Below are 70,020 nucleotides of genomic sequence, written 5' to 3' on the forward strand. Positions count from 1 at the left end.
CGCTCTGGGGTTCGTACATATTCACATTAGAACCAAAATAAATTCTCGGGCATAACACGTCCTTTATTTAAGCTTTGCTGACTTCTAGTAAAAGTTAATTCTGCCTGTAACTTATAGACAACGTCATCAAGTCCAAAATGCCTTTGATTTAAGGCATTAAGCTCGCATTACGCCATCACGGCGCAGGGGAAGCTGGGATCTATGGTTCTTTTTTGGGTTTACTGTAATCATTGATTTTTATTAAAGTTTTCCCCCCAAAAGGACAAATGAAGTCACACTATGAAGTAAAAACATAGTATTCACAGTATTTTATAACATTTTTCTTTAGATTGATGACAATTTTAGGCTAAAATGCAGAAGCGCTCCATGGCAGCAGGTAAGGCAGGCATATGCTTAGAGCCCAGGTCAGTAGGGCCCCCCGAGGGCTGACAAAATTTATACTATGTACAGCACTGACACTACCAGTTGCAGACCTCCTTAAGAGGACCTCGACTCTCGCTCTGCATGATTCAGTGTAAACAAGCAGATCTAATGAAACAAGGAAAACCAGCCGACGCAAATGAAGAGGGGTTTTCATTCTGGGAGCGAAAGAAAGAGTATTAGTAGTAATAAACTAAATAATGATAACTAAATGCTGCTAGTGTAGCTAGTTCAGTCACTTTTTAATGAGAAGAAAAAAAAAAGGGGGGGGGGGGGCATATTAAAAGTGCCACAGAGTCATTCCTCCTGTTTATGTACAACAGCAGAAAGAGCAGAGATTTATAATTCAGAGTTAGAAGAGGAAAAGCAAAAAAACGACTTTCTGCACATAAATCTGAACTGTCTGCACACTGGACGATGGAGAAACGTCACAACACATCAGTCTGTGACAGAGAAGGATTATTGAATTTATATATGATTAAAAGAATGTGTTGATTCTTTTAAGCTGTGTTGAGCTGTTGCTGTTTAGCTGTAGAGAGAGTGACATGTCTGATGTTTAATGTGCAAAATCAGTTTGTCTCAGTAACTTCATGTAAATATTTTACTTTGAAGTTCACTCAGCTTTGGGTTTTATAATCAGATCATTTCCAACCTGGTTAAAATGAGCTGTTCTGATTTTAGGTCTTTTAACCTGAAATAATGAGGTAAATTAACAAACTATTTTTGATAGTTCACTCAACTCACTCAATGATTTATTTGTAAAAAATAAACTTGCCACCGTGCTTTTTTTGTTACTCAAAAGTCTTCAAAGAGTTTTTGTGGTTGGAATATGCATGAAGACATGAAGCATGTGACATTTTACACATCATCAATGGCTGAAAAACAAAGTCCAGGACAAGAAATCTGAGAGCAGTGGAGAAACTCTACTATTCACCCGAGTGTCTTTCTACTGACGGCCACTTGGTGATGACAAAGATCGTGGATTCGTGAGAGCACATCAGGAGTCATGTCTCACAGGGAATCATCTTGGTTAAAATTTATGTAAAAGATCCTTATTTCATATTTGTATCGAGCCAGGTCAAGTCAGTCACTGTATGGAGACAACTATAATGGTATCAAGGGGTTCGGCCTGTTAGGTAATAAATACAATTTCATATTTCATTCCGAATTGTGTCGCTAATCCTCAACATGATATTTTAAGGTGCTCGTCATTTAGCTTCATTAGCTCCTTTGGTGAAGAAAGATGCTTTTCTTTTTTTTTTTTTTCAATGCTAGTTTGATTGCAGAGGAAAGAAAAATTCACACAACACATTCATGGATCATATCAAAAATCGATTCCATCGGACTGTGGTCCTGCTTTCTATTATTTCTCTTTGGGGCTTCATCACCCGAGTTTACAGGCCACTATGAAACATCAGAGGATCATGTTACAACATCGATAAAGACCAAAGTATCTGATTTAGTTTAATGCAGCACAGTCTGGTGGGCTTTGAATGCTGACAGTCTAGGACCTGAACATTCTTAGTGAAGTTACTATACTGTACTTAACAGCATTAGACGATTCTTACGTCTTTAAAATAACAGCAAACATGCATAGTACCATTCAAAAAAACCTACTTTGTTGCATCATGCGAAACAGCCATGCATTCATGTTTGACATTATTGTCCCGCCATTGTACTGTCCTCTTAGTGACATGCACTACTTACTATTCTAATTACAAAAATACTTTATATTAACACACAATGAAAACTCAACGCATAAAGCTGTCATTCTTTTTTGCTGCCACAGAGACGAAGCCCCATCGGAGCCCTAGAGATTACCCATAATCAACTTTACCAATGAATTCTGCAGCATGTTTATATATGAAATGATCTTTCAATAAATCCCCAGTGTCTTAAGGAGAATTTTGACCACACAGTTAGTTAGAGTTAGACGACCTAGCTGATAACCAAATGTGACTAGAGTTCAGCATCTGTATGGTGATTCTGGGAAATAGGAGGAATTTAGAAAAATGACAAAATTCATTCTCTATGAAATGAAAAGTGAAGAGATTTTTTATAACCCTAACTAACTTTAGGAATCCTACATTGTCTTACTTCATTCCATTTTATGTCAGCTTAAGAAATCCTAAACACTCAATCCAACATTGGTTATGACACATGGATAAAGAATACAATAACTCACATGTGTCTTAATGTTTCGTTTATTGAATTCATGGATTTTTTCAATTGTCATACACATGAAAGTGTGTCCAAGTTTTTTGTCTTAATAACTGCCAAATAACAAAGCCTATAAAATTAAAGACTAACTTATTTCTAAACATACTCTAATCCAAAAATGGAGAATAAATCTGCAGTGCCTTGCACATGGATTGTTAAGTATAATAATTTTATTTTTTTTGGTCCTTTCATATTATCCCGTGAGTTCAGTGTCGCCACAGCGGATCATTGTCGGCATGTTGATTTGGCACAGTTTTTACACCGGATGCCCTTCCTGACGCAACCCTCCCCAATTTCTACCGGGCTTGGACCAGCACTGCACAGCTGGGGAGGGGGCTGTTAGGGGTTCAGTGTTTTGCCCAGAGACACTTCGACATATAGTCAGGGCCGGGGATCGAACCACTCACCCTGTGGTCCGTGGACGACTGCCTTTACCTACAGCCGCACATTCAAATAATACATTAATATGTGGACACAGAAGAGTTTTGTGCAAATATGATATAATTACCTTTTCTTATCATAAGCAGCTAAATATACACTATATAAATAACTTCCATGGACGTTTTGTTTGGAAAATCCACCTCACTTCAAACATGCTCATTTTGCCCCTCCCACATCCACATGATTGACAGTTGTCTGTCACAACCTGTCCCCTCCTATCTTATCTATCATATTAAAGTCCCATTTCCCCCCTGTGTGCCATCTGTTTCTCCCACCTGAGTCCCCAAGTCCTCACGCACTGGGATGGACTGCAGTACTTACGGTAAGACACTTCTTCCTCAAATCACTTTTCCTCTCCATTTTTCTTATTTCTTCTTGTTTCGGCCCCGGTCACTCTTCAGTAAAAACTCAAACTGACAGATGATTTAGTAGATGTTAATGTAGATCTTTACTCTTTGGTATTAAAAACCTTCCAAATTGTTTCTATCACAGTATAAATTAGGTGTTTTTTTAATGTAGCCTGTGTTACCTACACCTTTAATCTGTGGATGTGTCATAGCCTTTAATCATATTTAATAATATCTGATTCCACATGAACAGTTGCAGTGTTCAGATGCAGCTAATGGCTTTCATCAGAAAGCAAAGCGCTTCTCTGTCATGTAGGCGGAACAAGAAGTGTAGATAAAAGGACATTATTGCTTGTATACATCTTTTTAAATATTTTTTATACTTTTATGCTTCTATTTTTATACTTTTATGCTTCAATAAGGTTCTTGATAACATCACATATGACATCACATACTTGCCTTTAAAGTTTTTGCCTTTGAAATTTTTAAGGCTAACTGGCTTTGAAGTTTGTCTAAGTATATAAGTATATACACCAGGATATAGGAAGCAATATTTTGTTTCAGCTTATTTTGGCAAAAGCAAAACTTTCAGCTTGTTCAGCTGAAAATCCTTTTTTGGAATTGGTTTGTTTATTTTATGATCATGTACTTGCTGACATTGGATGTGTGAACAAATACTGAATGATGATATATTGATGAATGAAAACATTGTAAAAAATGATCATAAATAATATGTGTTCATAAGAGAAGTTGTACCTGCTGACACACACTGTTCATTGATAAACACTTGCTGGATACAATTATTGTGTGTTGTAGATTGTCATACAATGTTTATTATTTGTACATTAAATATAAGTACTTTGAAGGTGGACCTGCAGTCTCTCTAAGTCATTTGTATTGTTGGAGCACTACACAAATTGTTGTTTGTTGTAGAAGGAAAAATCCTTGTTGGACACTTGCTCTGTGTCTTTATTACAAACTATTTGTAGAATAGATGAGACTTTATATAAAATACAATATTAAAATACAATAAGTGTAATTTGGTCATTCTATTGAACCTTTATTTATCTGACAAAAGTACAGAGAAGAGATTTTGGCTGCTGTGCCTTCAGAAATGCCACCTGAAACTTCAGTACACAAGGAGGAAGCCAAACATCAGTTTTGTGCAGAATTGCTGGTGAGTTCTCTGAGAGGCCCTGAGCTCATGTCAGTGGAATCATGTTCTACGATCAGTCCACATTTCACTTTGTTTTTTAGGGGAAAACATGTCAGGTTCTATGCGAAAAGATGAAAAAGACCATTCAGACTGTTGTCGGTGAAAAGTGTAAACAGCAGGATCTGTGATGCCTCAGTGCCCACAGCACGGGTCACTTAAATATGGGTGAAGGTCCCATGGACCATGGATTTGGAATTTCAGAGGGACACACGCTGCCAATTAGGCAATTTCTTTTCCAGGAAGTCGGGGGATGTTTCAGCAGGACCATGCTACGCCTGGTTTTGCACCGGCTTTGTCGAGTGCGTGTGCCTGACTGACCTCAGCCTATGGTCCAGATCTGCCTCCTGTGGAAAATGGATGAAACATGATGAAGAGGAGAATCAGACAGTGACCACCGACAAAAATGGCAAATTATTACAATTGCAAAATGAATGAAGAATCTAAAATATGTAATTAAAAGGAAATGCGATCAGATTGTTTAAGAGACTTAACAAATCCTAGATTTTTTAAAACCTTTATTCAGGGGTGAATTCACTGAGAGGCCTCTTTTTCAGGAACATGCTAATCACCTTCACACAGTTACATAGACTTGAAAGTTGTACAACCACAGTCTGATCTCTGGCCACTGAGTGAGTGCACTGGAGCAGTTAGGGTCCAGGGTGAGGGAGAAAACAGGTGCTGCCTTTTCACTTGCCCCACCCAGATTTTTCACCCTGGTGGTCCAGGGATAGAACCAGAGCGGCAGTGTAAAAGCTTGTTTCACTAATCTTTTACTGGCCCAAAGAAGCTTGAAGGTTAAAACTAAACATTTGGAGTTGAGCTAATGTCAAATGAACAAAACTTACATCTTTACATTAAATCACTGAGAGAAAATAGATCCACCGTATTCCTGTGTAATGTTTTACAGTGAAGAATACAGTGTTTAGTCTTGATTTTCTTTCTGTCCCAGAGCTGGACACCCTAGACGTCCCTCCTCTTACCCCAACCAGTAAGGAGGTCCTCAGCAAGGCAGTGAAGGCCAGTTTTGCTGGCTTCACCCAGGAGAGGATCAACCATCACTTTCCTCAGGGTTCGGTTTGAACCATCCCTAAATTCTTTCAGTTTTTTTATAGGAGGTGAGGTGAAGAGCTGGTAAAGCATTGCTCTGACTTTTGCACTTGAATATGTCCAGATCCTATGCTGTGGTCGGAGTTGGAGGTGAACCACTGGCTGAACTGGTGCCAGTTTGAGTTTGGTCTCCACTGCTTGGACTCGGACTTGAGGGGCCTGCAAGGTAGTGAGCTGTGCAGTCTAGACCAAGAGGCTTTCCTGGGCATGATGTCTGACTGCACTGCAGGGGAGATCCTGTGGGAGCATTTGGAGACCATGAGGAAAGGTAAATAACAGATTAGTGAGTTGAATTTACTTTAAGTTTTGCACAGCCTGTTTGTGATACGATTGACAACTGAGATACTCATGGTTTGAATCCATCCATCCATTATCTGTAACCACTTAACCTGCTCATCGTCCCGGGGGGCTGGAGCCGATCACAGAGTGAGAGGTGGGGTCCACCCGGGACAGTCTATTTTAGGATCAACACAGAAAGACACACACACAAACCCAACCATTCACACACAACCATTCACCCTCATATTCACACCCACAGGTCATTTAGAGTACTCAGTTACCCTGACATGCATGTCTTTGGACTGCGGGAGGAAACCAGGGAAAACCACACGAGTACAGGGAGAACATGCAAACTCCACACAGAAAGGCCACAGCCAGTCAGGGATTCAAACTGGGGACTTTCTAGCTGCGAGGCTTCTCACTGTGCTGCCCAACCAAATACCAGTCATTAATATGGGATTCAATAGTACTCGAATATTTATACATTTCAACTATGGTGAATTGCCACTAATGCAATGTTTAAGCAAAGCAGTAAAACGTTGCTGTAATAACTAAAGAAAAGGTGCATGACATTGAATTTTCGGAAATCTGTAATAACACAGTTTAGCGTCTGACTTTTTTGTCATTTGAATTTAATTTACCAGAGAATGAATATGACTGTTGTGCTTCTTTACCCATCGGCACATCTCTCTCCCAGCTGCAGTTTAACAAAGGTACGTATGTACTGTAATAATCCAACCTCAACCAACTGTAACTGTCCTAATAACCACTGTTCCATTTACTGTAATTATTCTACAGTTAATTGTTATTATTCTCAATATGTTTATGATTTATGATCTGTGTTCCTTCAGCAGACTCAGAATATATTCAGGAGCATTTCTACCATGTTCAGTACCATCCGGCTGAGAGGACACAGCTCCACACTCTGGACCCTTTGACTGTACAACATCAAGACCATCACATGAAGACAGACGATGCCAGCAGGGACATGTCCTCTAACGGCGTGCTACAGAAAACAGGAGGAAGCAGAGGTAAGAGAAATGTTCTCTTACCTCTGCTTCCTCCTGTTCAGGAAAGTTCAAAATGAATATGACACAGTTTAGATGGCAATTAATCATTAATTTGAAGGATGGCGTGATCTTCAAGTTCTTACTTCCAAGTTCTGTGCTTATTAAAGAGCCCTTTGTTCATACAGGCCTGCTGAGTTCCTGTGTTTCTGTTTCCCTGACTATGTAGAGACAGACAGAGGCCCAGAAATTACTCTCAGTGATGCCTCAGACACTGTGAGCTCTCTGTCGTGGGCTGCTCCGCTCCAGGATATAGACCCAATCATTGACGAGACCATATCTGAAGATGTCTTTGCTTTATCACAGTCACACCGGAGCTTCAAAGAATATGTGGGCAACAAAACTGATGTGGGCAGAGCTGTGATCCCAGCAGCTATCCTTGCTGGTTACACTGGTAGGTAAATATGCTAAATGTTCTGCACTTACATAGCGCTTTTCTACCTATTGGAACTCAAAGCGCTTTACACTGCTTCTTATTCACCCATTCACACTCACAATCACACACACTCATACACCGATGGGGGAGCTGCTATGCAGCTGGCCAACACTCACCAGGAGCAACTAAGTTGGGGTTCAGTGTCTTGCTCAAGGACACTTCGACATGTGACCGGAGGAGCCGGGGATTGAGCCAACAGCTGTGGGATTGGTGGACCTTCCTGCACCACAGTTCCCCAGATACATTTAGTTATTTTTTTATCAAAGAGATCAGTGTCAATTGGACTGTAGAACTGTACAGCAGCCAATCATCCTTATTCTTGCTTTGTGGTTTAAACAGGAAGTGGCCCCATTCAACTGTGGCAGTTTCTCCTGGAGCTTCTGACAGACCGCAGCTGTCAGTCATGTATAAGCTGGACAGGAGACGGGTGGGAGTTCAAGCTGACGAACCCTGATGAGGTAGATAATACTTGTATTGGCGTATTGGATGTAAAACCCTCCAATACTACAGTGTACAATCAATATACAGTGTCAATAATATAATAATTAGTTTTCTTAAACCTACAATCAGTCTTCAGGCATCGCTGTTATCACTAAACTTTAATATTTGTTACATTCAATATGTAACTCATCATTGTACTGGTATAAAATGAAGAAGAAGTACCAGGAGGATAAACCACTGTTGCTGGTTTTACCATGAGGTTTTTTCTCCAGGTAGCATTGCTGTGGGGTCGGAGGAAGAACAAACCCAAGATGAATTACGAGAAGCTGAGTCGGGGGCTGCGCTACTACTATGACAAAAACATCATACGAAAAACAGCCGGCAAACGCTATGTCTACCGCTTTGTCTGCAACCTGCAAGGCCTGCTGGGATACGAGCCCGGAGAGTTGCATGCTATGCTGGACATCGGTAGCATGAATCATTAATGACTCAACAAACACTGTGAAGAAAGACCGAAGTTAAATGTATTTTATGGGATCACCTGTACACATTGTGTAGGTGTGACTTTATCTGCTACTATTAGTTTGTCAAACAACAAACTTAAAAAACTCATATATGTAATTTATTTCAATATTAATAAATGAGGCAGATGAACTGGTTTATTAGTAAAGAAATACAGTTTAATATTGTTTTGTAAGAACAATGCATAATGTAAATACAATGATAAAGGATTAGAACAATGGGCTAAACTGACAAAGTAAGGCTCAACTTGTAATGAATTTTTGTTACTGGTTAAGAAAAACAAAACTTTTAGCCGCCAAGGTGACAGAAAAACACCCTTTTTAAAACTAAGTTGATTAAGTTTATGGGCTACAAAATGGTAGGAGTGTGGACTTTTGGGACACAGACACCATTTGGGGACCTATACTGTCTGTTTATCTGCCTTTATTTTGTTTACTTTGGGTAAATACATATTTCTTGATCAAAACTGACAGAGAGGGGGAGAAAGAAAGATAAAGGGGTTGAACAGGGATACATTTAATTTACTTGTAAACCAGAACTTGGACAAATTAAAAACACTACTTCAGGTAGACCCTCAGTTGGACTCATATGACCTGGATTTCTGACACATTTCTCCCAAACACATGACCAGACATTACTAATGATCTTGCTTTCAGACTGAGTGCATAAACCTGCAGAGTTTAAAAGTTTTAAATCCCTTGAAGTTCATCAACAGCTTTGCAGTGACTGGGTTCAAGATCTCCACATTCTGCCAACTGAGAGCATATTCATCCTCGCGAGAGGAAGCTGGCACTCCTCTCTATTTATTAGACCCCAGGTGCCAAGATACACAGAATATCTCCCAAACATCACTATGATATTTGCTTTTCATGGCTGGTCAACAATTTTAGCTGTAACGCAGACTAACAGAGCCTACAGCTGAACCAGCTTAGTTTGTTCTCAAAATAAGCTGCACCTGACCAGGTAACTAGTCCATAACGCACATCTTCATGCTTTGACTTAATGCACTTGGTTACAGTGTGACTTATAAGCAAACACTGGATTTCAGCGTTCATATTGTTCAAACATACACCACTACAAGTCATCTCAACTCGTTCAAACGTTTTTAACATTGATGCGGATTCAGCTCCAACTTTTACTGCTCTGCACCTTCCTGATGCGTGGAGACGTTACTGTCTCAGTAAATGTGTAACATGCAAGTGGACCAGAAAACAGACGAGATGTTTGAGGAAGTTCCGTTTGTCCAGAAACTGACAAATGTTTAAAATCCAGTTTTGTGTATGAATGTGGTAACACAGGATAGGGCATAAATAAGGAGTAAAGAAGACAATCATGACTTCAATGTCACATTATCCATTGTTATTGTCTTGATCTCTGGAAACTGACATGAATCATAAAAGCGCAAACAAATAATGGATTGTTTCCCTCTTTTCTTTCTGCGCAGGTCTGCATGAATGTAACTTGTAAATTGTAACTTTATTTGTTAAGCGCTTTAAAACAACTGGGTTGACCAAAGTGCTGCACAGGTCAAAAACGTACAATTAACAGAAACAAAAACAGCACAAAACGAATGCAATAAAACCAATAAAAACAGATAAAATAACGGACAGATAAAAGCACGTCAACCACTCAGACTGTGTCAAAGGCCTCTAAAGTGGGTTTTAAGAAAGGATTTAAAACAGGCAAGGATGAGGCCTGTCTAATGTGCAAGGGCGCAACCAGTTCCACAGTTTTCAAATAGTCAACGTAAAAGCTCAGTTCCCTCTGAGCTTACGTTTAGATTTTGGAACTGTAACTCAAAGCAGCAGGTCCGCTGATCTGAGCTACCGCGGTGGACTGTATGGATGCAGGAGCTCGGAGCGGTACAGGAGGGCAACCCCATTAGGCATTTAAGTAAATAGAAGTTTTAATGGATCCTGAAGTGCACAGGCCGCCAGTGAATTGAAATGAAAATATTAGAAGTATGCTCATATTTTCGAGTGCTGCAGCATTTTGGACAAGGTGCAGTCGAGAGACTGACTGACTTATGCGAAGGTTAAGTGCGATGCAGTAATCCAGCCGGGTGGTAACAAAGGCCTAGATTACTGCTTCAAAGTGCTGCTTTGTAAGAATGGACTTGACTCTGGCCAGCTGCCTCAGGTGGAAGAAACTAGACTTAACACCAGACTGGATCTGGTTTAAAACCCAAGGTTAATAAATTCAGATTTGGCATATTCAGCCAAGGGTCCCAGGTCTACAGGGTAGCCCCACCAGATGAATTAGTTCTCAACAACATCACCTCAGTCTTTGAATGGTGAAAATGTAAGAAGTTAAGAGCCATCCAGGCCTTAATGTCCTTTAAACATTCCAGTAATAAACTGACAAAAACGGTTCTTATTGTGTGGAACATAGATCTGACAGCTATTAGCATAGCAGTGAAAAGAAATGTCATGTTTTCTGAGGACGGAGTCCAGGGGCAACAAATACAAAGAACATAGAACCTAAACTAGAAGCTCCACAAGACTGAGAAGCAGGAGAGGACTTAAAGTCTCCACGTTGAAGACAAAAAGTTTTATTATTTAAATAGGACCTGAACCAATTTAGAGCTGGGCCCTTTATTTTTATAACACACATTTTTATACATTTATACATTAAAATATGGTCCACTGTATCAAACGGAGCAGTTAAATCAAGTAGTACAAGGACCACAGAGTCACCAGATTTGGAGGCTAGATAATTTTTATTAAAAACATGCAAAAGAGCAGACTCAGTACTGTATTTCATTCTAAAACCAGATTGGAAAGTCTCATTTAAAAATGCTATTAGCTGACTATAAACAATTTTGTTTGAATGAACCAAAATCTTTGATAAAAAAACAATCAGGTGTAAAATTAGCAAGAACACGTGGATTTAGCCCAGGTTTTTCGATGAGAAGTCAAACTATTGCGTGTTTACAAATTTTGGGGACCACCCCAGAGGTTATAATGGTAGGAACAGATGGTGAAGTAAGAAAAACTTCTTTAAAAAGTTGGGAAGGAAGAGCATCACAAGGTGAACCCAACAATCCCCTGAACCTCAGACGAGGTGACAGGCTCAAACTGATGAAGGACAGCAGAGCAGGGTCTGATAGGTCAAAGGCAGGCGGTGAGATCTGGGCTCTTGCCATAGAGACCCTTTTAATAAAAACAAATGCAGAAAGTTTTCACAAGTTTCAGAAGAGGCAGCGTGAGGAGCATTAAGAGTTTTGTCAATCATCCGAAACATAACAGAGGGTTTACGCTTTTGCTGTGAACTGATAAAGACGCCGACAGTCTTTAACCATTTGAAAGGACACCTGCCTTCAGCTCTGCGGCCCTCTGCGAGTCTCAGCATTCAGCCAGGGCTCACATTTCGCTTTAGGCCGCCTGGTTTTAAGTGGAGCCACGGCATCCAATACAGTCTGGCAGGCGGAGTGAAAGCAGGTGCTGAGCTCACCTGTAAAATTGCCCATGGACTCAGGTATGACATGGTTCTGACTGAACTGAGTCTGAGACCTGAGCGGCAGTGGAGGGGTTAATGACCCGAGAGAGCTGAGCGTGCGCGTGACTTTTAACAGTGTCACAAACCACAAATTAAAGACGGGCAGGCCAAACAATACACACGGGCGCCATATAGACGAGTATTGGTGTTCACATGTTTTATTGGGGAGCCCCATGCTACTGTATGACAAGTATTTAGAGCTGAAGAAGTTAAAAGAAAGTGAGGGTTGATGCAAATGCAAATTTGAACAAGCCAAATCTGTCTAGGTGCTGAACCTTTGTGCCACTGCTCTGACAAGGTGGAGGTCGGTGTGGGGACACAGAGATCCAGGTGGAGACAATCTTTGCCAAGATCAGCTCGTGAGGGTGAACTAATGGAACGTAAGCGATGCATTCACGCCTGCTCAGTCAACCCTTGCTGTCTTTCTCTTGACCCTATGTGTGATTCAGACTCTGTGTGGGTGGAATGATGAACTCCTGCAGCGAAGCCAAGCTGTTTAATATAACGTCTCTGATCGCACATGAGAATTGTTTATTGATTTGTTACTTTCTAATTCCTAATCCATCAGGGGAGGCATTTCTGCTCCAGTGAATTTAGGAATGCGTCTTTCCAGTCGGTTGGGTGGCTTATCCTCATATAAATATACAAATGTGTTCAGTGACATGATACAGAAACAACATACACTTTAACTTAGTAATGTATCTCTGACCACAGGCAGAGAATAAAGTGGTTATGATAATAATACCGATGTTTAACACACACTTTTACAGGAGCGAATTTGGCTTTTAATTGTAACGTGATGAAGTACAAAGTATTATTTGTTGACGTTCTATCTGTCTTGCCCAGTTTTATTTACTCCTCTTTCAAACCGTCTCTCTTCGTCTTACACAGACGTAAACTAGGTGCTAGTTTAGGCTAAGTTGGTTTAACTTGTGAAAGATCCTGTTTGCTTTTCCAGGAAGTAGAGAATTACCACTGAGTCACATCCTACTCTCAGTGTAAATGTCTGGGGTTTCCCAGTGACATTAACACAAAACACAAGCTCCATTGCAGCCTGGTTTCTTCAGACGTGTTGCGACTGGCTTTGCAAACCTACACCACCATCCAATTATAACTGGTCTTAAGTAATTGTGCTGCTCCTCAGGATGTAACAGTAATAATGTTTGAGAAGAAATGTAATTACCTCAAGGGCTTCGATTCTTATTAGAAATGAGCAGAAGCTGTTGTGGTGTAGCTGTGGCTCAGGAGGTGAGGCCGTCATCCCCTAATCAATTGGTCGGTGGTTTGAATCCCAGCTCATTCTGCCCATTGCCAGTTGCTTCTCATTCACCCAGTCACTCACACACATACCCACCATGCAAGATGCTCACCTGACCCATCGAGAGTAACTTGGGGTTCAGTGTCTTGCCCAAGGACACTTAAACATTCAGGAGGGACTGGGAGTCAAACAACTGACCCTGTGGTCGATTGCCTTACCCACTGAGCCACAGCCGTATTTCTGAGTGAATGATATGCACAACCACTGAAGAAAATGAAAGAATAAATATTTAACCTTAAAACAGACTCTGTGCTACATGGTCTTAGAGCTATGTCTGATTTCTGAGAGAGTCCTCTGACAAACAGCTGAATGTACTTTGTGGCATAGTAAAGATCTGTATATCTCCTGATACTGAAGCGAAACAGACAATAAGTGCACCTCTGTTGGACACTGTTATAGTCTCTGACTTTTTTTTGTTTCTTCTTTTATTACTCACTGCTCTCAGGGGGACACTGCCATTGTATATATTACAATGGCCTGTGTCATATTTACCAACCCTGAAACCAACACACAGCCAAGCAAAGACACACACTCTCCCCCATGTCGGCTTTTCCATTAGTGGGCCTTGGCAGTGAAAGTGGTGGAAGTAATCCCCACACACTCGTTGCTCGGGCTGTGTTTCTGTCACATGTTCACTTGCAGATAAAATCCCTCCAGCATTCAGCCATTTGTTATTGAAAACAGTCTTATTTTACTGCCTTAAGTCTACGGATGTAAATGGTAAATGTCATCCGCAAATATTCATGAACAGATTTGACCAAGTTTCATCAATTTCTCCAAATCAATAAAAGAATTTACAGTCTACAGTTTTCCCGTACACAACCATGTGTTATCAAAATCCCAATGATACACCTTAAAAACTGACAATAAATTATGATTAAAAGCTCCAGAAAAAGCATTGATTCTCAGATCCTGTTCATATGTTGAAGTTTCCTTAGGCAGCTCTGATGTCACTGGTGTGTGAATGGGGGAATAAAAATCCAGAAAAGCTCACATAGACCAACAAGGCAACAATAACAATCACATACAAACAAATATACACGCGTTTAATGAAGTTTTCTGTTCTCTGTTTACACATATTAGAAAACCAATTTTGAAACCAATGAGCTGCACCAGTAAGGATTTAGGCAATAACTTTTAAGTGGGTACTTATAATTATCCAGTCACTTATTTTACAATTTATAGTTGTAATTTTTCAGAATACTTTGTACGCTTACGAATAAAGCTTTTACTTTTTACTGTCTGTGTGAGTAAATTTATAGAAAGTAAACAAAAATAATATTAACTATTTATTTATTTTTAAATCCCCCTGCAGCCTCAAAATGTTAAGGAGCATCAGTGAAGAAACACTGGACGAGCAGTGTGTCAGATAGTTGATAAAATGAAACTGTAAAGCCCTAAAAACATCCTTAGACTGATCCAAACACCCAGCTGCAGTGTGTGTCCCTGAAAGCCACACGGGTAGGGGGTCTGCCCAATTCTTAACGCCTCACGGCAACTTCAGAGCTTTGTGAGAAGCTTCACTAGACACACAACATCACGCATTTGCTCTTCAGCGATGATTTATGTCATAAATATATTCATTTCATTTAAATTCACTGTCCAAGTTCTTCAGCTGATTAGAGAACAGGTCACCTGGTAAATAGATTCCATCCACTACAATAGACCTGACATTGGCCTGGCATTAGACAAAACCCTGTTAGTGACCTCTAGAGGCTGTGAACATACAAAACATCTTCGTTTATTTCTGTTATATTTTTTAGAGTTGAAATAAATAGACTTGAACTAATAATATTATAAAGTCTATTGAGTAGCTGTTCTGAAGCTTTTCATCATATCACATTATGTTAATCAACAAATCGAGTTTGCCCAGTTATGATAGAATCACGTTTCTATTGAATTTGCCATTACTCACTGAAGAGCTCTGTAAAACTGAGGGGAGCTGAAGATCGGGCTAATTTTTCAATTCAATTGACTTCAACTCCATTATATAGTGTCAATTCAAAACCAAGTAATCTCAAGACTATACAGATATTTAGAGAAAACAACCCTGCAGCAAGCCCTAGGGGACCATGGAGAGAAAAAAATCATCACCGTGAGTGACCCCTCTCAGGGTGTCATTTGCTCTACCTTTATACAAATGCCTGACTTCAGAAATAGATGCAGACAAACAAAGTGATCATTTGGAAACCTTATTATAGATCAGCATATTGGTTCGACAGGTTTTTTTTTTTACCTAATGATCCCAGGTGAACAATGATGCAGTCCCTAAAATGATTAATAATCATTTTAAGAACATTTAAATCTCCTTTTATGATGATATGCCAACCAAATGTAAATATGAATTAGTTAAAGGTGTCTTTGGGGGCCTCCCTCACTAGTCTCCTTCTTCCATGGTCACTCAGTTTTTGACGGCCTGCATCTGCCTTTGGGTTTCTGATTTGTCTTTTTACAGAAATGCAAAATTATTCCCTCTTGATTAGTTCTGTGCTATTTCTCATTCCGCTTTAAACGATCAAAGACTGTAACTTTTTGCTATTTTATATTTATATTTTCTAACTTGTCAAGAGGTTTCCCTCAACTTTAGTTTGTATTCAGTTCTGCAGCTCATAATTAAACAACATTTTCAGATGCACAGAAAACAACCAACGAAGACAAAGAGTCAGATTGGTTTAATGTTACCAGTCTTGCATTGGATTTACATCCATATTAACTGCGAATGTAGGAAAGTGCTTGTCTATTTTTTTTACATATGAGAGAAATATCAGGTATGTTTTATAATAGATTGATTTTGAATACCTTCATAATTTTGAATTATTAAGGTATTTGAGCATGAGAATGTGTGTCACTTGGACTTTTGCTTCTCCCACTGTTCTGGTGTGAGGGTCTTCTGTTCAAAAGCATGGATCTCTTTCAGTTCCTCAGCTAGACATGTATTGACCATCCTGAAAAAACATAACAAAGACTTTTAAAGTTTATGCATGTACAAGGGTAATGGTAGGAACATTTTTCATGTAAGAAACAAAGATCTTTCAAGGGGAACAAGATGCTGCAGTGGGTGGCAGAGTCTTGTTCCAGAAAAACCTGTTCAGGCCTGATAATACAAGCATTCAACACCGGTCACAGCTCTGTGCGTTTTTATTTTTAATGAAACCAAATATTTGAGCACAAACTAAAAATCAAACTTAATACTGCAAATCTGTGATAGTTACTATAGTGTGTTATACCTGTGCCTCTGTAACAGTGGCTTGCCCTCAAACTGGGATGACACCACCAGGACTTTGAAGCTGGCAGCACATCTGTTAGGGGATGTATCCTCCACATCCTGGAGACAAGATCAAAGATGCTACTGATACTGAACTATTGTATGATATGATGCTGTGCTCTGACATGTTTCCTGACTTACACTATAGTAGCTTCCTGGTTCTCGTCTCAGTGAGTCTTTTAAATGAGCAATACCATGGACTATTAATGTTCTACTTTGTCTGATAAGCTAGGGCCGTGCTTCAGCCCCATAGAACCCATAGCTAAGCCTAACTGCACAAAAAAAAAAAATAAAAAAAAATCATTCAGTGTACCATATTTCAGTATTGTTGCTTTAGTTGTTGGCCATGTATCATAGCATTGCAAAGAATCAAATATCAGCCTCCACTTAATAAAACAGTACACAGTTAAACAGGAATTAAACCTATAGCAACACACCACTGCAGCAAGCATAAACCTGCATTATAGTTAGCGAGAGTTCAGTTGTAGCCTGGTGAATTACTAATGTGTGTTCACTAATGCTCCAAGTACGGAATCATTATAAATCTCTGTTATCTTTGTAGTACGTAGGTTTGTGCCACTGTAGCTAAACGTAATGTTAGGTATGAGATGATGTTTGAATGCAGTATTTCTGCTCTCTAAAGCACACATAAAGCAGGTGGGACGTTACATATCCCTGCAGATGGTAACTTACCACGTGCTCTGCCGCCAGCTCCTTAGTAAGTTTATCCCGGATGTGATCAGCTGTTACAGCCATGTTTGCAGGAATAAAGCGAATTCTGTAGCTAACGTTGCTAAACCAGTCGTTACAGAGAAACACACGTGTAGATTCCGGGCAGTTTATTCAGACAGGCTTAACACCAGGAGCGCTGCAATATTCTTAAAGCTGAGAGGTTCCGTGTCTTTTAAAACACTAAAACACAACCCTGAACGACAGTTTTAATTTCGACATTTTTAAATATGACAAGTTCTAGGTTAAGGCTGCAAGGGTGGACGTTACCGACATACAACCAATCATATGCCGCATACACGTTTTAAAGGAGCGAATCAGAAATTTAGAGGTCCCCACGGAAAAGCAAACCAACATTTTAAAGTGCTACGGTTAAACGGATAAATATGACTTGGATTTATGCCGATGGTGGTTTTAAGTAGGTTGTATATAGGATATGAACCTTTTATAAGGCTCTCGCTGCGATACATACTGTATTTTTGAAACATATTTAATCAGGCAGCACGTTGAACTACTATACCAGACTGTTTACGTGTGTGGCTGCAGTTCTGAGGCGGCTGCTTATGTCTGTGTCTGTGAACCACGTTAGCGCTCACGTTCATGTTTTTAATAGATAAAAGCACCGTTAACATGAAAATAATCGATAATTAAATTGTTGATATTTTACAGCGATTGCATTAGCTGTTTTAGTTTTATTGATAGTACCGATAAATCCGTAGCCATGGCAGCGCCTCCTTAAACGTAGACACTTGTGCTGTATAGCAGTTGTTTAATTAGAACTTAAAAATAAGATGCTAATTTTAATACAATGGTAGTCGAAGTAGAAAGCTTCTTTGGTGTGTACATGCTCTACTGCACTAATCCTAAATTCAAAGGGCGCATCTACATTGGCTTCACTGTGAATCCTGAACGGCGGATCGGACAGCACAATGCAGGACGGCAAAAAGGGGGGGCCAAGAGAACCAGTGGAAGAGGCCCTTGGTATGATCTGCCAGTTAACTGTTCCATGTTTCACAGAGAACACTATTGAATCCATGAATTCATTGTTTTGCATATATTCCTCTGTTTTGTCCAGGGAGATGGTCCTCATTATACACGGCTTTCCCTCTGATATTGCTGCTCTGAGAGTGAGTTTACGCAATTTGATTTACAGTATTCTTTGTCCAAGTTAGGCAACTTCTTTAGGACATGAGTTGAACAGCTATTATGATATTTATTTACATTGAAAATAGTCATTTTGCCAGTTTCCCAATTACAAAGATTAAGTTAAGTAGTCTTACTGACATTGAGAAGACAAAATGAAGTAAATGTGAGAACACAACCTTATGGTTTAATTGTAGTTGTACCCTAAAGCAGATGTAACACTTAACACTTGTCAGATTACTTATTGTTCAGTTTAATTCAATGTTAAACACAATAGAAGAAACACAACAACACAATATTACATTTTTTTCTGTAGGTCCTAAAAAAACATACAGTATTGTACAAACTTTCTCCAGGTTTTGGATAAGAGTTTAGGCCTGTGGTTCAAAAGCTTGGACATATTCTTTCTAAACTGGGTATAATAAAGATAATAATATATCCGTATAAATTCTGACTGTCATCGTGGTACTTCTGTCAGTTTGAGTGGGCATGGCAGCATCCCCACTCCTCCAGGCGACTCTCCCACGTCTCTCGGCGGTCCAGGAAAGAATCAAGCCTGCAGTTCCATTGGCGTGTTGTCTCCAACATGCTGCGGGTGGCGCCGTGGAACAGACTGCCACTGACAGCCCGCTGGCTCAAGCAAGAGTACAGAATGGACTTTGAACCCAGTCTGCACCCTCCTCTGCACATCCCCATTGCTTTCGGCAGTGTGAGAGCCAAGAAGGCGATGCCACTAAAGTCTGCAGGGGAGGAGGAGGAGACACCCAGGTGTTTTCTCTGTAAAGGCTGTGTCAAGGTACAACCCCAATTCAAAAAAGGTTACTCTTTCAAAATTAGCTAATATTTTTCATGAAATGGTAAAATGTCTGTTTCAACATCTAATATCTAGTTTATGTTCTAGAGTGAATAAAATACGCGTTGATGAGATTTGCAAATCACTGCATTCTGTTTTTATTTATGTTTAACACATCGTCCCAACTTTTTTGAATTGGGGTTTCAGAAACAAGTAAATGTGGAGAATTTTAAATGATAATGATCTTTTTAACAGCATTTGCGGAAATACCCAAGTATAATGTAAAAATGCAAATTTTAGGAGAAGTTTTAGCGCATGTTAACAGATAAAGTTGATGAGCACAAGTTCTGGTTTAGATCTTTTAGAACTAGACCAACCGACCAGTCTCCAGGCTGAAATATTAGCTGATAGCTGTTGGCTTATTACAGAGATATAACAGTTGTTAGATTATTTTTCTTAGTCTACAATATATCTTGATTTTTAAGTAGTGAAATACCAACTATCCTTTATGTAAGAAAAATTAGATCCTGGCCGGTTGACTGCTACTAAATTGCATCTCTTCTTTTCCTCAGGTGTCAGACAAGCTGAGCTGTTTCCACCCATCCTGTGGAATGAACAGTCACGTGATCTGCCTTGCGAAACATTTTCTGAAGTCCGAACCATTCCATCTCCTGCCCGTGGAGGGAAAATGTCCGGCCTGTCATCGCTCTGTGCTGTGGGGGAACCTCATCCGTCATAAACACGGTTGCTTTGGAGACCTGGAAGAGATAACACCATCTGGATCCCAAGTAAGAGGCTAGGCTAGAAAAGTAAAAGGCTTTTATCCAAAGCGACTCACAACTGAGGTACACGGCAAACAATTAAACATATAACAGTTAATTACAAGTGAATATAGTTTTATTGACTTGCCTTCTGATCCTCCACAGAGCCACTGGGCAGATGAACTGAAGGTATGACAGAATGGAGTTTCCAAAAAGGATTTTTTTTTATAAACACTTGCCACGGTATGAGATCAGAAAATTATGTAGATGCTTTGGAATTATGTGGAATGTGAACTGTTAAACTGAACTATACATTAAATGTTTGAAAAAAGCTTCTTTGAATGCGTTGCATGACAAATAATTACAGTAAATAGATTTTCTGTCACATGTACAAACTACTAGTGTAAAACGAGTCGATCTGAATACAAACAATTCCATAAAAATTGTGCTCTTTTTTTCATGTTAAATGTAATAATTGCTGTCGAGATATAGAAGCAACAAACGACATCCAGTAACTTTGTAATGGGTGGGAGGTGTTTTGTTATTTCTTTGTTTTTGTCCAACACAAAGATTAATTATTACCAAATAATCAATAGTAGTCCTAGTTTGGAGGTAAATGAACTACAGACGACTTAATATGTTTATTAGTTTACCAATGCTACAACCTAAAATGGACTGTGACTATTAAAGAGCTGTGTCTAATATTCTGGTGTCCTTCAATCAATGACAAGCAATTTTTAAGTGGAACTGAACAAAGCATTTTTTTTGGGTGAGCAACTACCTGGAATCTTCTACATACCAGCGGGTTTAAAAAAATAATATCTTGATTACTTGTGACTATTGGACTTGTTATGTGATGTGTCTAAAAACAGCTCTTGGAAAAGTAATAATTCAGATTTTTCTATGGTAAGAAAAACAAGAATTCGTGCCTGTTTTGTGTTTCTTTTTTGAATTGTGTCCACATGTACAGATTTGAGGTTTAATATCGGTGTTGCTGTGAGGTCTACTGTATGTAGGGGTAGTTATATAAGTCAGTTAAAGTTGTTTTGCAGAAAGTTTTATCCAAAACAGCAGGTAAGTAGCAGACAGTAGGAATAACTTTGGGGTTCAGAGTTTTGCCCGTGGACACATCAACATCACAGCCAAACATAATTTTCATTCATTATTCAAGCCAAAAAGGATGCCGTTTTTTTATTTTTTATACTTTATTATTACAACTAGAAGTACAAAACAATTTAAAAAATACATGAAGTAATTATGAGCTCTCCATCATAAATCGGGAAACCCTTCATCCACGGAAAACTGGCACCTGCTGCAAGTTCATTGTAAACGTTGATTACAGAGTCTAACATAGAGAATCAAAAGTGAAGTAGATCATTCAGTTTGAAGCAACACCTGCTTTTTGGAGATGGAAAACTTGCTTCAAGTGTATTAAAATATTGATTGTTAAATATATATAATATACAGGTTTAGTATTTTTTTGGTTTATTTTAATGTCCAAATACTGCAATGATAAATGAGATAATAGAAACTATATAGTTATCATAAGAGATACACGTTACACCAAAAAATGAGTACCTTTCCAAAGAAGAGCCCCCTGAGCCCCCCTTTGTTTAACCTTGTTTGTGTGCGGTTTTGAGCTTGACAATTAGTGAACAATGTGTCCATCACTGCTGTTTAACTGGAAACAACTGTAGCTTAAAAAGGTTTGATTAGAATAAAGTTTGCAGGCTGAAAATCAAAGCAATGAGCCAAACGAGTTTACAAAGCCCTATAAAGTAAAGAGTAACTGCAGCATTGCTGCCATTTCCCTGTAGTTCACATTACATATTTGTTAGCATAAAATGACTGATTAGTAGAATTTCTGTGACTGTACATCACTCGTTTGCACTTTGTGATGTTTCCCATCAGGTCCTCACTGTTGGACTGGGGGGGCTTGGACAGTGATCACGGGCTGATGGAGACAGAACACAAAGAGAAGGACAATAACAATTGTATCGTTCAAAGTAGACTGTTTTTTCGTCTGCGGTTGTAATAATAAGGCTTTATTACAGCCTGATAATGAGAGGACCTTCATCATGGATCCACATGATGTGGCAATCGTCAGCATCTACTCACCATTTTGGGATCCGGTCCACAGCAGTTAACCACCTTGCAGCAGTAGGCGGCCAGAGAGGCCGAGATGGCGAAGAGAAGAGCCTGCATAACTGCACTCTCGGCATAGAGGTGGACCCTGGCATTCTGTAAGTGGGACAACATTCACTAAGACCACGTTTGGGCTGAACAAAGAATTAAGAAAATGCAAGTATCAGGAAGCATAAAGTATTTCCAGCTCACACTTTAACGGCTTTAATCACATTATAAGCACCTGACTCTTAACTTGCTTATATTGTCTTTGCCTAATAAGATGGCGACGACACATACAGATACAGCTACAGCTTAAAGAGAAGCCCTGCTACACTGAAGGACAAAGCTGAACACGAAATTTATGGAGCTACGATGCAGTTCAGCTACAGGCAGGGGTGAGGCAATTATCAGAAAATGATTTCAGCTAAAACTGAAGCAGTTTTACCGCTCAAGGTTTAAACCAAAGAGGGAAAGATGACTGTCGTTGCGTTGCAGTTTCCCAGTGATTTATGACGTGTGTTTACTACATTATGTAATTATAGCTGCTAGACAGGAAATGACTTGTAAAAAATCTAATCTCTATTACCATGTGTCTTTCTGCTTTTTGTTTTGTTTCTGTTTTTTGCCCTGCTGGTCATCACTGAAACTCAATAAAAGCTATATGAAACATTTACATCAACTACAAAGGGGTCGTTGTGTCCGATTCACAGTAGTAGTAGTTCTATAGGTACAGTATATAAAATTGTTTGTGATAAACATTATTGTCACTAGAATTTCATACCTATTTCACCTATAATCCCTAAATCATAAAAATAATGTCGTAAAGAGGACACAGTTACAACTCACCTGTAGTTTAAGGCAGTCTTCTTGATTATATGTGTCATTGTAGTGGTAATCATACCAACAGTAAATGGAAAAATCATCCATTTTAACCATGGTAGAGCTCAGGTTGACAACAGAGGCAACACATGCCAAAATCTGCATCACCAAACAGGCTCTCAGCTGAAACACAGGGGAAAAAAGCAGCAGCAAACAGTTTTTCAGAGAAACAACGCTTGACTCGATTGGCTTACAACAGAGACCAGGGACAGAAGAGCAGCAGAGAATTTGATACACAAATCTGAAAAATGTCCCACTTCTGATACATTTACTGTTTCAGTTGTGATAGTTAGATTAACATTTCGGGGGCCTCCAGCGTAAAACGTTACTGCAGAGAATGTGAAGTTGGCATCAAACTGCATCAATCAAGAAAACCCACAATAATCGCTCTAACATGCCGAACGCAAACCTCACAAGATGGTGAGCGAACTCTAACTGTTACCATGGTGAGATGTAACTTCACATTCTCTGTTGAACAATCACTTGTGTAACAACAGGCTCCATTCATTCAAATGAACATGACTCATCCTATAGAGGAAGTGGCAGGTCCAAAAGTGCAACACATTTCATTTTTCCTGACAGACATTTTACTTTTTTTTTCCTAAAAGCAGACGTGACCTTAATGTGTGTTTGGTATTTATTAGAGTAATGTTTGGAGCTTCCATTTGTTCACCACCCAACTGCTGGTTTTTAATGTTTAACGTCTGCAGCACTGTCAAACTGCTAAACCACAGTCTGGGCTCCAAAAAGGCCATTTATTGTTTATGCCATGGAAGATGTGCCTTGGGCCACGAGACACATTTCAGAGGAATATTTTGACAATGTGAAATGAAATCAAATCAAACATACACATTAAACCACCTGGTGGTTTGTCACATAAACTCACCGTTCGCAGTTGGAGGTTCTGCGCTGCTATAGCCACACTCCCAGCTATTATCACCTGTGGAAACAAAAACAAAGTCATATGTTAGGTCTGCTGAATACTGACCCTGCTGTCAATGGATGGCCACTCTAGAGACAGAGTAGGTCTCTACAAAGCAAAAGGCAAAGGTCCATTCTCCACTATCTTACCAGCAGCGATGAAATGAAGATGGGGATCTCGTGTGACAGCTCACTAATATCTACGGCCAGAAGCATACTCGCAGAAAGGATGTTAAACAGATTTAGGCCAATCTGAGTGATCTGGAACACAGAGAGAGGATTTTAGGTCAAATACATCAATACACACACACACAAATACACACACACACACACACACACTACCCCCAGAGCTTTGGGTTCAGCCTCTAGGAACTTCTGTTTCCTGTTGATGTTTCTCTGGAAGCTGACTGCGACCAGTGGGCTCTGAGCTGGGCTGCTGCCTTCCTCCACAACTGCTGCTTCGTCTGAAAACAAAGTCTACTCTGTATTTCATGCGTTAACCTTTATACTGATATGCAGCAAGAACAGAGCAGATCAGATTTTCATGCAGTTTCCTCAGTCTTACTCTTTAAGACACTGTATTAATAACACATTTGGTTTTACCTGCCATAATCTCAGTATTGCTTGGAAGTTTATAAGCAAGACGTCTTCGGTTTATTCTGCGTTCACCAACTGATCCAAGGCTGCAGATCAGAAGTTTTGCAACAACTCAGTGGATCTGGGTGATTTGAGTCCCGCCCTCCATCTGTCATTGCAACATGACTCCTTCTGCAACTGGCTTCCTATGATCAGCTGTTTGAAAAGGGGTTCATGATTGGCTGAGTGGTGGTCTAAAAACTAACCCTTTGTCGTCCATCATCTGGCTGCCATTTGCTCCAAAACAACTTATATGAAATGATAGTTTCATTTGTAGCCCTAAGAATCTCTCATCAATTCATGCAAAACTGTAAAGGGGTTATAGAACTTGCAGAGGGTTAGGAAACATTGATACACTTAAAGTAGACATTTGAATTTTACCACCATAACTCCTTGGCAACCACGTGAAACAGTATGCACATGGGGAATAAAACAATAAGTGTGCAACCTCACAGCTAGAAGGTCCCTGGTTGTCTGTGGTCTTTCTGTGTGGAGTTTGCATGTTCTCCCTGTGCTCGTGTGGGTTTCTTCCAGCTCCTCCACTTCCCTCCCACCATCTAAACACATGCATGTCAGGTTAATTGTTGACTCTAAATTGTCCATAGGTGTGAGTTTGTTGGCCCTGAGAGAGACTGCAGACCTGTCCAATGACAGCTGGGACAGACTCCATCCGACGCCATCGTTCAATTCACATACCTGAGCATTTTCTGGGCCACTAAGTTAAGTTTGGCAGTAATTTGTATTTTTTTTTGCTGCATTTCTTTTTTTGGCATGATAATGAAGGCGGCTGTCACAGACCTAAAACTTATGTGTCAGGTTTGTTTTCTCTCCCTGTGTATTTTCACTGCTGAGTATTTTGCATTTACATAGGAATTTATGTAGCAAATTGATAAGACAACTGTGTTTCATGAGAATTCATATGTATTTTATTAAATATTTGACTCGTATAGAGGTTAGACCATTAACACAGAGCAGCCGTGCAGCAACTTCGATCACATAGAATCAACAATTGAGTTTGGAGATATTCTCATGATGTGGTTTTGCATGAGACTAAGTATATAATCTTATGGAATTGTCTGGTGACATTTTATTTAATATGACTCAGATCTAATGAGATGTGAGTTTCTGTGAGTTCCTGTACCAATGACAGTTTTACTCCAAATGGAAAGTTGGAAACTACTATATCTATGTCTCGTCTTCTTTAAAGGCACAGTTTATCTCAAAGGAGCCCAAAATTAAACTTGTCTCAGTGGAATAGAGACACCACTGGTGCTTTTAATTTGAAAATATCAGCACTTTGAATCGAAAGTGTGACTAGAAATGTAGGTGAAATTGAAATAAATGAGGAAAAACATTTTGAAATATATAACAAAATACAATATAAATTAAACCAAATTGTGCTTTATAGCTACATGTATTTATTTAAATATGTTTGCATTGATTAATTGAATTGTGTCCCTTCTCTTGTGTGGAAAATAAACAATGGCAAAAACAAACCAAAACAAGAATCCAATAAGTTCTTTAATACATGTAAACTTATGACCAGGTTTCTCGTCGGCTTTCTCCAACTGCACATGCACAGACAGTAAGCTGCAGTAATTTAATAGTCATTCTAAAAGGTTTCCTTTAAGCATCCGTGTTATGTGGGACAGAGGTTCACTAGGTGAAGGCTTCAGGTTTAGTCCAGACCCGGAAATGAATATCTCCTAAACAGTAAAAGTATACTTGCAGCTGAAATATTTTCCAGCAACCACAACAACTGTAAGAAGGAAGTCACCCTTAACCAGTGTGACTTTAATAGTATCTGTAGTTTCAGGCTTATGCAGGTGCTGGGGAAGAGGCAGCAGGGTGAACATTGGGAAGAAGGTAGTGAATCGCTGGATGAATTAATTCGCCTCGGCCGAGAGTAGAAATGTGTTTTGTTCAACCTCAGGTATGTTAGTAATTACTGCTTTAATATCGGGGCTGGACTGGACTCCTGGAATGGAGTAACACGTGGCATTGACCAGAAACTCCAAAATTCTATTTGCATCTTTACAGAAAAAGATTAAACGAAACAAGAAAAATCAGCAGTTATAGAAAGTAATGACAGCTGATGTCTCAGCTGCCTAAACGTCCTGTGGTAAAACCCATTTATCTCTGGCTGCGTCCTCACATTAACTAGACCTGCTTTGGCCACATCTTCTCTGGGTTAACAGCAGGGTAGCTTAGTCAGTTAACCACTCCAAGTATATTGTAAGAACTCACCAAGAAGTCAACTGCTTTCAGCTTGTCCTGTCGATGTCGCCACACTGCCACTGATTTGGCTTGAGTTTTTATGCCAGAGGCTCTTCCTGCCACAACTCTCCCATTTTATCAGGGCTCAGGAACAGCACCAAGGTGGCCCTTGGTGGCTTGGTGAGGCCAGACCTGCTAGGGTGGGATTTGAACCTGCAGCCTTCTGCGTACCAACCAGGGCCAGGCCCAGGCTTTAAGGACATTTAGTATATGTGTTATTCTGAACTCGTGGAGCACATTCATGCAATTGACAGCTCATGTCCATTGTACATTTAGTGTCTGACACTGTGGTTTACTTTGACCACGGAAAATGTTTGGTCAGCACTAGTGTCGTTGTGTCAGAGGATTTGGAGCGGCGCCAAAGTACACCAAAAGGACACGCTTCTGCTTTTATTCCTCCAAGACACGAGAGTATTTGACCGTCAGTGTGCAGCTTAATTCCATCCTCTCATTCCTCAGCAGCAACACAGTGTTTTTCACACAGGGAGATTGTTTAATTCATTTATCATTTCAGAGGCAGCTGACCCCAAAGGTCGCACGACTGTAAAAACGGAGACAACAACAACTCACTGCGTCAACAAATAAGTGGTGATGTTTATTATTAACCTGAATCCAACATATATACTGGCTGCCAAACCCGTAACAGACAAGGGCTGAACATTGCTGTGGCTAAAACTAGACAGGCAATTTGCTTACATTCCTATATTTCATACTAAAACAATAAATCTAATCTAAAAATCTAAAGTATTTTTTTTGTCCTTTCGGTTTATCCCGTGAGTTCACGGTCGCCACAGTGGATCATTGTCCACATGTGTATTTGGCACAGTTTTTACACCGGATGCTCTTCCTGACGCAACCCTCCCCAATTTCTACCGGGCTTTGACCGGCACTGCACAGCTGGGGAGGGAAATGGGCTGTTAAGGGGTTCAGTGTTTTGCCCAGAGACACGTCGACATATAGCCGGGACCTGGGATCGAACCACTGACCCTGTGGTCTGTGGACGACTTCCTTTTACCGACTGATCTACAGCCGCCCCTTAATGTTATTGAAGTATACGTTTTAAATGAACTACAACGCCTAAAGAAACAATCCCCATATTTGCCCCAACCTGTATTAGATGGGGCACTTAGAACATTCCTAGTAGAAAGTATTAAACCTAATAGGGGCCTCAGTCCAATCTTTTACTTCGATAACCAACATCCCTTAATAGTGAAACTAAATGAGCTAGAGTTAAAAGCAACGATGAAAACCTTACAAGACAAATGTGTGATGTTTGTCAAGGCTGTGGCCATCAAACTGCCCTTGGTGCTAGTTTCACTTTCAGTGTACGTAGATATTTCACATCCTTAATACACTTGATGTGTTACTGCTGAACACAGCAGATGTGTTCCATTCTCACCCTGTCAAACCAGGTCATCCAGTCCTCCCTACGATTCTGCTTTAACTGTATTTTGTATTTTATTGTTGTTTTAACTTTGTCAACCGTATTTGTTATTGTATGTAGTACATGTGAATTTTAGAGCTTCTGTCACTGGTTGGGACAGACAATAAAGTGTATCTCATTTTAGCAACTTCACCCTTGGTCAATAAAGTGTATCTCATCTTAGCAACTTCACCCTTGGTGCTTCTACCTTCCAACTTTCCAATGTTATGTGCCTACACACAATTCTCAGTTTCATCTGTAGTTGTAATCATGTTACAGACAATTAAATGCGCGACAATACTTTTAATTCTAAACCTGTTTATTACACTGTCGAAATCTGGACATCTGAACCAACATGTATGGCCACAAATTCAAACCAATCAATATCTACTGACTGGGCAAGTCAAGCTGGACAGATATGTCACCTAGCACACAGTGCACCAGAGGGACTCAAGTCAACAGAAGACAAAAGCTGTGAATGTCCAGCAACTTTTTGTGCATGCAATAATGTGTCAGCTGCCTTCCTCGGGTTAGGCAGAGCCCCCTCACCTTCCACCGGTGACCTCTAGGCCTGGGGTTTATAGCCTGATCATAAATGAGTGATCCTCTGATCCTGCACAGATATTGTTTCTCATCTCAACTGACAGCAGGAATTGAGCAGGAGAGGTAGCAGGACCAGGTAGATCATTAAAAACACAACTTCAGGTTGAAACAGGAATTGTAATAATTATGAGCTGATTTCAACAGAAACATTCACTGTAAAACTAAACTTACACTACACAGTTGCCTAAAACTAGTTAAGAGATGACTATAATAAAGTAGTTGGAGTTTAAGGTCATATCAACATTAGTATGTAGACCAGTCTAAAAACAAAACCACTCATAACTGTTCCATAACAGAATAACAGAAAATATCCTTTTCACTGACTTTTACAGTAGCTTAACTAACGTTGAACGTTAGACAAGCTTGACTTCACTTTATTGTAACTTTAATGTCAGTTCTGAACACATAGGCCTATTCATTTCCTGACTAGCTGATTTTAAAATAAAGTTATAAAAATTGTCATGACCAATAGTTTTGGTTATGATTTTGTCTTTGTTCTAAATTGGTCACACCAACTAGCTAAATGTAAATTACAGGACCATAATTTACTCGTTTTGGGTCTGTCTGCCACAATCTGTGCATTGGAATGGAAAATGGGGCTATGATCAGTGCATACTTTCTACTTGTATTTGGTAAAAATGGGCCTTGCAGAACAAGACGACATAGATCAATAAAGTAGCACTAAAATCTTATCGAAAGTCTCTGAAATTTTAATTTTAAATCATGCTTGTTTGGACTACCTTTCATGAAATTCGTTTATGGTATCATCAAATCATACCTGCCTACAAACCTCACGAAAGCCGCACCTGAGGGCTTGGGCGGGCTTGTCATGATGACAATATCAGATCAATATAAGATCAAACTTGATTGATCCCACAGTGGAGAAATTCCCTCTTTAAGCAGCTCACAGGAATGGTGGAAAGCCAAAAATATGAAAACTGGAATATGCAATGTATGGAGAAACGCATTTATAATCAAACACACAACCAAGAGAATGTACAGTAATATTCAGCTGAACTGCTGAGTTGTAGTCTTCCAGAGGTGGGAATGAAAGATCTGCAGTAACTCTCCATCCTACACTGAGGTTGTAGCAGTCTGCTGCTGAAGGAGCTGAACACAGTGTCCACTGTCTTATGCAGCAGGTGAGAGGTATCGTCCATAATGGACGTCAGCTTGGTTAACGTCTTCCTCTCACCCACCTCATCCACAGAGTCCAGTAAACAGCCCAGGACAATCACCAACTTGTTCAGTTTCTTCCTGTCCCGGTCAGTGCTTTCCGCACCCCAACACCGCTAGTTTGGTTTGGTTCAACTAAACACTAACAATGTAATACTTGCCACTTATTTCTCTTTCTTCATGCACCAAGGAGGCTGTTAGTAGAATGCTAGAATGCAAAAATAGGTCAAGAATAGAAATAACTGTTGTGTTGTAATTTTATCACTTAAAATACAGTTTTGCTGTCAGCTTTGTTAAATAATGTCCTGCATCTGCAGTTAAAGTAAAAGTTTCCTAGTTTTAATTACAAACTTTAGAAGTTTAAAGTTTTCTTCTTATCGATGAAAAAGAAAAAGACTACGCCAGGTCCACTAGATGAAGGCTCTAGTCGGTTTTATCTAGACCTTGAAATTTGTATATGCAGTATAAGGCCTGTACAGGAGGGGGCGGCTATAGCTCAGTTGGTAAAGGCAGTTGCTTACGGACCACAGGGTGAGTGGTTCAATCCTCGGCCCTGGCTATATGTCGAAGTGTCCCTGGGCAAGACCCCGAACCCCTAACAGCCCATTTCCCCTCCCCAGCGATGCAGTGCAGGTCCAAGCCTGGTAGAAATTGGGGAGGGTTGCGTCAGGAAGGGCATCCGGCGTAAAAACTGTGCCAAATCAACATGCGGACAATGATCCACTGTGTCGAAAGGAGAGTAGTAGTATAAGGCCTGTACAGGTGCTAGTGAAGAAAAACAGCAGTGGAAACTGAGATGACAGTAGTGAATAGGTGGATGAATCCCTTCACCTCAGTCCAAACGAGAAACCTGTTCTGTTAAACCACAGGCAGGATAGTATTGGCAACTCCAATGTGAGGCCTGACCTGGACTCTTGTACTGAAGGGCCAGTAACAAACATGCAACTGAAGATACTAACTGTTGCAGTTTTGCAAGTGGAATATTTGCCCATTCTTTCTATATAAAGGGCTTCAGCTGCTCAACAGTCTGTGCTTGCTATTGCCCGATTTTCCTCGTCATGTGGCTCAAACAAGTTTATAAGAGACAGATCTGGACTCCGAGGGGGGGGGGTCTGCGAAAGTACACACACCGATAACAGTCTTATCTTTGGCACAGACAACCTGACATCTGTTGGGGAAAAAAGCGAGCTGAACCCCAAAATATGTTTTCATCGTCTTCCAGTCCAAATGACATAGGCTCAGGCCCAGAGCACTTGATATTTCTGCACATACGGCTGCTGCTCTGCGTAACAGAGTTAAAGTTACATTTCTGGAGGCATCAGTGGACTGTGTTAAGTAACAATGATTTTCCAAGGTCCTCCTGAGCCCATCGAAACTATATTTATCATAGCATCGTTTTTATCGTAGCATGTTTCTCATACAGTGCTGCTTGTCAGATACGTTTTTCTATTTTGATTCAAAAAAGCACCAAACAGATGGGAATCAATGGTCAATAGCCTTTTTTCTCCACCCCTCCATTTGTATTGTGTGTGTGTGAAGCTGTCTTTCAGTGTCTTCCCTTCCTTGGTTTGTGTGCCCACCTTGTTCCTGACGGAGTAGGTGTGGGGGCCTTTTTGGTAAATTCTTTTTAAGATGCTTTGATAGTAAAATATTTATGCTTAACTGCTGTTACGGACCTGTTCACTTGAATTAATGGCTTCTCTACCCTCAGCAATACATTGTCATGCCACCGTAACAGTTCACCACATGTCCTAGAGGAAAGACCCTGGACTCCACCCATGCATTGCACAGATGCCCTTCCTGTCACAACCCTACCTGGCCAAAATCACGTAATCCCCTGTGGTGAATAAACTAGTTGGTTCTCATTCACTCATTTCCACACGTCAAATCTTGGTGGTACTGCCATGAAAAGCGTGTTGTTGACTTTTGCTAACGTCGTCTGTCTGCTGTTCTGTGTTTAACAATTAGTGAACAGTGTTGTCCGTCAGTGTCGTTTAAATGAAAACAGCTCTAGCTTAAAAAGGATTTCATGTGAATGACGCTTGCAGGCTTCCAACTGAAACAATGAGCTAAAAGAGTCTTTAGAAAATCTCTTTAGAGCAGAGAGCAACTGCAGTATTGTCGATAATTCTGGATTTATTAAAAATGAGACAGTTCGCACGTCAGTGATTTGATCCATTCATTTGAAAAAAATAATGATTAGTAAACTAACACTGTAGCATTTCTGTGACTCGACATCACTCTTCAGCAGTTGTTGTGTTTTCAGCCATCTGTTGATCTGGGGGGGCTTGGACAGTGATCACAGGCTGACAGACAAAAAAAAAAAAAGACCCATTTAAGCCATAGAATAGTTGACTGTTACAATAAGTGGATTACATTAGTCTAGGTGTAAGAAATTCCTCATGGAGCCACACGATCATCAGTGGCTACTCACCATTTTGGGAGCCGCTCCACAGCAGTTGACCACCTTACAGCAGTAGGCAGCCAGAGAGACTGAGATGGCAAAGAGAAGAGCCTGGATAATTGCACTCTCAGCACAAAAGTTGAACAAAATATTCTGTAATCAGAACAACATATGCAAAGATTATGTTTGGACTGAAAGAAATGAGAAGAACACTTGGCATTATAGTCTCTCAAAATAATGAGTGTGACACTGCTTCTGCTTTTTGTAAGTGAGTCGGCTTTGATTTCGTAATGAACCTAGTCTCACTTCAGCTGCTGCCACATTTACATTGAGTCATTTGGCAGAGGCTTTAATCAAAAGCCATTTAAAATTGAGACGCAAGAAAATTTGGGAGAGCCATGACAAGAAATGTTTCAGTTTGATGACTTGTACTTATAGGTTCGTAGGATGTTGCAGAAGAGCTGTTTTAACAGTGTTTTGTATATTGGGAGGGAGGCTGCAGACTGTTTCAGATCATCTGCAGAGGTTTGGTAGTTCCCTTAGTAGGGCACGGCAGGAGGAGGTGGGTAGCATATACAGAAAGATAGGGCCTGATCTTTCTGATGTTGTAGAGGACACATCGACATGCCTGAGTTATGGGGGAGAGGTGGTCAGTAAAGCGTAAATGGTTGTTCATGATGGACCCCAGATTTCTGCCCGACATTTTGGGAACAAGCCATAAAGATCGTAGGTTGATGCTGATGCTGTGTTGTGTGGAAAATCTGGCTGAGGAAACTAGAACTTCTATCTTGGAGGGACTGAGATGAAGAGGTCTCTCTCGCATCCAAAGCGGAGATGGCAAATGAGGAAGGCAGGAAAGAAAGACAGAAACCTGTCCCAGAGTTTTTGCTCTCATCTTGTAAAGTCCAACTCACACCTCAGCTACTTCCCTTTGATACTCTACAATCCACATCCCAATTAAACTGCTTTAATTTCTTATCATTCAGTTCACACTTCAGTTGCAATTACTGCACATGCTCCAACTCACAACTTCACCGGCTTTACAATTCACTTATAATTCAACAAACACATTACAGTAATTATCATGATAAAAGCCTCTGTTGCATTCACATAATTACCGTTTTGAAATGATAATTATATATTGTATTCTATGCATCTCTATCTTACTCCAAAATTTGCAAACGCGGTTATTGTAAAGAGTACAATATATGACCATAACTCACCTCAATTCTCCGAAACATATCATTATTGCCATGCCTGTTATGATACCAGTACTCATAGGGCCTGTCGGCCGTTTTAACCAGGGTACAGATGAAGTTGACAACACAGGCTCCGCACGCCACAATCTGCATCCCCAAACAGGCTTTCAGCTGCGACATAAAGACAACAACAAACAAACAATGCAAACAACTTTTTTATTCCAATTTAATAGATAAATTAACTACTCTGACTTGTTACGGCTGGATTAACATGTTGGGGGCAAAAATTTGCAATAGGACACACACACATGCACCCTAGCTGCTCATCTCACCATTGATCCCAGTGTATTCATCTTCCCCTTCCTGTTCCAGTTCAGCCATACAGGCTTGTAGTACTCTATTCACTTCTGAACCCATGTGCACCTGCTACTTGTTACTCGTTTTTTTTTGCTTTTACTGGGTATTTGGTTTAATATAGTTTGATGTTTCTATTATTTTCTTTAATAGACTACTAGTGGTCACCAGTTTGTGTATCATTTGACTCACTGTTGGCAGATGGAGGTTCCTTGCTGCTACAGCCACACTCCCAGCTATTGCCACCTGTAAGGACAACAAAATCATAAAAAAATACAGCTTAATAGTCTCATATTCAGAGCTGCACATGTGTAAATTGGAGAAAAGCCAAGCCATTCTGAATCTGAGAGAAGCAGAACAATTAATATCAGGGATGGTACAAATATTGGACATAGCCAATAAAACAATTTAGAACGTTCAGTAAAAGAAAGAAACAGCTGATGACAGCTTTGTGGGAGCGGTGAAGGAAAACCTTCTGGAAGATTTATGGACTCTCATCACTTCGATAGAGATTAATCTCGAGGACAAACATGAGGTGAAGACGAACATCTTGGGAGGAGCTTTGTCATGCAGCAAGAAAATGATCCAAAATATCTAACGCACTTAAGGACTTGATCAGAGATAAAAATAGTGGCAGTTTTTTAGACTGACCAAGTCAATCATGAGATGTTAACCCAGCTGAACAGGTCTTTCACCCCCTGAAGAGGAGACTAAAGGAGAAACCCCCCAAAAAACAACAACTTAAGGAGGCTGCAATAGAAATATCCTGTAACATCTATCTTAATGTGGAGATCTCCAGAATACAAAACAATGTTAGAAGTTTCTTTTTTTGTTTGTTTTTTAATTAAAGTTTCTTTATTCTGAAACTCTTGAGTTGAACCGCTCAAATCTGTAAAATGAAACAGGACAGAGCTATGGAAATGATTTTCGAAATGTGTCTGCATGTTTACACATAACTGTAAAATAACTGGCAGTGTGACTTGTATTATTAGTCACGTTTAATACAAGTACACAATTTTATTACAGCGAGGAGGTTTCCAAGGAGTGTTTGATCGGAAGGAGCTCTTCTACTTGCAGCCAAGTCTCTCGTTCACCCTGAGAGTGCGCATATGAAAGTCAAGGCCACATTCCCAAAGCACAGATCCTAATAAAATGTGGTTTAGAAGCATTTTTAACAGCAGTGTATTTTCATACCCTTCTATTACTGGTATATCATGCAACACTAATAAAGCGACTGAAATTCCCCACAGGTCTTGAGCGTAGCATAAATGTAGGCAGGGCTGAACCATTGACCTGACTAAAGTATTAGAGGGAGACCTAAGCAGTTTTGAATAGTTTTCTTTGTTGCTTCTATTTTCATATCCCGCATTAACCCTAACCCACTGTTGATATAAGGCTTCTCCTTGCACCTACCAGCAGAGATGAAACAAAGAGGGGTATCTCACTCGTCAACTGATGAGCACCTCTGGCCAGAAACACACTGGCACAAAAGATGTTGAAGACACTCAGGCCAATCTGAGTGATCTGAAACAGAGGATTTTAGGTTAAACAGTTGATAAGCACAGATTTAAACACACACACACACACACACACACACACACACACACACACACTACCCCGAGAGCTTTGGGTTCAGCCTCTAGGAACTTCTGTTTCCTGTTGATGTTTCTCTGGAAGCTGACTGCGACCAGTGGGCTCTGAGCTGGGCTGCTGCCTTCCTCCACAACTGCTGCTTCATCTGAAATCAGTAAATGTTATATATTATGTTGTATTATTATTTTAACGCCATCACTCATCTTATCACTTATCTTAAGGTCTCGTCCCAGATGGGTGAGCCCAGAAAACCTCCAGTGAAAAGGGCCCAGCAGGAAACCTGATGAGATGCCCAGTAACAGTCTTTATATTCAGTCACTGTCCAGAGCTCGAGAACAAATGTGTGCAATGTGTGAACTCAGTCATAAGGCTATAAATATATACATAAACTTTATTTTTTTTATTCTTTCGGCTTATCCCGTGAGATCAGGGTCATCACACCGGATCATTCTCTGCATGTTGGTTTGGCACAGTTTTTACGCCGGATGCCCTTCCCGACGCAACCCTCCCCACTTTCTACCAGGCTTTGTCTGGCACTGCGCAGCTTGGGAGGGGAATGGGCTGTTAGGGGTTCAGTTGCCCAGAAACACTACTGTGTCCTGCCTCACCAACTGAGCCACAGCCGCCCCTAGATAAAACTAAAAGAATGATGTATTATTTTTATTTTCCCATTGCTTCTGTACTGTAATGAAACCTGCCTTTTTTTTCCTTTGACCACAAGGAAAACCTGCCCAGATATCCAGCATAATACATGACCTCTGTGTATTACATGTGCAAATATGGATTAGAATATTGATGTATCTATTTATGAACCAATATTCAGAGGAGTTGCATCTAATTTAGACATTACCTGGCTAAATATGTGTTCCTGCTTTATGGGAAAGAAGATTGGAAGTGTTTGAAAATAATAACGTACCAGTGCTTTTTCATGCATGTGTACAGTACTGCAGTACTCTGAATACGGCTCTAAATTGACTTTTACTTCACTACAGAGTAAAGATAATTCCTGCTTTACTACATTTTCTAATCAAAGTTACATTACATGGTACAATCATGCATTACACTTTACACAATAGTGAGACAAGAAGAAACTTCACTACACTAATCAGCACAGACAGGCATTGTGTTAGTCACTGCCAGGATGGATGGAGAAGATACCACAGGGGGCTGCATCATAAACCTTATAACCAAATATTCTGCACCATTATGCTGACTCGCTGATCCCTAAAGTACTGATTAAATACTCCCGCTTTAGAATCAACCTCTCTAGCTCTGCTGCACCAGTGCAAACGCAGGTGAGATGCTCACTCTGTGGAGTTGTAGTGATGGTCTGGCAAAAAAAAAACAACTTTTAGTCACTGAGAATATACTGAAAGACTATTTTAGTATTGATGCTTCTTCAGGAGATTTTTTTAATGAAACGTTTTTTTATGCTTCTTGATTTGATTTTCTGCTTTTACAGCTTAATGAAAAATAACTAATTGGTCACAAGCATTGTTTTGTTTATGCGTATTTAAGTTTTAAAGGGGAAATCAAAAAAAATTTAACTTACAAAATTAGTTATTCAGCATATGAAGAATATTATGGAGCAAAACGCAGCAGTTACATTTACTCTAGTTGATATATGATCGTAAGTGAATTTAGTAGAATGATGCAAAATCTTTCAAATAATTTCTAAGTATTTAACAACAAACAAAAAGCAGAAAACAAAAGACAGAAAGAAAATGTCAGGTGCTTTTACTTTTAATACTCCAAGTAAATTACTTTTACTTACTTTTTACTTTTACTTTTTTAAGTATCACTGCCAGTGTGGTACTACTTTTACTAAAGTACTTTCTTGTGCATTTGTACTTTTATTAATTGCTTTTTTACAAATACTTCCACCACTGGCAACATTCTATTTTAGGTTTTTCTTTCTGTGTGATCTGTGTGACACTGTCTGCAGTAAACTTAAGTAGTTAGACTTACTTTTTTTTAAACTTAAACAAAGTATATTTCCCCCTTGGGTGGCTGTGATCTACTCCTACTTCTTCCAGTGAGAAGTCATTGTGTCATTTTTGAGCAGCTTGATATTTAGCAGATGCGCGGAGCAAAAAGTTTTTGATTCCATCACTCTAAAGTAACACAGATCAACACAGATAAGCCAGACTCACGCAGTTCCTCCCCTCCTAAAGCTGAACTATGCGACCGTCTCTTTTACCTGCCATGATCGCTGTGTCCGCTGAATATCTTCTGCCTTTCTTTTTATTTGTATGATGTTATCAACTGGCTCCAGGCTGCAGATCGGAAGTTTTGCAATAGGCGAGTCGTGCCCCACCTCTGTCAGTGCAACATGACTCCTGCTGCCCAGTTCCTCTCTAGTCCCCATCAGCTGCTTTCAGACAGGGATCACGATTGGCTGAGTGCTGCCTAACAAACGTTGGCTCTAACGAGATGTCATGTTCCCATCGCGATAGAAACACAATGCAGACAAAGCGCCCTCTGTAATCTGTTTTGTTCTCCACACATCTCTTCAGCAGTGACACTATCAGGTACATTTACGTTGCTGTTTTAGCTTCACAATAAGATGCCACATAGCGTTTTCAAACGGAGTCTTTTAATCTGAAGGAGCCGTAACAGGAAATGATTTGCAGCATCATTGCTAGCGGAGTGAAACCCGGAAACAAAAGGCTTGTAAACAAATGTGATGGGCTTTGGTATGTCTGTATTCTTAAGTCTCAGGTTGACGTTTTACCAGTGGACCCGAAAAACTGGACCTCCGTCTAACGTCCTCGAGGTGAAACCAAGTCCAAGTCGCCTGTTAGTTTTATTTCAGTGCTCAGCGGCCTGTGTCACGAGGATCGATACAACAAATGTGGCTACTAGTTGTAAACATCTGATCAGTGAACAATAGGTTCACAAATATTATGTCCAGTGTTGTCACTCATAATTAAGTCTAATACCGAACCCAGCAGCTGTCGGCCGATTGATAACTAGTGTTTTAAATATACATAATCAATTTTATTTAATTTATTTTATGTGTGTCGTTTTTTTATTGAATCCCAAAAGACGACAAAAAGCATAATGCTGGTAATTTTTATGTTTATATTAAAACTATTTTATTACATTCGATACACACGAAGAGTATCTTTACCAGTGGGCTCATACTATTTCCATTCATTCATTGTCTTTAACTGCTGTAGTAAAGTGCATTATAAGACGAAGTGGTTCTAATGTTTTGGCCCCCTCATTCATTTTAAATATGGTAGCCAAAAATTTGGAACCATCTCCAGTCAGAGCTGCTGTATAACATTGCATTAGACTGTACAGGTGTACCTAATAAAGTGGCCAGTGAGCGTATATAACCGTCTCAAACCATGATATTATAATCACTGAATACAATATCCCATTGCATATAGCCCCATTTTCTGTGTATTGTTTATTTACACTATTGCCATATTTATTCAAACCCATCCTAAATCATACACGTAAAATATTTGGCACTGCTATAAATGCACTTCTGCACAACATGTGCAATGACAATAAAGTTGAATCTAATCTATCTCAGCTGTCATTGGGGGCGTTGGGCCTACAAGAAGATTAGACAAAACACACAGAATATGTATTCACTTATTTATAATGAATATTACACATTCGGCCTCTCTTTTTTTGTCTACAGTGATTTAGAATTAGTAAAGTTATGCACTATTCTTGCTATTTGACCTAATCAGGACCATGGGACAGTGGCTTCCGCTGCCTTTTGTTAGAGGAGTAGCATATTGCATCAGCCTAAGTAAAGTTCAACCTTGTTTCAGGAACATTTAGAAAGACAGTTCACATAAACAAAAAAGAAAGAATTCACTCAAACAATTTTGTTTTATTGGTCTACATTTGCAACCTCTCTCTACATATCACTGGTACAAGAAAAAAAAGCTTGATCTGTGTAAGTGAAAGTAAACTAATGATTTAACATGAAGGTCCATGTTTACTCTAGTTATTTTACTGGGTTTAAAGTGATGTTTTCCAAGTTCATCCACCTTGGACACACCAACTGAGAAATTAACCCCAACATGGCTTTATTTTTGCTGTTTTGGAGCTTTTGATCATATCTTTTAGCAGCACAGGCCATTTGCTCAGTTTGATGCTCAGAATTTTTTTTAAGATTTACCATTTTCTTCTCTCTGTTAATGAAGATCATATGGTCAAAAGCTCCTCAAAAGCTACTAAATGGACACTGTTGTGGGAATGTTTTTTTTTGTTTTGTTTGTTTTTTTGTTATCATTCAGTTTCAGTAATGCACAACACATCGTCAGCTTTGGATGTCTAAAGAAATAGTTCAACAGTTTGGGTAATCTGCTTTATTATTGAGAGTTTGACAAGAACATTGAACGTCGTTAAAGCAACAACCAGGAGCCGATTAGCTGAACAAGGCGTAATGACTGTAAACAAGGGCAAACAGCTGCAAAGTGATAAGCATATTTCCCAAAGTGTCAAACTATTCTGTTAAGGCAGGATGATGTATCAGAGTAGACTTGACAGGGAAAAGATAGACTCCTGAGATGCGATGAACGTACAGCATAACCCATTAAAAACCTAACAAGGATCAGATTATACTCATTGCCGACCCAAACAAACGTCCATCCCAGCGTTTGTAAAAAAACACAACATCAACTACATAGAGTATACTATTAAAAATAATCATTTGGAACAACAGTCAGTGCAATTAATGATTAACAAAATAATCATCCCTTACAAACATCCTCAACATGTCCCTTTGTGCTGATTAATACGTCAGAAACACTCAATATAATCAATGGTAAAGTTAGTAAAATTAAAAAAAAAAACCTGGGTGAGAGATCAACATCAAGTTTTCAACATAATGCTAAATTAATAAAGAGTTATTAGAAAAAGAAAACCGGTATTGATCACTTGTCAAAAAACTGAATATAACTACATTATTACAGCACTGACAACTAATTACCAGGATGTCTGTGAAAAATAAACTGTCCTGACTCTGCTCATTCTAATTTAGTCTGTTTTTACAGGTGTACAGTACTGATGATGGGAGTTTGTACAGATGTTTCTTTATCAGTACTGTCATTGTTAGTGTCCCAGTATAGGTTTAATGGTTCAAAGGTTGGGTCACTCTGAGCCATAATTCGGGGACAAACACTGCTACTGTAATTCTCTGACATAAAATTCTTCTCTAAAAATTGGCAACTGAACAAAATAAAAGATTTATATTGGCCTTTCAAAATCCACATGTATGGAGTCTCCAGCATGCCACTTTAATAATAATAATAATAATAATAATAATAATAATAATAATAATAATACAAAGCTGTTATAAATTGGTGAATTCAATTTGCACTTAAATTTAGTGCTATATGTTTTATTTAACTTTGAATATTTTATCATTTAACATATACTTTTATGGTCCATTTAAATAATTAACATTGGACTTTACACACACGCCAGCTGGCCAACACTCATGGAGGCAACTAAGTTTGGGTTCAGTGTCTTGCTCAAGGACACTTCAACATGTGACCAGAGGAGCCGGGGATCAAACCCACGACTGAGGGATTAGTGGATGACTGCTCTATCTCCTGTGCCACAGTTTCCACTCAGAGCACTGTGCTTTGGATTCGGGTTCAACAGAAAATTAAAGTTCTTTTTTTGGAATTTATTTTGGCACACTATTTTAAAAGAAATAAGAAAAGTAGCAATATTAATGAAAACCATTAAAAGATAATGGAAAATTATTTACTTTAAAAATCAATACAACTTCTTAGTGCTATTTGAATTCATCAATTTATAACAGCTTTTAAGGTTTATCAATATATTTATCGATTACACTGAAGTGCCTACTCCAGCCTCCATAGAAAAGGACTTCTAGATAAAACACTGTCCAGAACAGTAAATTCGGTAAACCAAGGACAAAAAACATGGCTTGTTGGGGTTCAGGCTTGTGCTCTGTAGCCCCAGAGAAAGATCACATCCTCACTGTCTTTGGTGTATATGAATCTCTCCAGCCCCTCTCACAAAGACTGGTAGCCATCAGTTCTCTTCCTGCGGCTGAGAAGGTAGACCACCACCACGATGACAATGAGCACCAGCAATGCCACTCCCACCCCAATCGCAACGCTGTAATCAGGCTGGTCAGCAGGACAGGGATCAGCTGGAAAACACACCACACGGTATTTAAGAAATGTTGCCAATTTTATAGAGATGTCAAGAAAATGTCATTAATCTAAGGCCTTATTTGAAAGGGGTTCATTTTACAAGAAAATGTTTTATTTACAGCTGTATGTAGGGGGGGGGGGGGGGATCTGTAGCTGCTAAAATTAATCTTTTCAGCAAATATAAATGTTATTTTCATGTTTGAAAATGCAACGCTATCAAGAATATTCAAATTCAAATTAAAAACTCTTTTTAAAGGAGAACGCTTGTGGGAATTTGTTGAATTCTGTTAAATAACGAACCCTTTGAAGTTTAAATTTAATCTTTATTCAAAGATCTATTTTAAATTTAGTGTAATTTAGGGACTTTTGTATTTTCTTCTGTAGCTACAAATGCTGATCAAGCTATTTCCTATTTATTCTTACACTTATTTAGTGTTTAAGAGGAGAAACCCATTGAAACGTTGTCATAACTAATGGCTGAGAATTAGTGGTGGTTTAAGTACTGTATGCAAGTACCATTTTGAAGTAGTTTACTTGAGTATTACTTGAGTACATTTTCTTAATCTAAAGTTCTCTTCTGTATATAGTCAATTAGTATACAGTTCATGGATTTTACATAGAAACATAACATAGTTTGAAGTTCCCAATTACTTTACATGGTTGTTTCTAATATGTAACGCATTAAACTACAAGAAGGAAGTAACCACTCTTTATAACCAGTATGTTGACTTGATGCTTGAATACATTTTGCTGATAATAATTCTATTCCTTTTACTGAATACAGAACTTTTAATTGTAATTTTATCCTTTTCATTGTGGCATTACATTGTGTAAGGGGAACTTATTATTTACATTAAAGATCTGTAATAGACATTTACATGTATTAATAAGAGGCCCTGATTGAACCACAAATCCTCCCTTCTTCACTTTTCTGCATGAGGATACTTACCGGTGCCAAAATCTTGGTTGGTCAGATTGAAGGCCTGCATCTTGTTTTGACTTATGTCCAGGTACAGGTCATGCCCCATGTAGAGAGATTCATTCCTGCAGGAATAGGAATGTCCGATCTTTGCAGGCAAGAGATGGACCGTTTTGTTCTCGGCAATGTAGGGGGCATTAGCTGCAAGAGTCAAACATAGCAAGGCTCAATTTCTTCTGGAACATAATGACAGTTCCCATGACAAAGGCTGATGGCCAGATATGGAACCAAACTTGTTAGACTGCATTTTACTGAAAGAAGATTAATTGTTAGGCATCACATGCTGAACAGTAACTCATGTCTATACATAGCTGAACACATGAACATTCAAACGAGGAAGTTGTTGCTTCTTATTCATGCTAACATTTGCAAGTTGTCTGCAACACCCACCTGCAGATATTATCTCAGTTCACAGTGACCAAATGATAAGGGTCTAAAGTTTAATAAAATCCTGCATAGAGACTGCAATAAAATTGTGCTTGACTTACCTCCTCCAAATGGGTAGGAGACTTGGAAAGAAAGAGCATTCACGTAGACGGTATTATCAGAAATGTTCTAATGAAACGAAAAGAAAAAAAAGGTTTTCACCAAGACTGGTACAGGTTATTCCAAGTGTACTGTATATTAAAAACCTGACAGTTATTAAATGGGGGATATGGGTTTTTCAGACAAAGCCATGGTAAAGAATACTGGACTGGCAGCTTGTGGAAGGTGATGGAAAATTGGCTGGACTTTTTTTAGAGCTAGAATAAAATCTGGTATTTAGTTTTCAATTTTTCTCTTCAGATATTAGGTTTCTTTTTTTTCTTTTTTTTTTAAATGTAAATCATCATTTAACATTTCCAGAATACAGATGACCTGCACTCTGTATTGCCCCTGAATGCATCTCGAGTAAAAAACGTCGCCTCCAAACAGATACAGTCAAATTATACCTGATGTTACCTTAATAATAACCACTTATGACAGGAGGAGATGAAATATGCATCCTAAATACCATCGATAAGTGAAGGTACATAAAAATAGCCAATCAGCTGTTTGATTAGCTTAGAACTTATGTTAAGGTTCAACTAGGATTTAATCACAAACTGCAGGTTAAGGCAAATAGCTATGATTAAACTTGTAAGTGACCTGTTAAACGGAGTACATGAATCCGTGCTCCTGCTTTAGTCTAATTTAAAGTGCTTTTAAAAATGATGAGCCCTTCAGCGGTAATGTTGCTTCCACTTATGTGAGACATGACAGCTGCGCTAGAAAAATACAAACCCGAACAAACTTAACATCAAGCAAAGACGGGGTTCAACATGAAAGACAGGTTTGGGTTTGCTCACACTCTTAAGACTTAATATTTAATGCACATTGAGCTAGTACATATGTTCCTTCATCATGAGTTAAACTTCATTTTTAATTCATTTATCATCAAGGGGGATGCTAACGTTTGCGCCAAAAGAATTTTCTTTGTTATTCACTTGACCATTTTTATTGCTTCTAATGATGAAAGAACATTTGTACTAAGTGAATGTGCATTGTTACAGTACTATGTTATAATGTTAGGGTTAAATTTGGACATTATAATAATAATAATAATAATCATAATTTTAAAAGAACATTTCTTTTAGGCCAATGTGCATTAAATTTGTGCATGAAATGCATTGTTTTACTTATTTTCCCATTTCAAATCGGGGCGATGCAAACCTTTGCACGCAGAGATCCTGTCTGTCTGGATAACCAAGCTTTGCTTTTTAACATAACAATCTAAATATAATAGACATAGATTTCAAGACTGTACCTTAGAGAAACCATCAACACCTTTTTTTCCCCCTTTTTGAGGTTTTTACATTAAACTATCAAAAATAGCAGCCGATGAATGAAGGATGATAATTATTGAGGAGTCCAATTAGGCCTAGGTTGTGTTGATGATTTGACCACAAACACTCTTATACTTCATCAAGTACCCTTAACATTTGACATCTGACACTTTCAAATGCCAAGTTAACCCCAAGTGTTGCAGAGTCATGCTCTGTGACGCTGGTCTCCTGTCACATGCTCTCAGCCTGTCACCTCCAGTTCCTTTTTTTTTTTTTCTCCTTTTTAAAATCAGGAATTTCCAGTTTTTCTATGAGTTGCCAGTCATATTACTCATCAAAAGTCTCAATGGGTTAATTGTTTTAAAAACATTTGAACTGCTTGAAAGTTACATTTCAGTGCCAAACAGTATGAGCAGATACAAAAAGTCAAAGGGGAAGTGACTTCCCCATCACCTTAATAATCTCATATCTGTGAGCCATCTGCAAAAATCAAAAATACCTTGTTGAACATGAAGGTGATGAATCCCTGTTTGAAGGAAAGAGTGAGGTTGGCCTTGGGTTCCTCACAGCTTCCTACTGGTTTGGTTTCACTTGGTTGAACAATGAAGGTTCCTTTGACCTAAAAAGATAACCAGAGAGAATCAGGGCATTGAATGGCTCCCCAGCATTAGACTGTTCCAAAAGGTACCGTGGCAACTTTAGTGTTTCATTAGCGAAACTAGAAATTAGAAGTATTGTCATGTGCAGTTTGCAGTTGTCTTGTGACACACATTAAACATTAATCCCACCACAATGAGGAAATTAAAACTTGACAAGATTTTCTCAATTCCTGTAAGTGGATGCTGACAACGGAATCGCCAAAAGCTGAGTCAGAGGCTGCAGAGAGTTCAGTCTGTTCCTAAATTGCCCGAATTAGCCAGTAAATGCAATTAGAATGTACTCAGAAAATTAGCTAGCCCCTTTGCCGGGGCTTTGGTTGCGTCTGTTGTGATTAATTAAACATACCTTTGGTGATACAAGTCGGATCTGCAATGCAAACTGGGCCTTCAGGCAAACTTTATCTTCTTTATCTTTCAAAGTGTACGTTCCTGTAGTCAAGTTGGTGGGAGGTGTAGGTACAGGAGCAGTGGTTGTCGTTGTGTGGGGGCTTGTGGTTGTTGTGTTGGGGGCGACGGTTGTTGTTGTGTTGTGGGGGGCCACGGTTGTTGTTGTGTTGTGGGGGGCCACGGTTGTTGTTGTGTTGTGGGGGGCCACGGTTGTTGTTGTGTTGTGGGGGGCCACGGTTGTTGTTGTGTTGTGGGGGGCCACGGTTGTTGTTGTGTTCGGGGCGACGGTTGTTGTGTTGGGGGCCAGGGTTGTTGTGTTTTGGCCCACGGTTGTTGTGTTTTGGCCCACGGTTGTTGTGTTTTGGCCCACAGTTGTTGTGGTGGTTTTGTCTGTTGTGGTGGCTAAAGTGACGGTAAACGCCTTGGCAGGGGCCACAGTTGCAGGAGGTTTGGGTCTCTTATTTGCATCCTCCGCCAATGAGAGTGCTTCCATCAAAAAGAAAAGGGAAAACAAGAATTAATATCAAAATGCATCTATATACAGTACGAGCTTCCAATGGAAGTATGTGTTGCCTAAAGTTGCATTTATTCCTTACGTTTAGGCAACCGAGCTAAAAAGCTGACCTGATATGAGCCTAAATAAAGTGACTATTCACAGGATACCAAAGCATGACTGACTATGTTCAGTAGACTTACAACAACATTATCATATAATTTATAAAGCCACAGCATATATTGTAAGACTAGTCATGTAAAACACACTGATGTTTGTTTAAACGACAACACCGCTAACAGTTCACAGGTCATCAAATACCGAATAGTCAAATCAATCACATGACCCCTTTTCATCGTAACTGATATCACCATTTATCAGTCTGCAGCACTTTTACAACCCTGTGTGATGCGGTTTCAGTGCACAGCTTATCTGTCCCCTTTTTGCTGTCAGACAAGTGGTGACTGGACTTTACACAGGTTACTGACTTTGAAGAGTTAAGTCATGTTTCTGACTGTGCGGAATTTTAAGCAACGCAAACGACATCAACAATCAACTAAATAATTATAATCTTTCTCCAAAAACAAGAGGGACCATAAAGTTTAGCCCCCACCCCAAAACACAAACACATAAAAAGGGTAAGAAAGTGGTAAACGACGCTGAGATTGACGTGTTGCAAGTTGCAGATTCACTATGTTAAAAAAAAAAAAAATCAAAAAAACAACCAGCAGACATGTGACTCAAACCTGTTATACTATGAAAAGACTGCGGAAATTTCTGTTCTCTGACTGATCCAGGAAGTCACGCTGAGGTGACTGTAAAAAAAAAAAAAATGTCCAACCTAATGCTTAATTTAAACGCCGGCAATATTGCAACGTAACGACTGTTTTAGCATTTTAAATATCCTCATTTGGACAAAGCCACAACATGAAGAAACAACTTTTTGTGGTTTTACAACAGCAAAAGTGTTGTTGTTTTTTTTTAAATACCCGCACTAAGAAAAAAAAAAAACGACAAGCGTTTAAAGACTCTTTCCTGTCAAAGTGGTGAAAATAGAAAGTCTCCTACCTGAGACAGAGAAAAGGGCGAACAAAGCGAAGACAAACACGCTCTTCATGCTGGCAGGTGCCGACAGCGTTCTGACACAAGCTCTAAATGCAGGAGCACAGCTGCGTCTCCACTGATATCTTGTCTGTGCGTCACAACGCCACACACACACGCAGAACGCGCCGGAAGCTACATTAGGGAAAATAAAAGTCTTGTTTTTATTGCGATTACAAAGAAAATGCGCCATCGTAGAATTAGTTGCATGACTCTTTTAATGAGTCTATTTTGTTCTGTATTTTCTTGTTCAGCAAAAATGATACTTTACAATCACTAACACTAAATCCACATTTGACAACTTTAATTGCCTTGCGGATGATAACTGTTCATTCATAATTTAATCACCTATGCAGAAATGATGCACGGATAGCATATGTAACGTTCTTTCCACGTTGTGCTTATGATATTTCAACTTAAATAGAAGATCTAAGTACTTTGTTCACCGCAAAAATGCAGAGCTGGTAAATACGTTATGTTTCTTTCAGTTAACTTTTTTGCAGTAGTTACTAGAAGTTATCGTTTGCCAAATTTTTCCCCTTTTTACCATTGGAATTAGTTTTCTAGAAAAAGGCGTCATCAGTGTTTCACGAGGGCGTGTGGTACGGCTGTAGTGATTTTATTTTGAAAGCACTATCCGGAAGCGCTAATGTAATTTTAATGTGCGCTTTGATTGTTTTACCAGGCCATCTGCTATCAATAGTTCCGGAAACGAAACCGAGGTGACAGCAGGGAGGGAGGGATGCCTTAGCTAAATCTGCAGTCAATGGTCTCAGAAAGAAACGAAACTAGTAACAGCCTGGCTGAATGCACTGGACAATAGTTTTGTTGGTTTTATAATGATCCAAACACACACATTTGTACCGGAGATATTCTGTAAAGTGAATGGAGGCGTCCTCGTACAATGCAGAGAATCATATTTGTAACTGATGGCAAATCCAACTCACTTGGACAGATCATTTTCTCTCAAACAGTTCTAATGCCAGTAGATCCACAGTATAGTCACTGCCATCTTTAGAAATGGCCCCTTTAATGTACTGCTCTTGTGGGCTTATTGATTATAAATTTGAGCTTTATCAAATTGCTACTACTAATAGGGGAGAACTGTTAATAGAGCAGTTGTCCATGATTCACTAGTAGTAGTAGTAGCAATAATAGCAGTAGTGGCAATAGAGGCACAGATAGTTGAACTGTCATGATAAAGGTACAGTAGCTATATTTATAACACAGTACTAACACTATTAGTAATACTGGTGTAGATGTAGTGCTTAACAATAAGATTACAGTAGTCATAATATAGTAGTAGTTATAATAACAGCAGTAGTTGTTGCAGCAGTATTTGTAGTAGCCATAAAAGTGTTATGTAATACTAATACGTAATGTAAAATACAAATGCTTGTATTCTACAATAGTAGTTGTTAACTTAATAATGAAAGTGATTGGGGTGTATCAGTGTATCAGTTGTGGAAATAAGGCAGAAGTTAAAGTAGCAGTAGCCATACTAACAAAAGTAGTGAAAGAAGGAGTGTTTTTAGTTTTACTTGTAGTTTAATAGTGCTGTAGGCGTGTAAATTAAGTGTGTGAATTATTATTATTACTAATTCTAATAGTAAGAGAGGTAAAATAGTAATACATATAATGTTTAGTTCTGGTAATAATGGTACACTGTAAGGTCCAATAGCTGTCCTAACTTACATTACTTAGTTAACTGTACTCAGTCATCAACAATGTGCACTTCTTACAGGTTTGCATCAAGTTAGAGGCAATTACAGGCTAAACAAACTCATTTACTTATGGTTTTTGGGTGAAGCTGATTTAAAATAGTTAAGTAAAGTAGCAACAAATGAGGCAATGACACTATCGTACACTGTACATTCTGATTAGTTATACTCACTAAAACTAGTAAAAAGTGCATATTGTTGAAAACTGAGTAAAGTTAACAAAATTGTTGAAGTTAGAATAGATATTGGACTGTACAGTACAATAATACACATAGTATTATAGGTAATAGTGAAGTATTAAAGTTATAGCAGCAATAGTCATAGCAGTTAAAAAGGTCCATCCTGTAGTTGTCACTTCAGTGTCAAAGCTGTAACAGTAGTCTCTATACACTAGTAGTTCTACTGAATGCAGTAACAGTAGCAGTTACAGAGGAAATACAAGGAGTGTACTAGTGGTACATAAACTCAGATCCAAATAATTATGATAATATCAATGATTTTAATGAGGCTGGTAATGTCAATCAAATCAACACATCACTGGGAAGATTTCGTTACTTACTGAGGTACAGAAATGACAAACACACTAAGAGTTGGTTCATAGTGTCACAGTTTCCGTCTGAGCTTCTCTATCAAATGCAGCGTAAAAATGAAATGAAAGTGATATTTTAATAGAAAATACAGTCTGACAAAATAAGTAGCTCCTGGTGACCTCAACACATTTTATGCACAAATATGGACATCCCTCCATCCATTATCTGTGACTGCTTATCCCAGCTGTCATTAGGTGAGAGGCAGAGCCCACTCTGGATAGGTCTCCAGTTTATCTTAAGACATTTTGAATTTGGACAGTCTACTACATAACAGGGGTGGCTCAGTTGGTAGAGCAGGTGTCCATCAAGAACGCGGTCAGTGTTTCGACACTTGGTGCCTCCAGGCCACATGTGCTTGGACACTTGGCAAGACACTGAACCCAAAGTAGCACCTGATGGGTCAGGTGAGCACCTTGCATGGCAGCTGCTGTCACTGTGTGTAAGTGTGTGTGGTTGTGATTGAGAACGATTTGGGGTAAAACTGCTGTGTAAACAGAGCAAAATTCAGATTTATACAAACCCCTTATAATATAGACATATGTGTTTAAATGACCCTCATATTCATGTAGTCAAAATGACTTAATTGCACCTGTGGTTTTGCTGCCATATTCAAATAGGAAAACACAAGGTCAATTTTGGTCTCCATCTGAATCATGGCAGCACTGTATTTTAAATGTCCCCACTGGTTTAATTTCCCGGCAAAATGTTATGATAATGAGATCACTCTCTACCAATCCCGACGCTGCAAATCCAGTTGGCCCCGCCATTGATGACGACAGAGGAGAGGAAACAGTACAATACCATAAAAGGGAAATACTCAGGCATGCGCAGTGGCCTGAGTTTTGTTTGAAGTGAACTGCTGCCTGGAACTGCCCCACAAGCTGCAAAGTCGCCAAGCATTGGATTTTTAACTGTATTTTTTTCCTATTTTCTCCATATTCTTTTAGTACCTCTATGCATCGTAGAGACCATGTTAGGCCATCATTATTCAAATGTGGACAAGTCGCAACAACTGGTCAACTATGTGGAGGATTATCTGGAATGTGTGGAGTCCCTGCCTTTGGACATACAAAGAAATGTCTCTCTGCTTCGTGAAATTGATGCAAAGTATCAAGGTATTGTGTTGCCCCGTTTTTCTTCCGACTTACAGCAGCAGCAGCAGCTATGAAAGTGGCCAACATTTACCGCGGACCAACAGGGTGGGCTGAAATGGAGCAGGCGCGAGCCTTGGGTTCCCATTTTGTCACAAACCGAGCGCCCCTTGTTCTTACCTGCCTCGATAAACAGTGGCCGATTAAACTGTAATTAATCACACACACGAGCCATGTGTTCAATAAACAAGTGAGTCCAGGGACAGTGAACAGAACCCGGATACACTCTGTCATATTTTGGGACATGACACCAAACTCCATGATAATATTGTGAAATGTAGTATTTCTGTCTGTCGGCGAGCCTGCGTGTACATTATAACCGTATAAAAGATCTGTTATGAATACGTGGCGTCTAAAGGCAAGTTCGGCGTGAATATAGGAGAAAAACGGCACTGTGTGATAATAAAATGTCAACTTTTTCAATGGGTACAAATGCCACACTTGCCACCCACCATAGTGTTTCCGCGCAGGATTATTGTGAGAACGCCAGTCAAAACAATGACTAAACTTTAGCTTTTATTCGAAATGACTTCGGATTTGTGCGTTTAATGTAAGCCGAAGCCCTTAACGCTGAAGAAAGTAGCGTGGGAGATGATACATAGTGTTCATCGAAGTATGAAGCTCGGCCTGATGACCATGTTTAATAGACACTGCCGTTTTTTGGAATGTAGGCTGGTGTTACATTCTGCACACGAAGACGCCGCTTAACAGTCAGATTTTCGGCTCGTTTGTGAGATAGATGCACATTGTAGCTGATCTCCCCACTGTCGCCCAGTCTGCTGTCTATGTGAAGGTTAGCTGGAATCGGAGGTCTTTAACAAAAGCTCCCCGCTACAGACAAACAATTATCTGGGTTGCTTCGTGTTGACGCAGAGCGAGCAGCGGCTTAAACCGGCCCCCGTCCGCACAATGTTCCACCGCACCATCGGTAGATGGTAACAAACACTGTTGGTATTGAATTGGTTTTTAAGCGGGATTATATACATGATCGTGGACTCGTGTCACATCTCTCCCCCTCTGCTCCGTCGAGTGTGAACCGCAGACACCCGGGTAGCTCCTCTTCTAGGCAAACCCCCTTCAACATCTCACTGCCGTCATTTCCTGGAGGCAGGAATTCGCTGCGGCTCAGCCCTCGGTGTCCTCCCTGCCCCTGGTTTCTAACATGTCCAACTTCAGTTTCACTTCATCCAAAGCCTAAAATGTCTGCTGATATACTGTAGTAGGACACTAATGGAAATTCTGTAAAGGAACGCTGAGTTTTCTGAGAAGGGTTTCAGCAATTGAGGTCAGGGATGCTTGGTGGTCATGAATGTAAAGAATATAAAACCCACAAAACGGATCACAATATAACACACACACACACACACACACACACACACACACACACATATATATATATATATATATATATATATATATATATATATATATATATATATATATATTTTTTTTTTTTTTTTTTTAATTTTGCTTATAATAAAACTTAGTTTACTCTTACCTTTTCATTCTGGCCAAGATCCTAATTAAACTGCTAATGATCATGATTTTTATCAGTTTGGGCCAAACTGCTTTTCTTTATTTGACCTTTTTTAAATAGTACTCAGTTATTTGAAATCTGTGTCTCTCTTTATACAGTAATGGCTTGTAGAGAATGACCTTCAAATGTGATATGTTTACAAGAGATTGATATTTAATCGAGGAGATGATTGTTGATTGGACACTGGAATAGAACGTCGTGTTTGTGGACTTTTTCACTAGTTCACTATCACTGTTGTGTATATTTCTTTTTATATTCATTAAAACGAAGTATTGTCATTTAGGTATCATTCAGTTTTTTTGTTCTTCAGTGTGAAGTATCTAATAAGGTTTGTTTACAACCTGAATTAAGTCAACACGGTCACTGTGCCCATAGCCAACACTAGTGTGTGTATATATATATATATATATATATATATATATATATATATATATATATATATATATATATATATATATATATATATATATATATATATATATATATATATATATATATATATATATATATATATATATACACATACACACACACACACACACACACACTCTCAATTGATGTAATATTGTTTTATTTTATAATGTCAAATTTATGCTCTTCCTGTTCTCAAAATGTAAATGCAGGGGAGAGCAGTTTACTACCTGCCATTCTGTTATCAGCGAACATCAAAGCTAACACGCTTGATGATAAACGCGCTACTTTACCATCTGTGACTTGGATGCAATCTTGGAAGGTTTTGTTTGCTCTTGTACTGATGTCACTCCCAAGTTTAATTGATTGTCTGTACTTTGCAGAGGTGCTGAAGGAGGTGGATGAAGTGTTTGAGAAGTACAAAGGTGAACAGGATGCAGCTCAGAGGAAGCGTCTGCAGATCCAACTACAGCGGGCCCTCATCATCAGCCAGGAGCTGGGGGATGAGAAGATCCACGTGGTGACCCAGATGACAGAGCTGGTGGAGAACCGCTCCCGCCAGATGGACTCGCACTCGCTGTGCCTGCAGGAGCCCAGCGAGGCTGAGAGGCTCACAGCAGAGCGGCGGTCAAGCATCCAAGAACCCACGGCTCCCGAACGCACCTCAACCAGGCGTCCACGACGCCAGCGCAACAGCGAGAGCCGTGACTCCAGCCACGCATCAGCCAACGGGTCTCTGGTGGATGACCCCGTGGAGGAGCTGTCCATCCCTCCACCCCGAGAGAAGAAGTCAAAGTCCGCGAAGAAGAAGAAACGCAAGGCCAAACAGGAGCGAGATGCGTCGCCCGTCGATTTCGCAATCGACCCCAATGAGCCTACTTACTGTCTCTGTGAGCAGGTGTCTTACGGTGAGATGATCGGCTGTGACAATGAGCAGTGTCCAATCGAATGGTTCCACTTCTCCTGTGTGGGTCTGACCTACAAGCCAAAGGGCAAGTGGTACTGTCCCAAATGCAGAGGGGACAATGAAAAGACCATGGACAAAAGCCTAGACAAGAACAGAAAAGACCGCCGCTCCAGGTAGTGACCTTCATCTTGAAGAGGTCTTCAGTCTGACTTTTAAGGACTGTCAGTCATAACTGATCAGAGTACTTGTAAGACTAGTAAGAGCACAGTGGAACACCATTAGTACAAGCGCTTATTAATCAAGGACAGGTTGTGATTGAACCTGTGCTCTTACATCAGTACTTTTGTTTTTTATTTTATTTTTTATTTTTTTTCCCCCCCTCTGGCTATAACTGTACTCTAGTCTGTAGGGAATCCAGCTGCTGCAAGAATCATCAGCGTCATGCTGCCATCTTCCTCAAGTGTTTTGCTCTTTGTAAGACTTTTTTCTTTTTTTTTTTTTTTTAATTTTGCTTATAATAAAACTTAGTTTACTCTTACCTTTTCATTCTGGCCAAGATCCTAATTAAACTGCTAATGATCATGATTTTTATCAGTTTGGGCCAAACTGCTTTTCTTTATTTGACCTTTTTTAAATAGTACTCAGTTATTTGAAATCTGTGTCTCTCTTTATACAGTAATGGCTTGTAGAGAATGACCTTCAAATGTGATATGTTTACAAGAGATTGATATTTAATCGAGGAGATGATTGTTGATTGGACACTGGAATAGAACGTCGTGTTTGTGGACTTTTTCACTAGTTCACTATCACTGTTGTGTATATTTCTTTTTATATTCATTAAAACGAAGTATTGTCATTTAGGTATCATTCAGTTTTTTTGTTCTTCAGTGTGAAGTATCTAATAAGGTTTGTTTACAACCTGAATTAAGTCAACACGGTCACTGTGCCCATAGCCAACACTAGTATCACCAAATATTACTATAATATGGCATTTTAAGCCGTGTTGGCACCACGTCTCTGGGTTGTCAGTGATAGTTTTATTAAATAGTTTGTGAGATATTTCATTCTCTACAGCTGGTGACTATCATGTAGCACATTAATATTTCCCAATACCAAGGATAAATGTAACATGTTGGGTAGAGTAACTTAATTTTAATTACTGTATAAACTTTGTATTATCTTCTTCTTTTCCTTTGGGCTGTTCCCGTTCAGAAGACGCCACAGCGAATCATGTGTCTCCATCTAACTCTGTCCTCTGCATCCTCTTCTCTCACACCAACTAACTTCATGTCCTCTCTCACTACATCCATAAATCTCCTCTTTGCTCTTCCTCTAGACCTCCTGCCTGGCAGCTCCAACCTCAGCATCCTTCTACTGATATATTCACAGTTTCTCCTCTGAACATGTCCAAACCACCTCAATCTGTCCTCTCTGACTATCTGCAAAACATCTAACATGACCTGTCCCTCTGATGTCCTCATTCCTGATCCTGTCCATCCTCGTCTCTCAACATCTTAAGCTCTGCTACCTCCAGCTCTGCCTCCTGTCTTTTCTTCAGTGCCACTGTCTCTAAGCCGAACAACATCACTGGTCTCACCACCGTCTTTAACATCTTTCCTTTCATTCTCGCTGATACTCTTTTATCACACAACACACCTGACACTTTTCTCCACCTGTTCCAACCTGCCTGCACTCGCCTCTTCACCTCTTTTCCACACTCTCCGTTGCTCCGCAGACCCACCTCCACCTTGAACTCCTCTGTCACACCTACAGCACCTCACCACGGTCTTACAGCTCTCATACATGTCCTGCACCACTCTAACATACTTCTCTGCCACAGCTCCTCTCTCTGCACCCTGTCATACACTTTCTCTAAATCTACGAAGACACAATGCAACTCAAAGCAAATACTGCATCTGTTGGACTCTTTCTAGGCATGAAACCATATTGCTGCTCACAAATGTTCACCTCTGCCCTTAGCCGAGCTTCCACTACTCTTTCCCACAACTTCATTGTTTGGCTCATCAGCTTTATTCCTCTGTAGTTGCCACAGCTCTGCTCATCTCCCTTGTTCTTAAAGAATCATCACCAGTACACTTCTCTGTTCCTCGGGGATCCTCTCACTCTCTTTTAGGACCAACTGTGGTTTTCTGGGTCTTCCTATTCTGCTTACATTGTGTGACTGCAACATAAGTACAACTAAGACTCAAGTACTGCTAAACAGGTTTAACGGAGTCAGGTCTCAGTTTTCGCTCATGTATCACTACAGACTATGTCCTGCATTAGCTTGCTGAATGGTTTACTAATTTAGAGTACATGACATTAGCGGGTTGATTTCTAATCTTTTAGGTCCCCTTTGAGCCAAATATGCTATCACAGCATTAGAGCAGAAGGCTCCGGCTGGATATGATTTTTATTTCTTTTCAGCATTCATCATCAGTGTAATTTGGCTTTTGTGACCAAAAAACAAAAACAAAAATATATGTCAAAGGAATCTCAATAAAAAATATAAAATAAAAAAGATTAACTTCTTCTTAAATTAACTCACCTGAAATATCACTTGTGGTTTTTAAAGTTACACAGTTAAACACCTGAGTGCAGTGAATGTGTTTAAATGACTCATATCTGAAAGGTCCAGTTACTGGTGAATCAGCATCCTGGACAAAATCTACTCCATGAAGACAAAACGAAGTTCCAATCAACTCTGTGAAAAGATGGAAAACATTTAGGAGAACTTTTCCAATGAAATGAAAATCCACCATCAAGAGATGGAAGGAATGTAAATGTTCTGCACTTATTTAGTGCTTTTCTATCTATTGGCACTCAAAGCACTTTACACTGCTTCTTATTCACCCATTCACACTCACACACACACACACACACACACACACACACACACACACCGATGGGGGAGCTGCTATGCAGCTGGCCAACACTCACCGGTAGCAACTTGCTCAAGGACACTGACATGTGACCAGAGGAGCCAGGGATTGAACCAACAACTGTGAGATTGGTGGACAACCGCTCTACCTTCCTGCGCTACAGTTGCAGCGTGACACAAAAATAAAGTGGCCTAAAGCAGGTCCTCAAAATCAGAAAGACCAAACGTGAAGGAGGGTAAGGGAGGCCACGACACCCCTGTGACTGCTCTAAAGGAGGTACAAGCTTCAGCCGCTGATGGCATCTAGAGGCTCTTCTTTCAACAACAGGAGACCAATTGCTTTAATTTTGAAACCAACTTTCTTATTTTTTTTTTGTTAAGAGGTGATGCTATGCAGAGGTAGATAAATCAAATTCAAAGGAAGCAAAGATTTTTTTACAATAAGATCTTTCACTTTCAACAGGTTTTTCTTGCTATATAAACAGCATCCCAGCTTTTTGGGCAAATTTTCGTACTTAAAAATCTGTATTAATACCATGGATATTAATACTTCACTTACAAACTACTACTTTTTTTTACTGTGATATAAACTTTTGTTTTTCTATCGTCCAGGACAGTTGAGCGTGTGGGATCTGGACACATGCAGTGTCCTGTCTGTTTCCCTCTGGCATTAACAAATTGCCTCTGGCATGTATTTCTTTAGTTGGAAACTGGATCATTGGCTTATGTATTAGTAAATTAGTATGAGTGTTAATAATTAAAACATTTTAAAATAAAGCATTATAATGTATTTATTGATTTTAGTTTGAAAAATTATCCAGAATCTGTAACCAGTAAGTGACACTGTCAGGTAACTGTGGTGGAAAACAAACATGATAATATAAGTATAGTCTCAAATATATAAATGAGAAAAACATGGAGAAAACTCAATTTCCCCCAACATGTACAGTAGTATACTAGCAAATACTGAAGTGGTGTCAGGTCACAGAGTGCTACCATTAGCCATTTAGTGTATCCCGGAGGATATTTAATCACTACCAAATGTTCTTGTATCCACCCCCTGACTTCTGCTTTTCAATATTTCGCAGACTTGATTGAGTGTTTTTTGCCTTCATAGTGTAATATTTCAATTCACCAGTAACTGGATCCTCTAGATACAGTGCATCCAGAAAGTATTCGAAGCACTTAACTTTTTCCACATTTTGTTATATTACAGCCTTTTTTCAAAATGGATTAAATTCATAATTTGGTAGCAATGGCAGCATAATGCACTGTGCAAGTGTATTTATACTACAATCCTATAAACACTGCAAGTGACTGTGTGACTTTGGAAACCACTTGGATGCTCCAGTGATGATGTAGGTGAGTTTTAAAGGGGCACAGATCCATCCATCCATCCATCCATCCATCCATCCATCCATCTATCCATCCATGCATCCATCCATCCATCCATCCATCATCCTGTTAAAATTTAATTAAACATAAGTAAGTGTGTCTTACCAAATGGTTGGAGGTTTCAAGGCTCAGCATCATGGCCCACCCACACACAGTTGGCTAAAAGGATTTACTTGAAGGAAGTAGGTGGGTGTGGACAGACAGTTTGTTGGATCTCTTAGGACCTTGAGTCTTACTGATTTCTTCAAACAACTACAAGAAAACACCTTAAGTAAATAATGACCCAGGGGTCTATTACAAAGTACTGCGTTTAAGGTCTAAAGGGTTTTAAAAATGGCACAAAGTACTGTATACTGTCATTGTGGGTTACTGGGTTTGGATTGACGAGCAAAACTTGCAACATGGCAACTGTTTCCAGTTAAACCTCAGTCCTTGAGTTCTGTCTGAATACCCTCTGAAGCCACAGTGCACGGGAACAGCGAACACTGATTCCAACGTACCTGAAATGCACATTTCTTCAACTCAGACGTTACTAGAGCTCTGCAGTTATTTTTCATGTTACACAGTTGTATAAATGCAAACACAAATGAGCTGCTGGCGGCTTCTTTTAAAGCTATATTAGTATGAGCCTCCTTCAATTAGCACCTTATCCACCAGGGACAGTGCCGATTACACTTACATCAGTGTGAAAAAAGATGCTGCAACATGTCACGGCATAGTGAAAGAGCCGTGAGGAAACAGATAGTTTTCAGCAGCAGAGCGTGAAGACAAACACACATCTCGGTCATATGACTCTGATAAATCTTGCCATGACTTCATAGAAGCTTTTAATAAACTTCAGTTCTGTCTCCCACCTGACAGCAGAATGGCTTCAGTTTTCTATCCCCAGGCTCCCACAGCCACAGATGCTTTTTGTAGTTTCTCTTGGAGTGATTCCACACTTTCAGTCTGTCGAGAATCCAGAGATATAAATTTAACATGCACAGCAATACAGCAAGGTAGTGAAATTTGGCTCGTTTGTGCTCCAGTCTGTACAAAACAACATTAGTAAATCAGGTTAATATCAGAACAACGTCAGGGGAAAACTTCCAAATATTTGCAGTGTGTGTGTGTGTGTACTGTAAATCAGCCGTCTGGTGATCTGTGCGTGGAAGCTGTCTCTGACACTTCCCTTTTGTTTCCCCCGATGGCACTAGTGTAGAGGGGTTGGGGTCCCTTAGCAGCTGCTTTCGTACCAGGCAGTTATGCAGCCAGAAACAACATAGGCGATGGTTCCTCTGAAGAAGTTGAAGAGTGTCCTCTTGTCCAAGTCTCCTGAGGAAGAAAAGACTCTGGTTTGCAGCCCAACCACTGACTCCATGTAGGCTGTGCACTTCAAGCCATCCACAAACATTAATTCCAACACACGTAAAAAGCACTTTCACATCACTGTCTCATGTCCTCCAACTTACTTTGGTTAGAAATTGTAACTTTTTGAATGATACTTAATACCAATAACCTATTGCATTTGTACAGCAGTTTGTTCTATAACTTCACACTTTAAATAATATTTAATTATAATAAATTTGTGCCTTACTGCGCCATGTTGTTAATACTTTCCATTTGTTTCCCTACAGTATTGTTTTATTTTTATGCAGTTATTGTATTTTATTCTATCTTGTATTGTAGTGTTTATTATAAGGGCCTGAGAGAAAAGTAATTTCCAACCTCTACATGTCCTGAATATATAGCAGCGTTGACACACACAACGAAGTTGTGTCAGAGGGGAATTTGCACTCAAAAGTGTATAAACTAATCAAAGAACAGTGTTATTATGGGTCCAAACTCATCAAGTTGAAGGTGAGGGGATACTGATTAGCTGTAAAAGGAGAATCCACCAAAGGATGTGCTCCATATTCTGTCACCTATTGATACAAACTGTCAATCTCTAAAAGTGGCAGACATTTTAAAAATATGTTTGCCAATGGTAAATGAAATAGTTAGACAATCAGTAGACTTCATTTGGTTTTATTTATATATAAAAATTCATTTGATGGGGAAACATACCAAAACATGACTATGGTGAAAGGAGTAACATTGTGTGAGATTTAAAAAATGCTCTTCTTTCACAGAGTCATGAAATACCCTTTGAATACAGCAGGTGGTTACTTGACACTTTGACACGTCCACAATCCTCCAATTGCCTGGCACCTGGGCCTGAACTCACAGACTGAACATGGCAGTGACAGGAAGGATTTCAGGTACACCCAAGCCTGACGGATGACGGAGCAGAACATCTGAGCGCTACGGGGAAACTTGACGTGTTCCTCTTCACATAGCACATAAAACACAGCAAGAACTTCTAATAAATATCGGCACAAAGTCTCTGTTTAACTGGATGTGTGTGTATTGTGAAGTCCTCTGCCACCTTCCCTACTTTGATTCTCAGGGTGGACGCGGCTGTTGTGAGTGGAACATGTTGGTGAGGTTGGATGTGAAGGCATCTAGAGAAGAGCAGCAGCATTAGCAGGCTTCACCGCAGTGTCTCGTATACAGCAGCATCAGGTCACACTTAGTCATCATCTTTTCCGCCCGTTTTACTCAACTGTGACAAAAAAACAACAACAACCATGCATTAGAGAACAATGTGAAACTGGTTGGTGTCATGATTGTTTGCATAATTTAATTTCGGTGCATTTGACTTACGTGCTGGAGGACGAGCAAAAATCACCAGACAAAAGAGAAAAGAACATGAAAAAGTTAATCTCGAGTCTTGTAACAGGCTCAGTCTAAAGAGGTGTTACATGCACCATCTAGTGGAGAAGAGATATACCTACTTTTATAACATCAACCCAGTTCCAACCTCTTGGCAGTTCCCCTTTGTTATCTGAAAGCAAACACAACACCATCACTGCTGACGTTAAGAGGTCGGCCAGTAACTCATACGCAACAGACAACCAAGCTTGAGTTTAAGGGTTTATGGTTGTCGATGTCCAAAGTAATCAGGTCATAAACTTTCCCTTAATACCAGAGCAGGTTTCACCTCTGTGCGTCAGTGATAAAGATCATGTTGCTGCTCTTTTTGAACAGTAACATGCTGCCATGAGTGTTGTGAGTGAGTGTGTCTGAATAAACCCAAAAGATCAAACGTCAAGCGAACACTTGCAGATTATCAAGCAACTTTATTATTAACACCAAAGAATTGCAGTTTGTGGGCCTCTCGCTAACATCAAATAATAGAGCGGTTTAATAATTTGTAAGTATTGCAGCAAGTTTGATCTTTTCTGTTTGCTTTCTCTCATCCATGCACATTGACAGGATGTGAAGTTGAGCCAGAAGTTCCTGTTTTGTTTCTGGATCAACCACATTTTAGATGCCTGCTTCAGAGGCTTATTGCGAAAAAGCCGGACTGCTAATAACAAAACCGGCCTGACGAAGCTCCGCTGTTTCCACCTGTATCTTCACAAACAAGCAGGCTAAGCTTCCATAACAGTGTCATACACCGAAAATGAAGAGGGGTTGATCCTATCAACGGTACAGTTTCCAGTCACCCACCAAGAGACGATGACGAATCAAAACGAAAGTTTTTAAGAACTTTAAAAATAACAAGACCCTCTAAAACGCTGTAAGGTAACGTGTCATTTTACTGTGACAAGTTGATAAAAACTCGACTTTGTGAAAACTTTGTGGTTGTGCTATGATAGTCAACGGAAAAAGTTGTTGGGTCCTTGAAATGACCGACAGCAGCATCGGATAGACACCAAGTTTGATTTCAGATAGGAAGATGCAGACAGTTTGCAGATTGCAGGACAGACATGAGAAAATAATACTAATATTTTTGTAGGCTCTTTAAGTCTTAACCCTAAACTTAATACTGTGGAAGTACTGGCCTCAGAGCTTTTCATATTGTTCATCACTTCACCATCTGCAGCAACAGAATCAATAAAGTAGATAAATATGCTAAGTTATTCAAAGCCGATCTTCCATCCCTCTGTAACATTAGTAGAAGGTATTTTATTTTTTATCAAAAAGAGGATTAGCATGTGCATAAGAAGGGAATAAGAAGCAGTGTAAAGTTCTGTGAGTGCCAATAGGTAGAAAAGTGCTATATAAGTGCAGAACATTTACCATTTACCATTTTCTTCTCTTACAGACCTAAAGATAAAACAATAACTAAGTTGCAAACAATTTACAGAAGTAAACATGGGGGCAAAAATAAACGTGGCCAGAAACTAAAATCTGGGATCTGTCAATTTACTTGAACTTTTATTTATCTGAAAAAAGTAAAGACGTGCAGTGTTTTTTTGGCCAACTTTAAATTTGCTTCTATTAAAAAAAAACGATTAAAGTTTGATGTCTGCAACATTTTTAAAACGTTTCCAGCAAAGACTTTGTCTTCATAAAACAAGCAGTCACTTGTGGCTCACAACTCAGTGAATTATCAAATCACAGTTTTTAGTTTTTATGGCATTTCAGAAAAAAAGATTACAGCCTTTCACGAAATTGGATTTGTATATTTGCTTAGGTTAAGTGTTGCGCAGGGCAAAACTCTGGTCTCATTAACACCCGGTGGCTTGTATTTTCAGTTGGTAATGCAGCTGTGAACAGGTTATGAGACGGTTTTCAAAGCAAGAGGGTAGAAAATGAAGATTTATAAATCTACTAATATGATGAACTGATGCTGAATACGAATCCTTTAACAAGATCAGCTAAAGTCTGGCCTCACTGATGTACCTGTTCTGTTAATGATTCTCCTCTTCTGGGCTTTGGTCAGCTGCTCTTTCTTCTCTTTCTTCTTGGCTGCTGAGGTGGAAGTCATCACCTCACTGCTGGATGTTAATGTCTGCAACAACAATTATTTTCTTCAAATATGATGGCAATTAGTTTTTAGTTCAATGTTCTTTTAAGAAGTCAATTATTATTAAATTATGATTTGTCCAGTAGTGAAATTTCCTTACTACAGAAGTCACAACCGGCTTATGGTTCTCCATGAGAACCTCCTGGTTTTCCTTAGCCCACTCAAACAGGGTGTACATCATGGCGGTCCCTAGGTTGGCCTCCACCTGCTCCTCCAGCTTTGCCAGGATCACATGCTTTGTCTCTGCAGAGCTGTTAATGAACACATGGGAAAGCGACCATTTACATCTACGTAAAATAGAATAACACTGTTATACTGTTGTCACGAAATCAATTAGATGATGCCATTTGTAGCTTATTTAAAATGTTCTTGATTCCAACTAGTGGTGAGATAGTCAACAACTGTTAGCCACAATTAAAAAACATACACATATCTGTTAATTTTCCAGACTAAGTTGAGTATTTTAAGAGTCCTTCTCTTTTGATGTCTGGGCTTTTGGCCATTAAATAACCAGCACATAAAAAGTTAGTAAACAGTAAAAAAAAGTAAATTCTAGCAACAGCCCTGATAACTTAATTTTCACCCAGAATAAAAATTTTGTTTTCATTTTATTGTAAATTGATTGATTAATAGATGAGAGTACTGATGCTCACTCTAACTGTTAACCGTTTTTAACAGCTGTACATTCATTCCATAAAACCATCAATGAACTAAAGGGGATGAAGACCAAGTGCTGCACTGCCTTGTTCTGTCCTGATAAGGGGCACTAGAACACACTGCAACCCCAACAGCAGATGAGCATGTATCATGCATGTTCTACACTTGCATATACAAACCATTAACATAGCAGCATTATCTTTAAAATTTCACATCACTCACACTCACCATAAAAAGTTTCTAACTCCTTCTAATTGAGGACCTGTATTTATGTTGCTAAGTTACAAGTTGTACTATCTTTGCTCATACAGTGGCGTCTCTTCTTGCATGCTAATTTACTTGGCTGAACAGCAAATCAGAGCAGTCTCTCTCACCAACAGAACCGACGACACTGATACAAAATACCGACTGAACTCTCACCAAAGGCCTGACTCTTGCTGACGATTGGCTTCGAGAATCAGGCTCTACAACTATATCTGTAAACTGTGTATTGGTAGCATATCGTTGTGTAGTTTAGAACCCTGCAAAGGCAAAAGGGCATTAAGTATTCATTGCCTTCAGATTCATTTTCTAATCTGTCCTCAAAGCTTTGAATTAAAACTGAAATATTAGCAGGAGATGGAATGTCAAACAATATACTATGTTTGAATCTCACATCCTTTTGTTGAAAAATGCATCAAGGGAGATTTGAGGGGCTGTCTCAGGGTACATCTCTGGCCATGTAACGTCCAGAATGAATGCTTTGGTATCCTCAAGGTCTCCTATCTGTTATCATGAAACAGAAGACAAAACAAGTTATTAGTACACAATCCCATCTTAAAGTAGTAGAAGAGAAACATCTTGAGAGTTTTTAGTTTTAATGCGATTAATATCTTGTTAGAAAATAGTGTTGGGGAGACACAGTTTATAATATAAACTTACCCTAAACTGAAAGGACACTGGACTAATTTCTTTAAAACAATCGTCCCCCTCATAGATAGACCGAAGAGCCTCAAGCTCCATCTGTGATTGAGAAAGAAGCACAGTCACAGGTTAGACTGATGCAAGAAGCTCATAAACTAAGAAAGAGCAGCTTCCAATTACCAGACATCATTCAGAAACGTGGTAAGTTTAAAGTGGTAAAGGTTGAAGGCTTCGCAGGACACAAGGTAAAGGTAACATATTTTTCAATTTGGCATAATCCAGACATTTATGAGTGCAATTACATTCACTCTTAAAGTGATAGTAGCTGCGTGATGTTAGCATAACGGTATTCTATCGGTGATGTTGCTGTTTGGTGATAACATATACGCCAGATTATTAGGTTTACATTTTTTACTGAGAAAAATCTATCGATTTATGGTTTATGTGCTGCGCATTCTAATATATACGTAAACACATTAACTTAGAAGACTTTCAAATGGAGTCTGGCGTATCCGGGCTTAACAACTAGCTCACAAGCTACAAAATCACATGACACTATCCTGATTGTTCTTGAAGCTAAACAGGGCTCTTACACACAGAACGAAACATGATATTTTACGTTGCTTAGCTGTGTACCGAGCAGAAAAACTATGAATTGAGCTTGTCGAAACTATTAACATGCTAGCAGTCTTCACATGTAGCGGCTAATAGCAGCTAGCACACTGCATCATCATTCATTCATACCTCCTGATCCTCGTTAGCTGTCATGGTTCTCTTTCGCTTTCGGCAGGGTATAATCTCTGTTTAGAGTTTCAGACTTGTACAAGTCCACAGTTAATGACCCATTTTTGTCATTTAACCTTCACTGTATTAATAATACCACACAACTTCCCCAGCTGATGCAGCCAGTGCCACCATGATAGTCCACGCATGCGCAGTTGGGATATCTACGTAAACGGAACTCAGTGGTTTCAGCTACATAGTCACACACCAAGACTAACATTAAATAACAATGTTAGACAAATAAGTGAAAACTGATTTTTATATAATGCTACAAAGTATTTTCCAAATAATCCAGATTATTTACATAGACTTACAATAAATCCAGAGGCACTTAATCACAAAGCCCATGAGTGGACATTGGAAGAAGAAATGAAAATAGCAGCTGTGACTGGATTGTTTCATCTGCATTCTTTAAAAATAGGCTCTAAAATAAGTGGGTTTAAAAGTTTACACAGAGCCAATAACAGATACTGTTACATTTGGTTAGACAAGAACCTACTACACAGGACAACTGCTAAGATTTTGTTCAAGTTCAGTCCCAGGTCCTCTAGTACACAAGTCAAAGTATCTTTGACAAGTTTGCCCTGTGTGAGTGTGTCACTCACCTCTAACTTGCTTTGGATAAAAGTGTCTGCCAAAGGAATTAAATTAAAAAAAAACTTTAAATTGTCCAAAGGCTACAGGAAGCAGGGAGAACTGTCAGATGGTAAAATTATTATTTTTAACAAAATACAAATATATCTTTTAGGGCTGTTCATGGAACCCGATTTTAGACAGGAAATGAAAAAAAAGCTGATGAAATGTTATAAATTATAAAAGTAATAATTATGGATCGAATACTGAATCGACCCACTGGGCTCAGGTCCAGGGGCCCAAGACTTCAGTTGACCAAAATATACAACATTTCAACATTTCATTTTTTTTTTTTTACTAAAATTGATGCAAAACAAGCACAAAGACTAAAAAGTAAAAAAAAATAAAAAACAAAGAACAACATTTTTAGTTTTTTTTTTTAGTTTTTTCAAGTTTTTTTTCTTATTTAAAAAAAATTAAACAGTGACCTGAAACTATCCAAAAGAGATACAAAATGAATACGAATGCACAACTAAAATAAAAAAACATCAACAAAAACAGACATACCACATGCAAAAATACATATCAAATAACTAAACAGTGACACCACTAACTTACTTGCCATTCCACATCATTTCATCAGTCAGCAGTGGTGCTCAAAACCTTCCCAGCGGTTCCTTTCAGTCATCTGAACACATCTATATACTAGTTTCCCACTACTTTTTCCCATTAAAGTTTGATAGCACTGGTTGACATTTAGTGAAATCACAAGCCTAGTGTTGCCATTTCTTTTTCCCCCATCACTTTGTAGGTTTATTAGGTATTTTCAAGACGTGAAATATCATGATTTTGTTTTATAGGCTTACAAATACTGTGTTTGTTGATATTTGTGACTTTGGGGAAGATCAAGTCACATTTCATGACCAATTTATGCACAAAATGTATTCAGTGCCGTTACTTTTTCTTGTGACGATATAGAATGTGTTTTACCAGCATCCAGGACAGTCTAACAGTGACAGCTGGTGCAATACTCATAGAAAGTTACAGCAAATCTGCTTAATTAGAGCTGCAGTGTAAAAGTGAATTAGCTTTGCTACACTAAACCAATATCACATGAAGTGTATAATGTTAAATGCCAGCAGCACTATTCAGTGTGGAGGAAGCAGTGATCATTTTGTGCAGCTGAAAATGACACATGGTGTTTGAGTTGCGATTATGTTGATCCTCTGAGTTATTCCCCTAAGGTGAAGAAGGCAGCTATGGAGGAGGGGTTTCACTGCTTTCTTCCGAAAAGATGAAGGGGTTTACCTCATCAAATAAGATCTTAATAAGCTGAAGGTGTTCCGTTAACCTTTAATAGGATTAGTCCCGCTCACTGCAGCTACACGTCAAAAATGTCCCTGGGCAAGATGCTGAACCCCAAGTTGCTCCTGGTGGCTCAGGTGAGCACCTTGCATGTGTGTGCGCATCCTACATGAGCAAACTGTTTGCCATTTATTTCCACTTTACACAGTAAATACAAATTTTTTTTTAAGTTTTTTAAGCAAAAACTACAATTGTGTTAGTCAGTATTTTTGTCATCCAGACTGTTGCTCACAGCCCTAAGCCTCTACACTTGGTCAGTTTAAACCGCATTGAATCTAAACACAAACCCAATTCCAAAGAAGTTGGGACTGCGTGTAAATCCTTAACAAAAACAGAATGCACTGATTCACAAATCTCATCAAGTTTCGAACCTTCGGTCTTGTCAATTGTGCACAGAGATTCCTCCTGACTCTCTTTTGATGATATGATGTACTGTAAATGGTGGGATCTTCAAAGTCTTCTTAATTTTGCGCCGAGTGTGTTGCTGCCGTCAAATTCAAAATGAGCTAATATTTTCCAAGAAATGATAAAATGTCTGTTTCAACATCTGATATATAGTAATGTTCTATTGTGAATAAACTATAGGTTGGGTAAGTAAGCATATGGAGCCTTTGAAAAGAAATGTTACAGTGACCACAATTATCAATGCATATATGAGCATGTTAGATTAATTTAAGTCTAAACCACAAAGTTATATCTAATACTCTAATATTCTAACACTGAACTTGATCTAATCATTGGAAGATGCTCAAATGTTATTGCTCATTAACCTTAACCGACAAACCCGACCCAGTATTCTTCCTAGTTTGCCTTCAGATTTTCTCTGTCCGTTTCTCACAGATGGCAAACCAATCCTAAAAAGTGCATAAACTTTTTACTGAAGACAAGGAATTAGCTAAATCTGTACTTGTTTGCTTTTCCTAAATCCTTGGAATGAGTGCACCAGATGCCCCGACTCGACTGAAAATGGAAAATGTTGTCTTGAATTAAATGGTCTGCAGCGCAGTGGCTTTTGGCTTGTCCCTTCAGGGCTCGCCACAGCGGAACCTGCCGTTCCTGCTGCAACCCTCCCGTTTTTATTGATTTTTTTATCTGGGCTCAGGACCGGAACCAGGCACCGGGACTCAAACCTGCTGCCTATGCTCTACCACTGAACCGCCAGGCCCCCATAAATGGTCTGCACTTATAACCTTCTGGTACACAAAGCGCTTTTCAGTTCCTTGGTCAGTTTTGAGGCACTGTTGGATTGGATTAGGTTATGTTGCATGTTTTCTGCCCTCATTTAGAATGAAGCCAAGTGTCTACAGTGTGTCTGCATGCACATGCTGTAGGGGGAGACAGATGCCACAATAAGGTTTATTAGGGGTCACAAGAGGGCAACTAGAGCTTGACTTTTTGAGCCCAGTTTGTGTGCAGAGTTTGGAGGACTGGCAGTGTTCTGCCTCTGTGGAACATTCATGTGCTCACAGCTTCGTCGGTCCATCCTAAGAAAATGTTAGGTCTGATCTGCTTTTTGGAACTCAATATCACAAATCTGACTTTGTTTTGGACAAGTATAAAATAACATATTATATTATTATTATATTATTATTATATTATATTATATTATATTATATTATATTATATTATATTATATTATATTATATTATATTATATTATATTATATTATATTATATTATATTATATTATATTATATTATTATATTATATTATATTATGTCAAAGTGTGTCTGGGCAAAACACTGAACCCCTAACAGCCCATTCCCCTCCCCAGCTGTGCAGTGCTGGTCCAAGCCCGGTAGAAATTGGGGAGGGTTGCGTCAGGAAGGGCATCCAGCGTAAAAACTGTGCCAAATCAACATGCAGACAATGATCCGCTGTGGCGACCCTGAACTCACAGGATAAGCCCAAAGGACAAAAAAAATAAATACAAACTATTATATTATATTATATTATATTAATATATTTTTTAGATCATCCACAGATGTCGACAGAGGATAATAAATCTGGCAAACTTTTGTAACGTGGTAACGTGTTTTCGGTTGGTTGGTTAGTTGTGTTGTTACCACCCAAGTTTCCCTTTTCTGTCAATTAAATCCAAAGTTCCATTAGTTGGAAAGCGGTTCTGTTTCTGTTTGTGAAACCTCTGACTGGTGCATGGGAAGAAAATTGGAATCGTATTTACTGCATGATTCAACTTTGTTTTAATGCCACTTGTCTTGGTTGTTGCTATAACATTAGACAATACACAAAACACATTACGTGGACTAGATTGTTACATGAACATGGAATTACATCATACACTGCATACATACATACATACACTTACATCATGTCACTGCTGTGCTGCTGTTAGTGTTACTGTTTTATGCGACAATGAATAAAACTATGCAGACGTAACGTGTCCGCTGACATTGTTTACCAGGTCAGTACTAGCTTCATCTTTTGAACAAATGCCTCTGTACTGCTGTTCATGAGGAGGATTCGAACTGTGATCAGAGTTTATGACAGTTGTGTATCAGTGAATTACACTTAGCAACAGTAGGGGGAGACAAATCACTTAGCTCCCCCTTTAGCAGGTATTACAGCTTTCAAACACTTTTTGTAACGGCTAGAAGTCTTTCAGTTTTTGTATTGGGGTTTTTTCCCCATACGTCTGCCGGATCCCCTGGGTGAATTTCATGCACGGCTCCTTTAAGATCTACCCGGAATTTTCACTACCCACATGTTTCAATTAGAGCTCATGCTTCCTAAATGTGCTAATTTTCACTAAACGTACATCTTTTATTTACATTTAACGCGGTGGAAACTGCTGAAAATTACGTTTTTTGCAGCTTTGCTCTGCATTGTGGACATCGACAACTCTCATAACAGAATCTTACACAGCTGCAGAGAGGAGCCTCATCATTGCTGAGTGTTTGTACAAGGTTTAAAATACCAGAGTATTTATAAAGCCCTGAGAATATCACCAGCTTTAATTTCCTAAAGACAATAATTGACGTGCCTCAGGCCCAGTGGGCCTGTTCAATTTAAACTAAATTACCATGCAAACATTATTTATTAATATTGCTGGAAGTTTAGTTTTTTATGTAATGTGTCCCACAAAAGCTGTTTTTGCGATGTGTGTAGT

The 70,020-nt window shown here is 39.3% G+C and overlaps 8 protein-coding genes across 10 annotated transcripts; 3 read left to right on the top strand and 5 right to left on the bottom strand.

The window, feature by feature from the left end:
• Positions 1–351: 351 nt before the first annotated feature.
• Positions 352–8,797, top strand: LOC137137171 (protein c-ets-1-B-like). Its single transcript, XM_067523104.1, has 7 exons — positions 352–376; positions 5,594–5,713; positions 5,816–6,019; positions 6,882–7,061; positions 7,267–7,491; positions 7,873–7,991; positions 8,247–8,797. The coding sequence occupies exons 1-7, from the start codon at positions 352–354 to the stop codon at positions 8,457–8,459; spliced, it is 1,086 nt and encodes a 361-aa protein (XP_067379205.1). The 3' UTR covers positions 8,460–8,797.
• Positions 8,798–15,969: 7,172 nt separating this feature from the next.
• zgc:112271 (uncharacterized protein LOC553698 homolog) lies at positions 15,970–17,564 on the bottom strand. Its single transcript, XM_067523054.1, has 3 exons — positions 17,271–17,564; positions 16,540–16,637; positions 15,970–16,257 (listed from the first exon to the last, which is right to left on the bottom strand). The coding sequence occupies exons 1-3, from the start codon at positions 17,331–17,333 to the stop codon at positions 16,158–16,160; spliced, it is 261 nt and encodes an 86-aa protein (XP_067379155.1). The 5' UTR covers positions 17,334–17,564; the 3' UTR covers positions 15,970–16,157.
• Positions 17,565–17,725: 161 nt separating this feature from the next.
• slx1b (SLX1 homolog B, structure-specific endonuclease subunit) lies at positions 17,726–21,198 on the top strand. Of its 2 annotated transcripts, none has more exons than XM_067523049.1 (5): positions 17,726–18,287; positions 18,382–18,433; positions 18,928–19,245; positions 19,815–20,087; positions 20,169–21,198. In XM_067523049.1, exons 1-4 carry the CDS (start codon positions 18,115–18,117, stop codon positions 20,040–20,042), a joined length of 771 nt encoding a protein of 256 aa, XP_067379150.1. In that variant the 5' UTR covers positions 17,726–18,114; the 3' UTR covers positions 20,043–20,087; positions 20,169–21,198. The 2 variants fall into 2 exon arrangements, with proteins under 2 accessions (XP_067379150.1, XP_067379149.1); XM_067523048.1 differs by having other exon boundaries at positions 19,815–20,030.
• On the bottom strand, positions 21,190–24,694 carry LOC137137123 (membrane-spanning 4-domains subfamily A member 4D-like). 2 transcript variants are annotated; one of them, XM_067523052.1, is made up of 7 exons: positions 24,534–24,693; positions 24,273–24,394; positions 24,081–24,191; positions 23,896–23,949; positions 22,977–23,132; positions 22,122–22,244; positions 21,190–21,957 (listed from the first exon to the last, which is right to left on the bottom strand). In XM_067523052.1, the coding sequence occupies exons 1-7, from the start codon at positions 24,538–24,540 to the stop codon at positions 21,919–21,921; spliced, it is 612 nt and encodes a 203-aa protein (XP_067379153.1). In that variant the 5' UTR covers positions 24,541–24,693; the 3' UTR covers positions 21,190–21,918. The 2 variants fall into 2 exon arrangements, with proteins under 2 accessions (XP_067379153.1, XP_067379154.1); XM_067523053.1 differs by lacking the exon at positions 22,977–23,132 and having other exon boundaries at positions 24,534–24,694.
• A 7,467-nt stretch (positions 24,695–32,161) lies between these two features.
• LOC137137122 (membrane-spanning 4-domains subfamily A member 4A-like) lies at positions 32,162–38,008 on the bottom strand. The gene is made up of 7 exons (XM_067523051.1): positions 37,796–38,008; positions 35,619–35,740; positions 35,416–35,526; positions 34,195–34,248; positions 33,673–33,819; positions 32,480–32,602; positions 32,162–32,351 (listed from the first exon to the last, which is right to left on the bottom strand). Exons 1-7 carry the CDS (start codon positions 37,800–37,802, stop codon positions 32,283–32,285), a joined length of 633 nt encoding a protein of 210 aa, XP_067379152.1. The 5' UTR covers positions 37,803–38,008; the 3' UTR covers positions 32,162–32,282.
• Positions 38,009–39,431: 1,423 nt separating this feature from the next.
• cd68 (CD68 molecule) lies at positions 39,432–47,299 on the bottom strand. Its single transcript, XM_067523040.1, has 6 exons — positions 47,148–47,299; positions 45,546–46,072; positions 45,040–45,159; positions 43,224–43,290; positions 42,706–42,876; positions 39,432–41,752 (listed from the first exon to the last, which is right to left on the bottom strand). Exons 1-6 carry the CDS (start codon positions 47,194–47,196, stop codon positions 41,613–41,615), a joined length of 1,074 nt encoding a protein of 357 aa, XP_067379141.1. The 5' UTR covers positions 47,197–47,299; the 3' UTR covers positions 39,432–41,612.
• Positions 47,300–50,311: 3,012 nt separating this feature from the next.
• On the top strand, positions 50,312–54,357 carry ing2 (inhibitor of growth family, member 2). Its single transcript, XM_067524439.1, has 2 exons — positions 50,312–50,606; positions 52,974–54,357. The coding sequence occupies exons 1-2, from the start codon at positions 50,462–50,464 to the stop codon at positions 53,672–53,674; spliced, it is 846 nt and encodes a 281-aa protein (XP_067380540.1). The 5' UTR covers positions 50,312–50,461; the 3' UTR covers positions 53,675–54,357.
• A 5,407-nt stretch (positions 54,358–59,764) lies between these two features.
• On the bottom strand, positions 59,765–65,118 carry rwdd (RWD domain containing 4). The gene is made up of 6 exons (XM_067524440.1): positions 64,915–65,118; positions 64,189–64,269; positions 63,923–64,032; positions 62,711–62,861; positions 62,487–62,595; positions 59,765–60,639 (listed from the first exon to the last, which is right to left on the bottom strand). The coding sequence occupies exons 1-6, from the start codon at positions 64,936–64,938 to the stop codon at positions 60,566–60,568; spliced, it is 549 nt and encodes a 182-aa protein (XP_067380541.1). The 5' UTR covers positions 64,939–65,118; the 3' UTR covers positions 59,765–60,565.
• Positions 65,119–70,020: the final 4,902 nt, after the last annotated feature.

This window comes from Channa argus, chromosome 12 (genome assembly GCF_033026475.1).
Source record: "Channa argus isolate prfri chromosome 12, Channa argus male v1.0, whole genome shotgun sequence".
Classification (NCBI taxonomy): Eukaryota; Metazoa; Chordata; class Actinopteri; order Anabantiformes; family Channidae; genus Channa; species Channa argus.

Excerpts from the sequence above, each read along its gene's own strand:
- LOC137137171 (XM_067523104.1), top strand. The coding sequence starts at position 352 with ATGCAGAAGCGCTCCATGGCAGCAG. Across the intron at positions 6,020-6,881 it reads TTTGGAGACCATGAGGAAAG|CAGACTCAGAATATATTCAG; the intron begins GTAAATAACAGA and ends GTGTTCCTTCAG. Across the intron at positions 7,492-7,872 it reads TATCCTTGCTGGTTACACTG|GAAGTGGCCCCATTCAACTG; the intron begins GTAGGTAAATAT and ends TGGTTTAAACAG.
- zgc:112271 (XM_067523054.1), bottom strand. The coding sequence starts at position 17,333 with ATGGCTGTAACAGCTGATCACATCCGGGATAAACTTACTAAGGAGCTG. Across the intron at positions 16,638-17,270 it reads AGCTGGCGGCAGAGCACGTG|GATGTGGAGGATACATCCCC; the intron begins GTAAGTTACCAT and ends TCTTGTCTCCAG. Across the intron at positions 16,258-16,539 it reads CCACTGTTACAGAGGCACAG|GATGGTCAATACATGTCTAG; the intron begins GTATAACACACT and ends ATGTTTTTTCAG.
- slx1b (XM_067523048.1), top strand. The coding sequence starts at position 18,115 with ATGGTAGTCGAAGTAGAAAGCTTCTTTGGTGTGTACATGCTCTACTGC. Across the intron at positions 18,288-18,381 it reads ACCAGTGGAAGAGGCCCTTG|GGAGATGGTCCTCATTATAC; the intron begins GTATGATCTGCC and ends TGTTTTGTCCAG. Across the intron at positions 18,434-18,927 it reads CTGATATTGCTGCTCTGAGA|TTTGAGTGGGCATGGCAGCA; the intron begins GTGAGTTTACGC and ends TACTTCTGTCAG.
- LOC137137123 (XM_067523052.1), bottom strand. Across the intron at positions 22,245-22,976 it reads AAGACTGCCTTAAACTACAG|AATGCCAGGGTCCACCTCTA; the intron begins GTGAGTTGTAAC and ends TCCCACTTACAG. Across the intron at positions 21,958-22,121 it reads GTGGACCGGATCCCAAAATG|CCCGTGATCACTGTCCAAGC; the intron begins GTGAGTAGATGC and ends TGTCTCCATCAG.
- LOC137137122 (XM_067523051.1), bottom strand. Across the intron at positions 35,527-35,618 it reads CTGAACCCAAAGCTCTCGGG|ATCACTCAGATTGGCCTGAG; the intron begins GTAGTGTGTGTG and ends CCTCTGTTTCAG. Across the intron at positions 33,820-34,194 it reads GGAACCTCCATCTGCCAACA|CTGAAAGCCTGTTTGGGGAT; the intron begins GTGAGTCAAATG and ends TTTATGTCGCAG.
- cd68 (XM_067523040.1), bottom strand. The coding sequence starts at position 47,196 with ATGAAGAGCGTGTTTGTCTTCGCTTTGTTCGCCCTTTTCTCTGTCTCA. Across the intron at positions 43,291-45,039 it reads TCACCTTCATGTTCAACAAG|AACATTTCTGATAATACCGT; the intron begins GTATTTTTGATT and ends TCGTTTCATTAG. Across the intron at positions 42,877-43,223 it reads CTCCTACCCATTTGGAGGAG|CTAATGCCCCCTACATTGCC; the intron begins GTAAGTCAAGCA and ends TGACTCTTGCAG.
- ing2 (XM_067524439.1), top strand. The coding sequence starts at position 50,462 with ATGTTAGGCCATCATTATTCAAATGTGGACAAGTCGCAACAACTGGTC. Across the intron at positions 50,607-52,973 it reads AATTGATGCAAAGTATCAAG|AGGTGCTGAAGGAGGTGGAT; the intron begins GTATTGTGTTGC and ends TGTACTTTGCAG.
- rwdd (XM_067524440.1), bottom strand. The coding sequence starts at position 64,938 with ATGACAGCTAACGAGGATCAGGAG. Across the intron at positions 64,033-64,188 it reads CAGTGTCCTTTCAGTTTAGG|ATAGGAGACCTTGAGGATAC; the intron begins GTAAGTTTATAT and ends TCATGATAACAG. Across the intron at positions 60,640-62,486 it reads GAGAATCATTAACAGAACAG|ATAACAAAGGGGAACTGCCA; the intron begins GTACATCAGTGA and ends GTTTGCTTTCAG.